Source organism: Haliotis rubra, unplaced genomic scaffold, assembly GCF_003918875.1.
Source record: "Haliotis rubra isolate DU_JTF1 unplaced genomic scaffold, ASM391887v1 Scf512, whole genome shotgun sequence".
In the NCBI taxonomy this organism is placed as follows: domain Eukaryota; kingdom Metazoa; phylum Mollusca; class Gastropoda; order Lepetellida; family Haliotidae; genus Haliotis; species Haliotis rubra.
The window spans coordinates 720,031-792,119 of NW_025767205.1; the positions used below are offsets into that span (position 1 = coordinate 720,031).

A 72,089-nucleotide genomic window follows, 5' to 3' on the forward strand; every position below is an offset into this window, starting at 1 on the left:
TAAAATGACATAATGGATAAAATGCAAATATCGCCATTTCAGTTAAATATAGTTTGTTGTTAATGATGCAAAATGTCTACCATGTCGCCTGGGCATTCATCTCCACTCTTCAGCCTTCAGAGACAAAGGAGGCATACTTCGACGTCCCCGGTGAAATCGACCCAATTAACGGATATGTATCCAGAGTATTGTTCCTCATCTTCTGAATGAATGGTTTACAGATGGTTACATTCCTGCAGGCTATCTGTCAAACAATTCCGACATTATTTCCCCTGTACAGACACGTTCTTGACGTCATATCCGTGACAATCACACAAACTCTATGTACATGAATGAAGCTGCATATACGGGCAGTACGAAACAGGAAATACTAATCTGTGTGTGTGTGTGTGTGTGAGAGAGAGAGAGAGAGTGTGTGTGTGTGTTTGTGTGTGTGTGAATGGCTCCAACGTGACAGACTTGTTCTCCAGTGTGAGTTACAAGTACTGAGGTAAGTGTCCATTTGTGCTGGACAAATCATCCGATAAGTTATCTTTGAATACAAAACAGAAGTATATTTCAGGCAGGTGAGATATGGCACTGTGAGATTATACTTACACTTATAGTTCATGTGTGTAAACAGGTACACCTCTCTCCCTCTCTCTCTCTCTCTCTCTCTCTCTCTCTCTCTCTCTCTCTCTCTCTCTCTCTCTCTCTCTGTCTCTCTATCTCTCTGTGTGTGTGTGTGTGTGTGTGTGTGTGTGCGTATCGAGGACAGTGTGGCAAGAATATACTTGGGTTTATTTTACTGTTTTAATTGATTGGTCTTCTTTTTGGTGAGCTAGCATTCCTCTTAAGAATGCATAATACTTTCTACTGCGGTCCATACATCTGACAAGGAAAGTGTTCATTCTTGAACACAGTTAACTTAAACTACAACTGACCACAATAGGATGACGGACAAATTACGTGGTCTTAATATGGGACCCGTGAAGATCATTAACCCATGCTTGTCGTAAGGGGCGACTAACGGGATCGGGTGGCCAGGCTCGCTGACTTGGTTGATATGTCATTGTGTATCCCAACAGCATAGATCGATGCTCATGCTGTTGATCACTCGATTATTTACAGACAGGCACCTTATAGCTGATGAGTGCAAGGTAAAACTATACTCACTCACTCTTGATATGGCTCATTGTATCGTTTGTCTTTATGAACTTCAATAGTATTGTAAGCATATCGATGTCTGGAGATGAACTCGTCATCGAAGTTGGGTCAATAGCGCATTCAGTCGTTATGTTACTGGAGCACAATGTAATTTTGATGATCCTCATATAATCTCTAACAACAACATGTAAGGCTTTTTAAGCGACAAAATAATAATGTCTGGTAACTTCTCTTTCACATCAATATCGATAAGGTGGCAAACTCAAGATTGGGGTATGGGATGTAGTATTGTTTAAAACACGCATTTCATGCTGTAAATGACACAAACGATTCCATAATTTAATATCAGAAGCAGAAAGGCTCAGTAATATTTTAATATTATACGGTTATATTTTTACTGGGTATTATACCCGTGTGTAGACTTCCTCCTTCAGCAGCCTGCAACCAGGAAATGATGACCGTGCTTCCAGCAGATTTTCCAAAGCACGGTGAAATTGGAGTAATCCTCTCCATTTCAACAGGTTGATTGTATTGCTAACAGAGAGGCTTGGGTATTGTCATTTCTTAATTAACGTTATTGGATGAATTCACACTTGAGTTTGGAAATCAATTTAGTGTTTAAAAAAATGCTCATCCCAGTCTCGCTTTTAGACAAGTGCCACAACATAAAGATAGCACCACACTATCACTCTAATCTGCGTAATATTGTAATGACGTTTTCAATAACCGTGTAATTAAGGTGATGCAAATTATCTTCATGCTGTCGAGATCACGGAAATTGACAACACAGGGATAACACGCGAGTACAATATGTACAGCTTATATAGCAGAACATTGAGGAGTCATACATATGTACAGCTTATATAACAGAGCATTGAGGAGTCTTACATATGTACAGCTTTTATAGCATATCAATGAGGACTTTTTATACACACGTATAGTTTATACAACAAAGCTTTGAGGAGTCATACATATGTACAGCTTATACAACAAAGCTTTGAGGAGTCATACATATGTACAGCTTATACAACAAAGCTTTGAGGAGTCATACATATGTACAGCTTATACAACAAAGCTTTGAGGAGTCATACATATGTACAGCTTATACAACAAAGCTTTGAGGAGTCATACATATGTACAGCTTATACAACAAAGCTTTGAGGAGTCATACATATGTACAGCTTATACAACAAAGCTTTGAGGAGTCATATATATGTACAGCTTATACAACAAAGCTTTGAGGAGTCATACATATGTACAGCTTATACAACAAAGCTTTGAGGAGTCATACATATGTACAGCATATACAGCAGAGCATTGAGGAGTCATGCATATGTACAGATCACATAGCACAACATTGAAGAGTCATGCATATGTGTATATCTTGTAAGGGAAAACTGAAGAACATTGGTTATGTACGGATTATACGCGTTTAATGTGGGAAAACTGGAAAAGACTACAACCATAGGGTGACTTGCATAACTGTATAAGTGAATAACTGTAGATTTAGGGACGACTACAGGGGCTAGACCCATGCTGAGTGTCACAAGTGTAGGTAACGGGTGGTAGAAAGCTAGGAAGTGCTTATCATTTTGCAGTAGAACTGCATGTTACAGATTACATTCAAATAGTGAAAATTCCAGGAAACAAACAGAAATACCGTAATTAAGTGAAAACTGTTTTAATCTGTCCTTTGGGATACGATTCCTATCGCTATTTATATCAAATAAGGAACAAAACGAGTCTCAATAATCCTATCGATTTTAAAAAGGCAACGGAGACATGCACGACCCACGTCTAACGGTTTTAGACGCATTGTATCTCGATAAGTTACCGTGCCGAAGTCAAAAAGGCATTATAATTATTCGTAATGGATAAAGGGTTCTTCGGCTCATGATGTTCACGCTTTCGGTCAATTATTGCTGTTCCGCTCTGCGCCTATAAACCACGTCTCTCATAACATCACGCTGACGACTTTCTTAACCATGCTTTCTGATGAATAGTCAGCTGCTTCTATTTCGTCTGTCAGTCCCAAATCCTTTGCTCATATATTTCTTGTAAAAAGTTCACTCTTCCCTTACCGCCCTTACTGTGAAATAAACCCTGTTATAATTGAACTTCGGTCCAAACGGCGTTAAACCATAAACTCCGAACCCGCTTACTTACACGAACGCCATTACAGAACCTCAGGTGGGTTTGAAGCTGATGGACAGAAGCAATAATACAACCCCGGAAATAAAACAGAGTGAAACTTCATTATTGGTTTACGTTGTGTCAGTTTTGTTCAGTGCCGCTGTCGACAATCTTCAATTTATATGACTACAGACTCAAACTAGAGACTCTGAACCACACTGCCACCTGGTCCCTGTATGCTGACCTGCAAGTTGATCCTGGCATCCAGTTAGTCTCCTCTTACGTCAAACACAGTCTGCTGGGCCTGGACTCCCATACGAACTGGTTAACTCCCAGACCTTGAAACATGTCTGTAGGTCGAGATAACGCGTGTACAGTCTGTCTGACCCATTAATATCACATAGTCCTATCCAGATTATGGATTTCGACTTAACGAATGTTTTCTGTATCTTTTAGAATAGTGTACCTACTGTGCCTACGTTATTATGAAATCCATAGGCACGTTTCGTTTCTTGGAAAATTAATATACACGTATGTTATATTTCATTTACTAAACAACATATTTCTGCCTGAGTAGAATATCGGATAACATCAAAATATATGTTGGCATTAGAAATATTTTTCAATCTCCCGTTTTGGCGAGCTGCAAGGTATAACTCATAACTTATTTTTGCATAGTTACCATAATCAACCATTGAAAAGTCAGATATGTATATGCGGTGCACGCATCTTTCTCAAATCATTCAGAAATGACTCAGAGAATATAGCAGATTCAGAAGATATAGAAGGATTCATATTACCTACCTACAACAGATTATTTCACGACAATAGGTTAGCGTAGTCCAGTCGATAACATCATATTTTGCAAGTCAATACATATACAGTCAAACACCATTAAGTCGAAGTTAAATACGTAAATATTTCGAGTTATCCGATATTCCAGACAACCATAAAATGATGACGCAGGGACCACGCCAAATAAAACGATGTCTCACTTATCTGAAGTCAGTTATTTGGTACAACTTCATGCTACCGCTTAGATATGCATCCATGCAAGCCAATGTAAAATATGCCGTCACTGCATATCTGGAATGGCTGTGCTTAAAGGAAGGATTACGTATACTGTGTATAAGATTGCAAAGTAATCGTTCTCCTGAGTGCCTTGCAGTTCAAACAATATAACACGCCACTGACGGAATTTAAAAGAAAAATGTCCTCTCTAAATATCGGAATATCTCCTGGGGATTTTGTGAAGGGAGGGACCATGAAAGGTGATAATATTAAATTTCTATTCGATGTTAAACGGGGACAATGTAATTAGTTTTCTTCTTCTGTAATGTAATAAACGGTCTGTCTGTTTTTTCTTGTACTTGTTATCTTTCTTCTATGTATTTTTCATGCTGTTACAACTGTTCCTTCAAAACGATAAAGCATCCCTTTCTTAGGCGTCAATCAAACATTTTATCTGTGGTTTCAGGAACCTTTGTTCTTGCAGAATGGAATATATTTTTTAATACAATGAATCTGTTATTGCAGCATGTGCAACCCAAAGTATTTGTAACCTGATAATAAACGTGGCGTTGTGAGAGGTCGAGTCTGTTTAATGTCCACTGGCATCTTTGAGTTTCATAATTTGACGTAAATTTTGAACTAGCCGCTGTTGACCGAATGTACTGATGGACAATATAGTTAGAGTTCTGCAGTGTAACATCCCCGACACAGACAAAACGTGCCCAGGTTTACACATTATATATAACGGGTATGTTATGAATGTTCAGCTCTGCACCCTACTTACTTGATTTAACACAGGATCGTTCCATACCAATTGGTACTCTCAAGTGCATGTACTTTGAACTCCTGTAACAAAGTGAGTGGACTGGATTTTGGAGGAACTTCCTGCGGTTTTGGGGGATTGTCTAGTCGGTCTTGCAGTGTAACCATCAGGTGGAGCTTTCGGATGATTTTGTGGACTTGGTGACGGTTACGGAGATGTATGTGCTAGTTACGGGTGGTACCGGAGGGCATCTGGTACCATCACTGTTTGAAAGTGATTCATAAACCTTATATGTCTTATATGTTCGGAATAGTGGATGTGTTCATACAGTGGGTGTTTTGCATAGATTTCTCTTAACTTTTAAGGGTTTTGGCTCCTTGTATTTATTTTGATTATTGAAGTGGAGTAGTCATTTTATCACTATATTGATTTTATATTATTTTTCTGTCTCCATGTCTATTGTGAGTATGTCCTTTTTCTCTTACTAGAATCAGTCTCTTGGAGGGGAGGTTGTCGCCTGTATAAATCTTTTCAATCATTTTTTGCCAATGGTGTGTGTGGTGGGTGGGGAGATGGAATGTGGGGTCGTCCCTTTATGTATTACAATAATGTAACATTTTGTCAATTAACTCCTTTTTATAAGGGTTTTGTCGCTATTACCTACTATGATTAAGAAGAGGTTGGTCGCTTTTATTTTTTTACAAGAAAAAGGGTTTTCGGTTCATTTTACGAAGAATGAAGGTATTCTCCCTTTTATTGATTATGATTATCGAAGTGTTTTATCGGTTTCACTGTTTCACCCATCCATGTTTCCCTTTCAGCGATCATGAACGTCCCTGACAACTTCGGAGATGGTTTGCATTTAGGGGGGATTTCACAGTATTTCAGTACTTGACATGGACGACGACGGGAGTCTCAATGACATCGTTCAAGTGGTAACATGTATGGCATCAATTTGGGCTTGGCAAGTTAAGCTGACATGCTTTCGTATATTTGAAACAATGGTTAAAACGTCAGCACCAGCTCCCTCTATCAATCAATACATAAAATGTGTCGGTGTTAAACGTGTCTGTACAACTACAGAATGCTTGTTACTGTTGCATCAGTCAGTGTACCTGGAGTATGATGTGAGTGAGTGAGTGAGTTTAGTTTTACGCCGCTTTTAGCAATATTTCAGCAATATCACGGCGGGGGGACACCAGAAATAGGCTTCACTTGTTCCCATGTACGGAACCGAACCTGGGTCTTCAGTGTGAGGAGCGAACGCTTTAACCACTAGGCTTTGGAGTGTGATGTGAAACTAGAACTGTTGGGCCAAACTCCACATAACTCGCCCCAGTGTTACCATACGTCTCCTGTGTTGTATATAATGTGCTACTTGACACAGTGGCTGGACATATGTTTTAGGGTGTATAAATGTTTAAGGTGATGGCTTGTTATGGTAGAAACAGGGTTTGATTCCTCACTCACTCATTCATTCAACCACCCGCTCACTCACTCATTCACTCACTCACTCACTCACTACTGTAATCAGTCTAACTTGTGCACGTCATGCCACAGTATAACTACAAGTGCCAGTTTCTACAAGAAAGGTTGAGCATGGTTCAACTCAGCTTAGAGCAGCATCTCAGTTACATCACGACTCGTCAGCTTAATGACAGGAAATTAAACCCCGAAGTGATAACGTTTACAAGTTTGGTAAAATTCACAAGCAGCGGCACAATGTTGACTTACCTGAAAACATCAAAACAGATCAAAACGGGATTCGAACCTAAGATTATAGATTTCCGTTTCACCGGAAGTAACTCACTTAGAACTGCTGTTCCTTTGAAGACCGGGTCACTTGACCCAATGGTTCTAGTCAGACTTTATCCCAACAAAACGTTTCAAGCACCACTGTGTGTATTTATATAACCAAATTAATTCCGATGTGTATACCGAATGCATTTATGCAAATCTAAATAGATAAATCCTTGCACAATACTGACATCATGAATACAATGTTACATAAACACATTAGCTCGCAGCCATGCCGTTAGATATGCATTGTTGATTGCTTGCATGGATCAACATCTACATCGAGACAAGCCTGATGAGTCTGAAGGACGTGGGCAGAAGTTGGCAGTTATTGAACATGGCAGTCGTCTTTCCCATACATACCTAGATACAATTTGTTGTGCCTGTTGCATTTAACTATTCATGAGGTTGTATCTATGTATTCATGCTTTGGGGGCATGATCGTTATGTCAAGCGACCTGAATTATCCTGTCTGTCTGTTTCCGTTGATTGGACTTGATTTATTAGTTTTCAATAATGCTGACACTGCATTTCTGCGCTGACTACAGCTACAACGTGTGTGATTTGGGTGAAACGAAATTTGTAATATGTTTTCTGTTGTCAGTTTGATGTGGTGGAAACTCCCATAGACAAGTACCACTTTGGATGAAGGCACCAGCACACGTATGATCATACCCTGTCAAGAATCACATAAATACCCGACGAATTTTTTATTCGAACCCAGAATTATAGCTTCTGGTAGACTGGAGGTATGCATTCCGGACTGGACGACTGAACATCCCTGCCCTTGCATTGATGGAGATCCGTGAAGATCCGGGGTAAAATAGGTCTTCAGCAACCCATGCTTGCCACAAAAGGCGACTATGCTTGTCGTAAGAGGCGACTAACGGGATCGGGTGGTCAGGCTCGCTGACCTGGTTGGCACATGTCATCGTTTCCCAATTGCGCAGATCGATGATCATGCTGTTGATCACTGGATTGTCTGGTCCAGGCTCGATTATTTACAAACTGCCTCCATATAGCTGGAATATTGCTGCGTAAAACTAAACTCACTGACTTGCATTGATGGGTCCTCTTTCACAGAGAGGTCTTAGCGCTAACACGATCGTAGCTCCCATACATAGACTGACGAAAGTCGTACCGCTAAGATCGCTTTGTGCGCATGGATCCAGGAGCTGTAAATGCCTTACATCATTCCCACCACCAGCAACATCACCCCCTTGTGGTTGTATTTTCTCTCCCATTGTTCCCTTCCATCACTCACTTTCTATAAACTCCGCCAAGTTAGCGTTTCTCCACGTGCTGCCCACAATGCAGCTGCACTCATCCAATAATCTCTGAATTATGCTGTCGCTGCATCCTAAATACCCCCTCAACTGCACAGCTATATGGCTGTCAGTCTGAATCACTCCACAGAATGCTGATCTTGTCCCCTGTTACTGGACGAAAACCAAAGTACTCTAATTCATTTATGTACTCAATCCTTGGGAGATTCTTGCCGTACACAACGTTAGATTTTCCCTATATAATGAACAGAATAATCTTCATAAGCTTTATGAACAAACATTGATTTAACTATGAAAAACTGCGATGAAACATTGCCAATTCCGTAAATGCATTCATGATCAACACAATACACTTAGATGGGTATATTGATAAAGATCTGATATATATAAAGGAGTTTATTATGGTAAACCCATTATCAATATCAGGACAAACGGTAGCCCAGTCTATATCTCTATTAATTCAATATTCCTCGTTGTCCGTGTACATTAAGAACGAGTGCTTTAAGACTGTTGATTTCACCATTCATTTATCACATATCCTGTAGCTGTTTATAGTCATAGTACGCGTCGATGCAACCATCTAGTTGTTAACAGCCTCATTGATTTTACAGCGCTAATACAAATAGCAGTCCAAGCTGACCAGGACGTATCAACATTTTCAACAGAGCGTGGAGACGACTCTGTCTGGGAATACATTCTTAAATTACTGCAACATTAGATAAGCGCCAGGTCCCCTGAGGCACTATAGAATTAAAAACAATCTGTATAGAAGAACCCCTTATCACTTCAGATAAAAGTGAAAGTAGGCGAGTCTTGTTGCACGGCGTTTAGCAGTATTTGAGTATTATCAAGGCGGGGAACATGTGCCAATGTCGGGGAACGAACCCAGTTTGATGAATGAACGATTTAACCTCCAGGATACAACGCAAATTGTGGCAAATAACTTTGAAGGGGGGAGAGGGAGGAAATGAATATTGTTTGTTTTCAAAAAATTAACTTCTAATTAATGTGTACGTGCAATGAAAATGGTAACATATCGAAAAGCGATGTTTGAAACAAACACCCGATGCACGTGTCTCAATAAAACAATACAACAGATAAACCCCAGCATCGAACAACTCACATCGAGCACACAAATACACTCTTAAACTTAAGGTATTTAAAAGTAATCAGATATACATGCATTACAAAATACTACTTCAGTCTCCCTCTCAAATAACAAGCCACGTTTGCTATTTTTAAAGTACACCCCTTCAGTGAGTGAGTGAGTTTAGTTTTACGCCGCATTTAGAAATATTCCAGCTATATGGCGGTGGTTTGTAAATAATCGAGTCTGGACCAGGCAATCCAGTGATTAACTACAACTCTTCAACTTGTATGGGTACTGTTGTCATCATAACGTAGAATAACACTTTCCCGGAACAACGGCCACGAGAGATATCATATCTGTCCTAACAAACCCAAACAAAGAGTGACCCGCATCTACCTGAGATATAGTCCCCTTTCCCCACCCTTTCCGTCCAAGCACATCATCTTAATAGTCTATCTTTCACATCACTACCCTAGCAGATTAACAAAACACCCCTATTCAACTCCTTGATACACTCGCCTCTGCCCTTCTACCTTGGCATGTTGGCATCTCCTTGTAGGCGTGACGGGCTGTGTGAGGGAAACTCGCATCCAGCATCCTGCGTGTGTTAACTGTATGGTCAGTTGCAGTCTGGGATAACGTCAGCATCAATGTGGTTTCTAACCTTGTCTTTCGCCTGTAAACCGTCGCGCGGTACACACGCTGCTGGCGTCGAGAGCCGCCGCGGTACAGCTTCTGATTGCCTGTGGCGATGAGATCACAAGAGGGGTGAGCGTAGGCGACGTCCGAGCAACAAGCGGCGTTATATCGGACCGAGCACATCTGGAAATGATGTGAACTGTTTGAAGCTCTTGGAAAACTCTTTGTTGATGGGATTGGTTATTATCTATCTGCTTGTGTGTGTTGGGTTATCGCTGTCGGTGGGCCGTGATGAAGACAGACTCATCTCTTGACATCTGCCTTCCCAGAGTTAAGGATGCACTAAAGCAAGTCACCATTATCACCGACCGACTACCTGTAGATACTTTCTCAGTTGTGCATTTATCTATGTGTATTTACCGAGATGGTTGCATATATGGACTATATATGGTCTGCTGTGACAAGGCAATTAGCGCGTCGTAGACTTGCAGGAATCAGGAACCTTTAGAACCATGTCCACGGCCAACTGGAGCCGTGCCACCTGTAAGCATCTCTACGAAGTTAACGGCACCATCCAACAATGCTACTTCTCCGACGACGATCTGTTGCACGCCATCTACTCCTTTATTGAGCCGAAGCCTCACGAATGGGTGTTTACGGCGTTGTATGGGATTGTGTTCGTGCTGGGTCTCACAGGCAACTTTCTCGTGTGTTTCGCGGTGTGGAAAAACAGTCAGCTCAGGACGTCAACTAACCTGTTCCTAGTGAACCTGGCAGCAGCAGACTTCCTCGTTATAACACTGTGTCTCCCTCCGTCGTACATCCAGGCAATATGGGAGACCTGGTTCCTAGGGGACACCATGTGCAGGATTGTGGAGTATTACCAGGTAGGTGAAGGCATGTCTCTATGTATGCTCACATATGCACGTTCAAGGGTATAATTCATATGTTGTCACATATTTACGAATGTATGGATTACAACAGCCGTTTCATATATGCAAATAATATTTCGCTCATCTGCACAAGCAAACCTTAATAATAGCGTGTTTGTCCGACGTCCAGCGTCCTGCTTGGCCTATAAAGTATCTTCTCTTGAAAAACCTAAACAAAGATTTGTTTGAGCCATTCAGGGGGTAGCATCTTTATGCTCACCTTTCCCCGAACACCTGGTGTCATCTCTATCGGACCATGACTCATAAACACATGCACATGATACTGTGGAAACGGTTTGTTTTGATTACCAAACATTGTGGAAATGTAGACACTTTTATTACTCAGTTTATATACGTTATAATGATTATTATACAGTTCCAGGCGTAATATAGTCACCGGCTCATCTCACGTAAATACGTACCCTTGTCACAACATAATTCTTGAACCGAACAATTTCTATTATAAAGAATGGATCGCATGGTAAGTAAATTTCGTAGTTTCCTGAAAATCCAACAAATTCCGTATCACCTCGTTCTGCATATTAATGCAGAAATGGTAAATATGTAGAAGTACGAGTGCATTAAAACGCAATCTGCCTCTTTTGTTACACGTACAGACGACGTTGTCATGTTCTATTTAAAGGATGTTGCTGGGAAACATAATAGTATAAGTTTAATTGCCATCATCACACAAATGTCATAACATCTTAATCTTCTCTTGTGGGGTCCCCGCGGACAACCGGATGAGATGTCGTGATCATCGTCGATTCAAATTACTTTCTTTGGTGGAAACCTTCAATCATTACAGCCATTGTGCTTATTTTATCGATTGTCCTATGTCCTTTTGAAAACTCTAATATTTAATTAATGCGTTGGGTAGTTAGTTAAGATATGCACTCTTTGTGTGGCCAGCAATTGATAGAAGCGTTAGTTATTAAACATGGAAACAAATGGACTCTGAACATGGAACAATTGCAATAATCCTCACAGCGTAAAGCTCCAAATCTATTTAGGTGATCCGTGACATAGATGTTGAGTAATGGGAATACATCCTCCTTGGAATTCCGTAGGGATTCATCCTGCCAAACGAATCAAGGATCAGTACTAATTTCATATAAAAATGCTACGACAAGTGCCGGATTTCCCACGAGATCACAAACCAAAAAATACAGATATATTTTTTTCTCAAATGTGAGTTTTGAAGGATAGGTATAATTTAATAAAACGGTCATGATGTGGTTGACTCAGAGCCATGTGCTGCCTGATGCTTCCCTCAGTTCCAGATGATGAAGACGCATATTGGATGTAACTCAGGTACCTGTTTCACTGGGGACTCATAAAACTGAGAATAGCTGTACCGCTAAACCAGACCTACTTCATGAATATGAAACGAAACATTGTACAGATGACCTACAAATGCTTTATTCCCCAAACACTTAACACGTCAAAACATAACGCGTGAAATCAATGACGAACAGAAGAAAGGAATAACCTCGTTGTATAACGCGTGGAACTTGTTCAAAGATTGATGGAAATGATAAAGTGTAGTCTCATTGTTGGTCTGGTGGTGTTGTTCCCATAGTAATGAGTCAGAGACTTGGTTCCTTGAGGGAGACATTAGTTATGTCTTACAACGATTAACTTCTTCTGGTTGTATCAGTAAGTGAATGATGGAATGCGTGGAGAATCAGACATTTTCCAACCATATCACGGCTCTCAATGATCGAATCTCGGTCTGACAACGTAGTGGAAGAAGTCATTAAAACCGCCATCTTGAAGGATGACAATCGTCTTTGACAATTAGCCATGTAACACGTTGTTTTTTGTTTTCCGTCACAATATTCCAGTTATACAGCGGCGGTATGTAACAATCGAGTCTGGACCAGACAAACCAATGATTGGTATTGTAAACAATGATCTATGCCGTTGGAGTGCCGTGGCACGAGGTCTTTTACCCTGACCACCAGATCCGTTAGGTTGCCTCATACGACCAACATAGGTCTTTAGTGACAACTTCAAGCCCACCCACACATACAGTTAGATCCGTTAGGTTGCCTCATACGACCAACATAGGTCTTTAGTGACCACTTCAAGCCCACCCACACATACAGTTAGATCCGTTAGGTTGCCTCATACGACCAACATAGGTCTGCCTTAGTGACCACTTCAAGCCCACCCACACATACAGTTAGATCCGTTAGGTTGCCTCATACGACCAACATAGGTCTTTAGTGACCACTTCAAGCCCACCCACACATACAGTTAGATCCGTTAGGTTGCCTCATACGACCAACATAGGTCTTTAGTGACCACTTCAAGCCCACCCACACATACAGTTAGATCCGTTAGGTTGCCTCATACGACCAACATAGGTCTTTAGTGACCACTTCAAGCCCACCCACACATACAGTTAGATCCGTTAGGTTGCCTCATACGACCAACATAGGTCTTTAGTGACCACTTCAAGCCCACCCACACATACAGTTAGATCCGTTAGGTTGCCTCATACGACCAACATAGGTCTTTAGTGACCACTTCAAGCCCACCCACACCTACAGTTCACATGACACAACACAGTGTAACGCACACCCGAAAATGCGTCTATTGGCCACTATCGCCCACAATATGATATTTATATATAGGACTATTTACATCACACTTTTCGTGCATCACATGCATTATAGGTTAATATACCACTCAAAAGAAGTGAAAAAACATCACAATCTTTCATGTTGCTTCAGTTGATCTGTCATATTTTGCTGAATAGTGTATATTAATGTCATGCATGCCTACGACTATTCTTGTGTACACACTTCTGTATCTTCCATCGTGACATAAAACTCTAGCAATATATCGTGTATTATTTAATGGCTTTTATGTGGGATACACTGACATGCACACACATTAGCGTGAACCAAACAACCATAACTTTAAATAATTGACGAAACTCATTTTAGAGAGCATTGTTGAGGACATTATACATCTAGATAATAACTTGCAATGAGAACTAAAATGTGAACATCTATTCAATCGAGCTGACACTCGTCTACTAGATGATTCATTATTGTTTGTTTTGCAGGCATAACGGAATACAAATTCTGTCAGTGTATAATATTGTGTTTTACGGAGAAAACTGTTTAATGTGCGTGTTTATCGGTGATTGACACGATCTCTCTGCATTGTTGCAGACCCCAGTGCCCCAACACTGTCAAAGTAGGGCGTACAGGACAAGGTAATAGAATCCATAGCGACAAGTAAGGCTTCAGTGTGACAAGCAAGATCTATAAGCTCAAGGTGCCACAGTTACAATGTTAAAACACATCTCTGATGTCATTTTATATCCGAAACGCTCAATTACTCAAAAGTAGATAGTTAGTTGTCAATTATTTATTATCTGGATAAACTAATCGTTTAGAACAGCGAAAAACAAAATCAAGATAATACATTCCATTATCGACCCACACAATCCAAACCAGAATAGAAGGAGCACTGGCTTATTCTGTAGGTATTTCCACAAAAGAAAGTTTGGAGAAACTTTTGAGTAGGCATGTTTTGAGTTATATCCTTGTATCCTAGCATCCCTTAACAAAAATGGAAGCTACTGTCTAACGAATGGAGGGTTAACTCTCCATGACATGGCCCGTGTGGCATCTGCAATTCTGCCCTCCAGAAGACATTGCTTCATCTAACGAGATGGATATTATCTCTGACATACTGCCACCTAACCTCTATATGGACCACTACAGCAAGACGCAAGCCTAATCGGATCATCTCGTGATCCGGTCCTCTCTGGAATTGTCAAGGATGCAGTCAATGTAACGTGGACTGGACCTAGCAAGTGTTAACTTTTATCAACGAATAATGATTTACATCTCCCACTGGGGGAGTGCTTGCAGTGTTTAACAGTGACGATATTAAAGCGGAGTCGTATGTCTCCAGCTTCTGTTTTCTGAGTCTCGGTTTCCCTGTACCATTATAAACATGCGGCCTTTTTAATTGAGCTCCAACCTTCTTAATTACATTCCTTATTTTGATCGTATTTTGATCGTATGTCCATGATATTATCGGTACCTCTTGCAGGTGGTACGGGAACACTGAATCTGTGTACGACGGTAGCCGCCGCAAATACTCGTAACTTAATACGAGGAGCCAAATCATTATTGTAGCGGACCATTTTTCGACAAATATTAAATTCATACATATATGTTGTGTGCTGCGTGCATGTGTGTCTACGTCACAGTTACAACCTATAATCAGATATCATCATGGGTAAATATACGTGTGAACAGCTAAGCGAGTTTTAGAATTTAACAAATATACAAAAAACGTATATGGCTCCTTGGTCAGGAAGTTACATTACAACAACAAAATACTATCTCCAAAACATAAAAGACTGTTTGGTTTCCGTGGAAATACAACAGCCTAGGAATCAAGTCAGAGAGTACATGTATACAATTTGCAACCGAAGTGTACGCGATGTTGGATATTTCCCCGTGTAAGGGTCACTACCATCCTACATAGCCTCATCGGCTCTTGAGTTCCCTGCACCTGTCATTACAGAATTTAAGCAGCTGTGGTCTGATCTTGTCCTTGTTCATGGCCATCCCAGGGTCACGGTTCTGTGCAGAAAGCAGACTGTCATTTGAAAGACATGCTGGCTTCTTGACTCTGAGCCTGCATCACCAGTGACTGGTCAGTAGGTCTGAGGTACGTCCGGTTACATAAATACTAATAGAGAAACCCGGATGTTGCTTTTGCTGCTTCATTATGGTTCGAGTCTCGAGTTGGTTTGACATCTTCCAGTTTCACTCAAGTAGTTATTGACCGATGAACATCCGGGTTAGAATTGGTCTTCAGCAACCCTTGCTTGGCGTAAGAGGCGATTGACGGGATCAAGTTGTTGTCAGGCTCGCAGATTTGGTTGACACGTGTCATCGTATGCTAGATGCGTAGATCGATGCTCATGATGTTAATCACTGGATTGCGTAGACTCGATTATTTACAGATTGTCTCCATACAGCTGGAATATTGCTGAGTGCGGCGTAAAACAACAAACAACGAAAACAAGTAATTTTCCATCCTCATGTACGGAGACAGGTGGCAAGAAGATGACATAGAGAGGTAAGAGTATCCAAACGGTGGTACACTTTGGTGCCAAAGCCCCTGATTTACAGAGATTGCACCAATCTGCAGGTTCTTGACAGATACTAGTGACAAATGACAATGACATGTATGCTATTGTCGTAGAGTCTGGTGGTTTGTAATCTATGTATGTACTCAAGCAACCACTTTGACGTAAATTCAGCATTCAGCTGATGAAAGAGCAAGAGTTAGCTCTGAAACGTCGTATCAAAATATAGAGAAGTTGTTATCCATAAAAACGTGTCATAAATTCAAATTCAGGTGTTATGCATAAAACACTGACAGTATGTTTTCATTGTATCTTGTATTATGATACCCGAATAATAGTGTAGATCTGTCCAAAGGTCAACACATCAATACTGAGGAACCGAACACCGGAAGGCACGCTGTCCATGCTTATTAGGTCCATTTCTGACCTAATGTTTGCAAGACTGTAATAACTCCTTTACGGTATAAATCAAGTTTGTACTATCCACACAAATGTACGGTCGACAAACATGAAATGAGCTACGATTCAAAGATCATACATCACCTGAACACAACATTCCCATAACCTAGACATGTTTCACTGCCAAGTTCATGCAATTATGGATTCATCAGTTTCAAATAAGGACATCCTACACCACCAAGATTAATATATATATATATATATATTAATATAATATATACCGCTATAATAATCATGTATTATCATATAATAATGTACAAATGAAAAAGTTCGTGACAAAAAATTATTATATTTGTGACAAGAAATGTTGCCCGCGATAAAGTAAAGGATAAATTAAGAATTGGAGTGACATATCTAATTATGCTATATTTGGAATTACACTTTTAGATGCCCCAGTCCACAAAGAATTCCAAGGAATCGAGGACACGGGTCTATTCCACGTTTAGTTCCTCAAACACAATCAGAAACATGTTTAGACCCTGAACTCGTTACATTGACGGGATAAAATACCCTCTCAGGATCCTGTTTAGGTCTGACCACACTTGTGGAAGTGTTGCCAAATATAAATGTGACAATTCTAACGTATCAAGAGACGATCCAAATAACACATGGCCTTTGACTTGCCGCTTACAGTAATCGAAATATGTCTCTGGAATACTCCCCGTACCTTATGAAAACACTACAGTAGTCAAAACATTATGTTTTCCCCTATTTTGAGAATACATATTGCACATTTTCTCCCACTGTGATCGATAACTTCCCCTTCTGTTCCAGCTTACAAACTCTTAAGATCGGTTTTGACTCTTTCCCTAAAAGAACGTTTTGGATACCTTCCCTTTGGTTAAAACTAACTGTGTCGTCAATTTTAGACCTACACTTTTAGAATTAACAAGATTAAGGTTAGGTCCTAGCCTGCGGCGAATCTCCATCCTTCTGTCAGCCATCCTATAACACTACTCCTATAATACAACCTCACCTTCTGCAGCACTGTGTGGCACCACGGTGCATCTGCTCGGCGCTATCAACCTATCCCCTCTCTAGGGCTGAAAGAACTTTGCTAGACATATTCTACACAGATGTCTTCGCAAACCAAAATTGATCAATTTACGATTACATGATGCTGTCAGCAATTGTACATTTTTTATTATAATATTATATTATTAAATTATAAAAAGATTGGCAGAGATAGTGAAGCCTTGGCATGTCACCCGAAGACGCTGGTTCGGCTCGACAAGTGGGTGCAATATGTTAAACCTTTCCGTGTCAGCCTCAAGGTGAAAAGCCGCGAACCAAACACGTCCACCCTCTACTTCTTACTATAATTTGAAATACAATCATTTTGAAATGTCACATCAATGGAGCCTAAGGTAACAAGTAATGGGTTTTTTTCAGAAATTTGTATTTGATATACAGGTCGTTTAATAACAAATCGGAAAATTACAAAAAATATAAGTCTTCTGTTACAATACTGCTGTCATACTGAAATCAAGTTGTGTTGTCTCACTTGACCATTTTTGACATATCATTGTTGCAAGTAATATTTCAGGAAGAATGTATATTGTGTGGAATCATGTTTCTTTACATAAGCTGATTAAGGTCCCTTGCTATTGTGCTTTCAGATTTGTTTCCAAGTTGTTTCTCATATTCTAGAAGGATCAGGTGAACCCCGGAGCCAAAAGGTTATATTTGATCTAGAGAACTGCAATTGGAAAGTCACCTGTTAAAATTGTCATACTTGTCAAGTCTGAGGTTTTCGTATGGAAGAGGCCTATTATTTCGCACGAAAACAGGACACACGAGATTTGGAAAGGAAAAGCTGTTAGAAATGCCATTGCAGTTCTTTGAGTCAGATATAACCTTTTGGCTCCGGAGCTCTACTGATCTTCTGGAATATGAGTAGCAACTTGGAAACAAAGTTAATCTGAAAGCACAATAACACGTGACTTTAATCAGCTTATGTAAAGAAACATGATTCCACACAATATACATTCTTCCTGAAATATTACTTGCAACAATGATATGTCAAAAATGGCCAAGTGCGACAACACGACTTGATTTCTGTATGACGGCAGTATTGATGATTTTGTAATCATGGAACTCCGAGGTTATAACAGGGACGAGATCCGCAAGTACATTTTCATTAAACCGACAATTGTAGAGAGGATGACACAAATACACTCCCTGCGTAACTGTAAATTGATATGAATATACTCGTACGTGAAGGCCAGTCCCGTCACACTAAACACACACAACATGAAACATGCATTAACGTACGCACCTAATACCTGGCAGACAACGACGTGTATGATGATACAGAGAGAGATTGCGGAGGTTTTTGCAAAGGTGGGTTTTTCATATCGCACTCATGGTGGACATGTTTTAAGACTTCTGTGAGCTGTTTTATTGGATAATACTTTTGCGTTATGAGCTACTGCCAATACCAGATGCACGCTGCATATTAATGTTACCAAAAGTGATCCATGCATAAATGTTTGAGCAATGGACCCAATAATGACAGTTTTCAATGCAGCTGCATTGTTTAAAGTGGGATCGGATTGGTATTCAGAGTCGTCAAGACATAAGGTCACTTAAATTTTCGAAACAAAAATATCGAAAAGATATCTTGCACATGTTTTATAAATGTGAATAGGATGCACGTATTTCACCCGCTACAACATGACAGTGTATTGACTATCGAGGCACTGTCAATTGACATTTCTGCTGCACAAACAGACCAATTAAATGTATGTGGATAAAGATCAAGAGACGATGGATCACTTCGGTTAAATATACATACAATATATACGTATATATGTGTGCGTACGTGTGTGCATGTGTGTGTGCGTGTGCTTGTAGATGTGTGCGAGTGCATGTGTGTGTGCATGTGCATCTACAGGTAGTAACATTTTGTGCCAAATCCCTGATTCACAAAGATCGCACAGATCTGCAGGTTCGTGACAGGTACCTGTGATCAGTGACCATGATATGCACGCTATTGTCGTAGAGCCTGGTGGTTTGAAATCTTCGTATTCATGTAATCACATTTCCCCCCATATCCTCGGATACTGAGACTTCTATCCGGGCAAGTGCGCATGCCCGGCAGGTTTCTCACTCTGCTGGACAGGATGAGATGCAGTGGTGTTTGAAACACTAACACATGCAAGTGTTTCAAAGCAGTGTAAATGAGTTGTGTGAGATGCCATTCCAACCTTCCTTGTTCAAGCAAAAATTCGCATTTTCTATCGGCTTCTGATGGGGTGACTTATGACCTTTGCTAAGTATATTAGCCAAAGCAATATGTCCATTAGAATGGTAGTGACTTGAGTCAAATAGTCTGCATCAAAGTGTTTATTTCTTCTATGAATAAATAATATCAGTAATCCATTTTTTTCGTCTGAACATTTTAGGTATTATTCATGCAAGAAATGATAATACGTGTTATTGTAGCATGTATTACAATATACGAATGATGTTGTTGGTCTGTCAGAAGGTGAACTCTGTATACTCCATGCGTGGAGAGCCTGATACCCCATCAATGTCCGACCTAATGTTTGCATGTTTGCATGAAGGAAATAACAGCTTATACAGAATAAATCAGATGTCTTTGGTCCAAACAAATCTACGGCCTACACATATGAAATGAGCTACGATTCTAAGCCGAAACGTCACCTAAACACTTCACTTAATCCAGACGTGTTCTAACATGTTAAGAAAAGTCAAAGGTGTTCACGGCAAAGTTCATGCCATTGCTAATTCATCAGGTTCAAATACGGGTATCATATACCACCCGAACTTACGATGAATTTCGTACAATATTAATGTACAAATACAAGTTCTTGACAAGAAACGTTTACTTTTGTTGAAAATCAAAACGTTCGAGTGATATATGCTATATTTGGAATTACACTTTTAGGGGCCTCACTCTGAAAGTGTGAGTTCGAATCCTACATCGGACGCAGTCCAAAAGGAGTTACTGTACTATAATCTGTACTTTACTTTGGAAGTATAATCTGAAATATAACAGATGTAATATTGACCACTTTCTAAAGGGCATTATGTATTCAAGACATTGCTGGTTCTTGTCCCGCTGTGCTGTCAATGATTACTAAATTAGACCCAGAAATATAAGCATGACCCCCAAATCATCAATGAAACAATTAAATGCTAGGAAACGAAGAAAATATAGAACGCGCATCTTTTTCAAATTATCTACAAAGAATTTTAAGGATTCAGTTTAGGGTCTTAAACACATTTGTGGAAGTGTTGCCAAATGTAAATGTGACAATCCTAACAATTTAAGAAAGGATCCAAATAACACATGACCTTCGACTTGCCGCTTACCAAAATATCACTCTGGAATACACCCCGTACGTCACGGGAACACTACAGCAGTCAAAACATTATGTTTTCCCCTATTTCGAGGATACGCATTGCACATTTACACTCACTGTGATCGATAACTTCCCTTTCTGTTCCAGCTTACAAACTCTTAAGATCTGTTTTGACTCTTTCCCTTTCTGTTTCCCTAAAAGAACGTTTTGGATACCTTCCCTTTGGTTAAAACTAACTGTGTCGTCAATTTTAGACCTACACTTTTAGAATTAACAAGATTAAGGTTAGGTCCTAGCCTGCGGCGAATCTCCATCCTTCTGTCAGCCATCCTATAACACTACTCCTCTAATACAACCACATCTTCTGCAGCACTGTGTGGCACCACGGTGCATCTGCTCGGCGATATCACATTCTCCCTCTCTAGGGTTCAAAGAACTTTGCTAGACATATTCTACGCATATGACTTAGCAAACATTGATCAATACACGATTATATGATGCTGTCAGCAATAGTACATTTTTTATGTAATATTATTGCATCAAAATATAAAAAGACTGGCAGAGATAGTGATGCCTAAATATGTCACCCGAAGACGCTGGTTCGACTCCACAAGTGGGAACAATATGTGAAACATTTTCCTGGCGGTCTCGAAGTGAAAAGCCGCGCGAAACCAAACACGCTCACACTCTACTTCTTACTATAATTTGGAATGCAATCATTTTGAAATGTCAGCTCAATGGAGCCTTAGGTAACAAGTAATGTTCTTCTTTTTAGAAATGTGCATTTGATATACAGGTCGTTTAATAACAAACCGGAACATTAAAAACTATATAAGTGCTCTATTTCTATACAAAATTTCATTCTTCTCACATCAAGTCTGAGGTTTTCGCTTGGAAGACCCACATTAATACGCACGAAAAGGACACACGAGATTTGGAACGAAAACAACAACCCAATAACAAATGTCGTTGGTCAGTACGTCAATTTTAACAGGTGAATTTCCAATTGTAGTTCTCTAAATCAAATATAATCTTTTGGCTCCGGGGTTCACCTGATCCTACTAGAATATGAGAAACAACTTGGAAACAAATCTGAAAGCACAATAGCAAGGGACCTTAATCAGCTTATGTAAAGAAACATGATTCCACACAATATACATTCTTCCTGAAATATTACTTGCAACAATGATATGTCAACTTGATGATTTTATAATGGAACTCCGAGGTTATTACAGGGACGAGATCCGCAAGTACATTTTCATTAAACCGACAATTGTAGAGAGGATGACACAAATACACTCCCTGCGTAACTGTAAATTGATATGAATATACTCGTACGTGAAGGCCAGTCCGGTCACACTAAACACACACAACATGAAACATGCATTAACGTACGCACCTAATACCTGGCAGACTACGACGTGTATAATGATACAGAGATTGCGGAGGTTTTGGCAAAGGTGGGTTTTTCATATCGCACTCATGGTGGACATGTTTTAAGACTTCTGTGAGCTGTTTTATTGGATAATACTTTTTGCATTATGTGCTACTGCTCTTACCAGATGCACACTGTATATTAATACAGTCAAAACTGACCCATGCATAAATGTTTGAGTAATGGACCCAATAATGACTGTTTCAATGCAGCTGCATTGTTGAAAATGGGATCGGATTGGTATTCAGAGACGTCACTTAACATAACATAAATATCGAAAAGATCATGATTTACAAATGTGAATACGATGCACGAATTTCACCCGCCACAACACGACAGTGTATTAATTACCGTAGGACTATCAATTGCGCAAACAGACCAATTAAATGTATGTGGGTAAAGATCAAGATACAATGGATTACTTCGGTTTGATATCCATACAATACATGTGTGTATATGCATGTGCGTGCCTACATGTGTGTTTGTGTGTGTGTGTGCGTGCGTGTGTGTGTTTGTGTGTCACGTTAAGGTGAGGAACTCAAGCCAGTAAGTATTTATATTGTGTAGGTAGATAATACTTGAAATTTATATATCCACAATAACGATCCATGGCGCTAGGTTCCGCATGTTGGTTTTGGGGATTGTTTTCCTATTTAATAAAGAAATGCATCTGTACGGTACAATATAGTGGTCAGCGAATTGTTATTATTACCTGAAGGCTTAGGGTTCACTATATGAAACACAGTTTTAGTGAATCTAGTGAGCATAGACCCTTTTACCATGGAGTCCACATAATTGATATTATGATAATATGATATAACATTTTCTGTTTTTACCTTCCCAAGGTGATTTACAAAGGTGTTGTATATGGGATATTAGTCAAACTTTTGTCAAATATTGAACGATGAGTTTGGAACACTCATGTGACGTTAAAAAACGTTAAAATATTAGTGCAAATTATGATGACAATGACAACACTTCATTACCCCTTGGGAATTCTTTATACATTTGAAAGTGATTACATAACTAAATATTAAAAATGACATGAAGGTTGCGAAAACACAAAACAACACAATAGACAAAGTTAACAGTCGTTGCTGGAATAAAAGAATTTTGAACTCTTATTGTTTTACAACGGGTCATTTGGTATCGGCGCCCTGAAGGTAAAAGATTATATTCAGAAACTAAAACGTGGCTGGAATCAGATACACTTCTCTCAGCGAGGTTAAGAACACGGGAATTAATAAAGAGAAGATAAATCCGAAACAAACACCACAGATATTGTATTTGCAATTAAAATGATTTTGTTAAGATAACATTTACTTTTGATATTAAGAGGGCCATACCAGCATTGAACTGAAAAGGTTAACATACTTTCAACAAAACGACGATAGCATCACCTTTTTTGCTTACGTTAAAAGATCTCAGTTTGCGCATTACATACAATCTTTGCTGGCATTTGTTAAAAGTAAAATCAGTGTTTGGACTCCACTGTAGTTTATTGTTGAAGATAGTGCCAAGATATTGTACTGTGTTACAATTTCGACAGTTTCACTCTTGATTTCAACAGGCAAAGTGTCACTTTTTTTGCTCCTAAAATCCACAATGAGTTTTTGCACTATTGAATAATTGAAAGAAGATATGTGGTACAATATACTTCTTTGTCTTAGGTGTAAGGTTAACTAGTATCATTACTCAACTTCCTCAGCAGGAAATTATTAGATTTGAATCGTTTGAAGCGAACTTTGGACTGTAGTCAAACCGGGGCTGCCATAACAAGTCAACATCAATTCAAACCCGTGTATCCCTTAGTGATTTCCAAACAACGTATGGCCAACTGAGTCGACTTGAATCCTTTCGTTTTTAGATGTTGGGTAAAGTCTAACCAGAGGCGACAGTGTAACACAACACGACCTTGTGTCAACTGAATTATCACAGCGCATATGTAACGTTTCATCAGTAGTTAACGCCGCGACTCCATGATCGAAGTCCTTGCTATCCGACCATGATATTGTGATGCAGCTTTTAGTATGGATTGCGACTGGATTACCATGAGCAACCAAAGAATTTTAAATAATTCGTTATCATTTATTCATTTTCTGTTTGTCCTATCATCCACATTTCTTTGATTTAAATTGAAAAATAGCATGAATGAATAAGTTCAACAAGATAGAAGCGATCATATTTTCACTATCTCTTCCTTTGATCGTAGGTTGATGAAGATATAAAAGACTTCTTACACAGACTAATTGCTTGAAGGCGTGTACTTTCTCCTTATCTATGTGCTTTGAATACGGCCCACGTATGACGTCAAACGGAAATAACTTTATTTGGAATTACTAGTCCGCCAGGAAGGACATTTTACATCCCTCAGAATTTCCATCCACTTTTTGGACGTTTGCAGAGATTCTACTCGAAGTCCGATAATGGTTAGCCGTCATAAGGGACTCGTCCAAGTGGTTCAATGTCGACTAATAGCCTACAGGGACTGGAACAGCATTTGAGATGCATGGATGATCTAGAGGTTAAGCTTAGTATCACTACCGGATTACTTTCTCCGATATAGTTATTGATATTCTAGATTCGAATCTGCTCCAGAAGTTGCCTTCTAACTGCACAAGGAAATTCAATTCTCGCTGTGCTTGTTCCGCTAACCATGGGTTCTAATCCCTGGTGCGATTGTCTGCTTCATCGTTAGTTCTAAATATACAAGATGCTGGACATCGGAAAGCTATAATTCCCAGCTGACCCGCATATGCTGCACCGAGATGGCTTCTGATTACCATTCCTTGCTGTAAGTGACGCAGCACGGGAGTATAGCACAGCCACTTTGAGAAGCAGCCAGTGGCATCACTCCTGTTGGTGAAGTTGCGTGTCACACGACATGACGTTACAACCATTCATTAATCATTACACATGAACGCTGCATTGTGGTTCGGTTAGCAGTTGGACGTCTTCAAAAGTTCGGTAACCTTACCAAATATCTGATTTATGTAACCAAACACGTAAAGAAGAAGATGATTAAAGAAGGAAGTTGAAATCCTTAAGTCATCCCTGTCTTCATCAACAAGGAAGTTCACTATATTCATCTAACAAACACAATGTATAAGGAATAAGTTGTTCGTTTCGTCCTGCCCTATGGTATATTCATATGAAATCAGAGGGTACAATGTTGTACTCCACAAGGGTGTTTCTTAGCAAGCGTTGGATGTGAGTGTGTTAACGATATGTAACCATCGCGATTGCGACACAAAATGCTAATTACTTTAATAGAATGTTAAAAACTTCAACACAATGTCCAATACTTCATGACAAAGTGGAATACTTTATAGCAATGTCGAAAACGTGATGATAATGACGAATACTTCGTGACAAAGTGAATACTCCATAGCAATGTTGAAAATTTCGTCACAACGGTAAACACTCCATCATTCACTGCAACACGTTTGGATCAACACTGGAAGCGGGTTAATCTTCATCGCAACGCCATCTTAACTCCAATCAACAGAAAGCTTTCTTGATAAAGCATCTAACCAAAAAATAAGCGAATCAGAATCTAACTTTGTGTAAATGAATTCAAAATAAAAATTAATACAATGATCGGTGAAACGATTCAAGATATAATCTAATAGAAGCTCGTTGCGACTTATAAAAACTATGATGTTCCTAAAATGACCTTTAAAAGATATTAAAATGAGGGATTTTAAACAAAAACGTCAAGTTTAGTTCGTTGACTAGGACTTGTGTCTGTGACCTGAAAGATTATCGATGTAAAAATGTTAAACGCTATCTGACAATTGAGAGGGTCTTATTTGTACGTGCATTCTTCATGAGGGAATAGCAAAGTGATCCAAGGGTGTACGTCGGAACACGGTACTGTTGCTGCTGCCACGGCTAGGGACACTGGTGCACTGTGGAAGGTAGAAGAGCCGATAGGAACGTTACGGTCAGATGTTGGCATAAACACAGTTTCTCCTGCTTCCTTGTGTCTCAGACATGTGTCGGTGCCATCCCATATCTAAAAAAAATTAAATTTTACGGTTTCATTCCTTTTTGCAATGTTAATCAGATGAACTTTTAAATTTGATAGCCTTTCTTCTTACATTTCGCTTTGGGATTGATACTCGACATCGGATTGTAGAGAATTATTTTTTTACTTGATGCTGCGGACGACTCTGGGAGACTTTTACAAACTAGATTTAGGAGATTACGTTCTTGTAGAAACAGTGACACACATCGTTTTCTTCAGTCTATTAAGTCAGTTAGTCCAATCACTTTAAGTTAATGGTTGTCTTATGTCGGTTTTATTTTGTTTAAAAAGATGTTCATCCCCATTAAGTTGGTATGGTTAAAACAGCATGCACATCACATCTTCTGTGCTTTCTTTTAAACAGACATCTGTATATTTGTCTTTGTTTTTTTATGAGCGGTATCCACAAGAGGTGAACTGCACACTCCTGGATGTCTTGTACTTGTAACCCCTGGACACGAATATATGTTTCTTTACATGACTGAATAACGACTACACACAACGACATTTAACACTCGTGGATCTGTGACTGACTACTTCCTCCACCTTTTTGGATTACCGCCTGGCACCATTTTAGTGTTATCGTGTAAAATGTGTGTTAAAATATGAGTAAGTGAGTGAATTTGGTTTTTCACCGCTTTTAGCAATAATCCAGCAATATCACGGCGGGGGACACCAGAAATGGGCTTCACGCATTGTGCCCATGTGGGGAGTTAAAATATATATTGTTCTGATTATTCATACATTCATATCTACAAATAATATGGCCATCTACTGCTTTTAACTATTCAGTTTTGTCTGAACCGAGTTATGGGTTAATGGAAATGGGACATAGCAGCAGTCCTGACGAGACATAGTGAGTGTCTTATTGTAGAAGGAGGGGTGGGGGGTGGGGGGCGACTTGCGAACTGATCCAAACTCATGAACAGTTGAGATATTTACCACTGAGTATTGGAGACCGGTGCAAACGCTTCTATGTAAGACAAAGCATGCGACAAGGTGTTCCCCCGGAGCAATGAAGTCTGATAGTTATTGAACTCGATATCGACCCACAACGTCAACTAATTAGAATATCTCATGTTATGGCTTAAAGCACTGAGATATTTAGTGATTACGAGGAAAACAGGTGATACATTTAAAAGGAAACTTGAAATCAATCAATGAAATCACTTTACGTTATGAATGTCAACGCCTTAAGTATGTTTAAAGAACGCAAGTGATTCATATATATATGAATTTTCAGTAGGTTGTACGTTAAGAGGTCGCTCTATTGTGTAAACAACAGTACTAGACCCTGTCTTTGCCACGTAGGACCATCGGACCGGTTGATGCCACCACTGTTACCACACATACATACATACATACATACACACACACACTCACACACACACACGCACGCACGCACACACACACACACACACACACACACACACACACACACACACACACACACATACATACATACATACATATATATATAATTACGATATATACATGTATATGCCTTGGCACTGCCGACACCTTTTACCTTTTTGGGGTGAGGTGGAATAGCGCGATGGGAATGGCATACGGGAGTGTGTCTCTGTGTGCCTGTGTGTGTGGTGTGTGCCTGTTTCCCTCTGTGTGTGAGTGTATGTTGCTGCGTCCATGTGTGTGCGCATGTGTATGTGTTTGTAATTGCATGCATGTGTGTGTTTATGTGTATATATATGTGCGTGTGTGCGTGTGTGCATGTGCGTGGGTGCGTGTGTATGTGTGTATCAGGAAGGCGAGGTAAGAAGATTAACTATATCTGACAATGGTATCGGGATGTTCCAACCTATGACCTTAACCGCTCTGTGAGTTCAGACATCGTTTCTCTATAATGGAAGCACTTAACATAGACATCGGAATCAATCCCATACCAATATATTCGAAAGACAGGACAATTCTAACTTAACAGTTTTAGTTTTGATGAAGTCTAGTGGTGTTCGTGATATTGCGCTGTAAAGTGGCATCCTGTCTGACCTCCCGGGACACATTGGTTACAGCGCTACCACAGTCTCTCAGCTGATTATCAATCGGCGCCATGATGGTGTACAACTGTTGGAAAGTGTTAATCATATACAGTTATATCAATCAGTGCGTTTGAGACTGTTTGATACCAGAGTGTCGGGTCTTGTTTCTCAACATGTTAAATAACAGTTATCGTTTACTTAAACTGCATTAAGTGGTCCAACATTTAATGACGTCACGCAAGTACAGATGCATTTCACGTGATTATCTGATAATTTACGGTGTGATTTAGTTGATTATCCTGTTGTATAATTTTACATTATGAAAAAAATGCAAACCTTCACATCAATTGTATGCGTAACGTTGAAATCATGCTGACACGCCTCACAGGGTAGAAACAGCGGGAGAGAGCTGGCTCAACTTGTGTCGAATACCTGGGTGAAAGAACGACTAACAGTGTGTATTAGCGTGTTGCCGCCATTGTGGGAGGAACATCAAACTTCATCCATTTCTGTTTAGATAAGCAGTAACAATAGATTTGCAGTTCCCCCTTGGTTGGATTCTCTTTATATGGTTAGTAATAAACATGAGTGTATACTTTACTATTCACACTTTGCTAAGGATCAGATCATTGATTCAACAGCAAACTATTATGTGGGGTCTAATTTGGTTTAAATATCTAAGCTTATTGTAAGCATGGATCCTATTTTTCAGTATGTCACAGCATCTTGTGGATCCCATACCTGCTATTGACAGGTGTTGTGTGCAAAATAGTTGATTGGTGCCAAGAAAACCATTTTTATGTTACTCATGTATCAAGTGCATAAGGGTTAGATTAAAGTGGCTGTTTGCCAAAAGTAGGGTTACCATATTATTATTTATCCATTTTTAAACGGATACAATTTCAAATTATAAATCTATGTTTAAGTAAAGTTGGGAATTTGTGTGATCCTTAGAAAATTGTGAGTAGTATATCTTAAAAACGTTATTAACAAACACCCTTATTACGAAATTAGAGATTTGTTGTTCTCATTTAGTCGAAATGAGAACGGACTATGGTTTTAACGAACTAAAATATTTTGTCCCTTCGAGTTATAACCGACTGCCTAGTGAACGCAGAAGAGGCTGAACAGATCATGTCTAATTAACCCCACAGTTCACGAAATACTTGGATTGGCCTGTACGCGAACAGGTAATATCATAATCTGATGATCACGTGCATTTCTTTCGGTACATCGTGATACATCTTTAACCGATGGCAATCTTTCGCGGAAACATCGGTAGCACGCAGTACATTTCTTGTAATAAGAACCAACATGTCTGTTTACGTGCAACACCTCTCACACACATGCACACTCTTTTACACGTGTACAACATACACGCGCATCACCTACTCTGTATGCTGTATAATACAACAGACCCAGTCATGTGTTCACTGACGTAACGTGGAGAGAATACACTTATTCACGAACCCGTCGATCACATACCGCAATATGGTATCAGCGAAAAATTAAATCATGATTAAAATATATTCACAGACACAGATCGGTGACGTGCGTCGCTATCATTCAGCCGTAACTGTAACACTCTCGGATATCTTCGTCACACTGTTCGGTTTGCTTTCCCAGCGTGAACCTGGTCCGAGCTACACGCCGCACAATGACCACTCCAGATGGTGGGTATATTTGGTCACTGTCCATGGTATGGGATCAGATTTCACGATGCTGAAAATGGCTCTGATATGGGCACTGACTACGCCGTTAGTGATGCTAGTGGTTTAATGTTCAGCGCCTCCGGTGTACTTCCACATCCCGATGGAGGACTGGGAATTCCCTGCCTGGGCTGGTGAGAGAAATCGGTTTTTTCATCCGGACACGCCAAGTTTGAAGCTGCTTGCTTCCCCGAAGTAGGAAAACATGCTGTGTATATATGCAGGTGTTACATCACATGCCCTCAGTGCAGCTAAGTCGCAGAATTGTCTAGAGAGTACTTATGTCATCTCATGGACGTGACACATGTAGGTGAAAGGCTTCCCAGTTGAACAAGATACCGAGCAACACGTTATCACCTGCTGATTCTATTGCCTGTATATTTAATCCATGTGCGTGTACGTCTGAAGTCGTGGTGGGGCTGTCTTGTCGGTTAGTATCAAAGATAACGCTGAATTCTCACCTGGCGCTAGCAGAATTGTTAATAAGAGAAGCAAACACTGCCATCGCATCATCTCTACACGTTGGATAGGGTTGGTTATCCATGCTATATGAAGATAGCGGTATTCATGCTATACCAAGATTGCGGTATTCATACTGTACCAAGATGGCGAAATTCATGTTATACTAAGATGCTGGTGTTGATGCTATACCAAGAGGGCGGTATGCATACTGTACCAAGATAGCGGTATTCATGCTGTACCAAGATAGCGGTATTCATGTTGTACTAAGATGGCGGTTTTCATACTGTACTAAGATGATGGCTGTATTTATTCTATACAAAGATGGCGGTATTCATGTTGTACTAAGATGGCGGTATTCATACTGTACCAAGATGGCGGTATTCATACTGTACCAAGATAATGGCGGTATTCATACTGTACCAAGATAACGGTATTCATGTTGTACTAAGATGGCGGTATTCGTACTGTACAAAGATAGCGGTTTTCATGTTGTACTAAGATGGCGGAATTCATGTTTTATGATGGCGGTATTCATTCTATATCAAGAAGGCGAAATTCATGTTGTACTAAGATGGCGGTATTCATACTGTACCGAGAGGGCGGTATTCATGTTGTTATTCATGCTACTCCGGATCCAGTGTTAGTGTTATTCATGTTATTCTAAAGGCTAGCGGTGTATATACTAAGAATGCGGAAGGTATTTCTGTTGTAGCATCTTGGTGTTATTATTGTTGTAATACATTATATGTACATTATTTGGCGTTATTCATGCCGCACAAAGACTTCTGGTTTACTTCATTTGGTGTTAGTTACACTGAACAGGGTCTGGCGACATCCCTGCTGGGTGAAGGTTCACGTTGTTGTGCTGTGTGAAGGTTGACGTTGTTGTGCTGTGTGAAGGTTGCCGTTGGTGTGCTATGTGAAGGTTGCCGTTGTTGTGCTATGTGAAGGTTGCCGTTGTTGTGCTATGTGAAGGTTGCCGTTGTTGTGCTATGTGAAGGTTGCCGTTGTTGTGCTATGTGAAGGTTGCCGTTGTTGTGCTATGTGAAGGTTGCTGTTGTTGTGCTATGTGAAGGTTGCCGTTGTTGTGCTATGCTAAGGTTGTCGTTGTTGTGCTATGTGAAGGTTGCCGTTGTTGTGCTATGTGAAGGTTAAGGTTGTGCGTTGTTGTGCTATGTGAAGGTTGCCGTTGTTGTGCTATGTGAAGGTTGCCGTTGTTGTGCTATGTGAAGGTTGCCGTTGTTGTGCTATGCTAAGGTTGCCGTTGTTGTGCTATGTGAAGGTTGCCGTTGTTGTGCTATGTGAAGGTTGCCGTTGTTGTGCTATGTGAAGGTTGCCGTTGTTGTGCTATGCTAAGGTTGCCGTTGTTGTGCTATGTGAAGGTTGCCGTTGTTGTGCTATGTGAAGGTTGCCGTTGTTGTGCTATGTGAAGGTTGCCGTTGTTGTGCTATGCTAAGGTTGTCGTTGTTGTGCTATGTGAAGGTTGACGTTGTTGTGCTATGCTAAGGTTGTCGTTGTTGTGCTATGTGAAGGTTGCCGTTGTTGTGCTATATGAAGGTTGCCGTTGTTGTGCTATGTGAAGGTTGCCGTTGTTGTGCTATGTGAAGGTTGCCGTTGTTGTGCTATGTGAAGGTTGTCGTTGTTGTGCTATGTGAAGGTTGACGTTGTTGTGCTATGTGAAGGTTGTCGTTGTTGTTGTGCTATGTGAAGGTTGCCGTTGTTGTGCTATGTGAAGGTTGCCGTTGGTGTGCTATGTGAAGGTTGCCGTTGTTGTGCTATGCTAAGGTTGCCGTTGTTGTGCTATGCTAAGGTTGCCGTTGTTGTGCTATGTGAAGGTTGCCGTTGTTGTGCTATGTGAAGGTTGCCGTTGTTGTGCTATGTGAAGGTTGCCGTTGTTGCTCTATGTGAAGGTTGCCGTTGTTGTGCTATGCTAAGGTTGCCGTTGTTGTGCTATGTGAAGGTTGCCGTTGTTGTGCTATGTGAAGGTTGCCGTTGTTGTGCTATGTGAAGGTTGCCGTTGTTGTGCTATGTGAAGGTTGTCGTTGTTGTGCTATGCTAAGGTTGCCGTTGTTGTGCTATGTGAAGGTTGCCGTTGTTGTGCTATGTGAAGGTTGCCGTTGTTGTGCTATGTGAAGGTTGCCGTTGTTGTGCTATGTGAAGGTTGCCGTTGTTGTGCTATGTGAAGGTTGCCGTTGTTGTGCTATGCTAAGGTTGTCGTTGTTGTGCTATGTGAAGGTTGCCGTTGTTGTGCTATGTGAAGGTTGTCGTTGTTGTGCTATGTGAAGGTTGACGTTGGTGTGCTATATGAAGGTTGCCGTTGTTGTGCTATGTGAAGGTTGACGTTGGTGTGCTATATGAAGGTTGCCGTTGTTGTGCTGTGAAGGTTGACGTTGGTTGTGCTATGTGTTGAAGGTTGACGCTGGTGTGTTGTTGTTGTTGTGCTATGCTAAGGTTGCCGTTGTTGTGCTGTGTGAAGGTTGCTAAGGTTGTTGTTGTTGCTATGTGTTATATGAAGGTTGCCGTTGTTTGTGCTATGTGAAGGTTGACGTTGGTGTGCTGCTCTATGAAGGTTGCCGTTGTTGCTGCTATGTGAAGGTTGCCGTTGTTGTGCTATATGAAGGTTGCCGTTGTTGCTCTATGTGAAGGACGACGTTGTTGTGCTGTGCTAAGGTTGCCGTTGTGCTTGTGCTATGCTGTGAAGGTTACCGCCGTTGTTGTGCTGCCGTTGTGCTAAGGTTGTTGTGAAGGTTGCCGTTGCTGTGTTATGGGAAGGTTGGCGTTCTCCATCATGACGCTCCTTGAAGTTTAGCCATATTTCTGCTGTACATAGGTTTGGCGTTTAACGGTCCCTGATATACTCAAGTTGTAATTACACCAACCACACGTCTATAATGAACCTGCTAGCATTTGTATTATCGAATGCCTCTAACTTGGTGGTGTAAGGTGGATTAGTGTCCGGTGAACGGTCAATTAAGGATGTTGAGTTACTTAGCTCCCTTGTCTCGGGACGTTAGGCAGTGTCTTCAGATAGGCATTCGTAAACTAACACATTTTTCTGGTGACGAGGTTCGGGCGTATAATTAACTTCGTTACAAGACTGACTTACTACTCGCTGCTTTGTCAGAACGGATGACTGAGCGCACTATTGGCGGCGAGATGGGGTCCTCCATGGATACTAAAACAACTAGTCATTCCTTCTCAGCGGACACCAGGCTTCATTAGCTTTGGCTTAACGCCTCGAGGGATTTTCTCCTTGTCAGAAGGATGGAACTGGCGTGATAGAATAGAGGCCTATATTTCTTTGTCCACAGTGTATCCTATAACAAATTAAATAGACGTTATCTTTCTTATGGCACATGCAAGCCATGATAGTATATGAAGAAGCGATAAGTAATCCTTAGATCTGAATTAAACCAACCTTGTGCAAACCTTTGGAGTTAACCCAGAAGAATGACAGAGATGCCTCTTCACATACTAAGGAGACGACGTATTCATATGATGCCAGTCACGAATTAAACAGCATTTTCGTATGACATTTCAATCCTAGGAATGAAAGAGACTGTTGTATAGAATGCCAATCAGGAATTAAAGATACCTCATCTTCAAATACTGCACGTCCTGTACACAATGTAGGCGTAGATCTGGTTGTGATAGCGGCTATGGTGGTATTGCTTCATATCTTATGCCAGTTGTACCCGACATATATATCAGTTATAACACGGTGTGACAGTTATAACACGGTGTGACAGTTATACACGGTATGTCAGCTGTACACAGTATGTTGTAGCTGTATTCAGTATACCCATGGCCAAAGTTAAGTATGTTTTTTTGCTTTTACACTGCGACAGCGGTTTCCAGGAACATCTAATTTGTGTGATATAGGCAAGAAACAGAACACGTTTTCCTTTCGTCTTTTTATGACTTTCCGTTACGAAGACGTCAAGTTTACAGTGTATAAACCTCATACTCATCCTACAGCCATTGAGTAACGGTAACGCCACGATATATTGTAACAATGGTGATAGTTTAAGAAATATAGTTCGTTCTTCTCCCACGTGTGTAGTAATAACGTACAGTGTGGCCTTGGCCTTTTAAGGTAAAGCAAGAGGATGCATGCGTGGCCGGGCTTTCGTGTTTTAATGTTTCAGGGCTGAGGGATACTTTTCCCCACTAAACATGGATATGGAACAAACTTTTATATTTTGTAAGATGCCGAATTTGAGACTTATGCTGGGTTTAATTACAGATTTGTTACATATCAAATATGTAACAGAGCTGCTGTAAATTGATATCCTAGAACGCGAGCTTACTTTCGGGCTGTTCCACCACCATTGTTTCCGACCTTACGTGAAACGAAAAAGTACCTTCACAACGTATCACCACTAAAATGATAGGTTATGGATAATTCTACCTTCGGTGCATTACCCTTAATCACTTACATCGATACGTATGATTCATATTTATGTTTTGTATATTAATTTGCTTCCATGTAGTCTGTTTAATCACGAGCCTCGAGACATTCCCCACACAGGCACAAAGATAGCTGATGTCACTGGTGGCTGTGAGTTGAGGCACTTCTGTCGTAAATGTTATAATATTGGGGAGATAGCAACAACTTGATGCCATTATGGCGGTGGTTGTAAATGTATCCGACGTGAATCGACGACTTCAGGCGTGAAGTGGCTGCCCTGTGGGACGAACATGGCGAAGAAGCGCACCACTGGTCGTTTCGTGTGACTGGAGTGCAATGCTATATGCCCTGAGAAGCAGGTGGGCAAGTGATTGTGGAAGTTGGCGGGTTGCAATTCCACCCAGACTTAGATATTATTTCCAGGCACCAGCTCTCGCCCCAGACTAACGCTTAGTCTCTGAATATATAATAAGTTTAACAGAAACAATCAATTCCTTTTAAATTGAAAAGGAGCCCAAGTGAACCTGAGAAAATCTAGACTTGCTTCATTTAGGGCTTTAGCATTGCAGAGGGCTAGGCAGAGGGAAAATAATGGGGTTCAGGTGCCGTGAGACTACTCCCGCCTTTGTGGGTCCTGTGATACGGACACGGTGCTTTAAATGTGTTTGTGATAACAGCACTGCAACAGAGACGGTTTACATCGTTTTGACATATTGCTTCCCTGTAAATATTCATAAATCATTCGACTGGTATTAAGAAAGCCGTTATACCTGCTGCTAAATGGTCTTGTTGCTAAATGTTCTTGTTGCTAAATGTTCTTGTTGCGCCTTCGCGAGGGACCATCAATACAACAATGTTACCAAAGATCAATCAGGTTACAGGGGAGGTAATTTCAACATCTCCCTGAGTCCATTGAAGCATTTGCTGAAAAAAGTATAATGTATTTTATCGCAGTATAAACACAGTCGGCGCCTTTGATCTCTTAGGCGAGCGTCCCATACTGCGGTGTTCACACATCGGCAACTCCAATTCACATGTCACGTTAATCACACACAAGTCACACATTGTGATGTCACATATATGTTTGTGACGCTTTAAAAAACCTGGAATGACTTTTGTAGGATCCCATTAAAATATCACTTTGGTGACCTTTGTGATCGCGTCCACTCCAGGTATATTCTGTGGAGCTGTTGAAACCCTGTCTCAGTCAGTCTTATTAATTTGCTGGGCTTAGGTTTTTATCGTCACATTTCTGATAGATCCAACCTATTAGTAACATGAGAGAGTACGTTTAGTGAGGGAAGCTATGTCCTTGTGGTAGGTTTAGACAATGAAGTCCAAGTCCAAGTCCAAGTCCAAGTCAGCAACATTTGACTACACGTATTTCCTGTAGTTTCCATCAGTGATTATAATAATACTTTAATGTTGGGTTTCTTTGTTTGCGATATTAAACCGCCCCCCCGTGATGAGTCGTTGTGCTGTGTGTCAGATTGCAGTGAACATTTAGCAACCATTACACGCGATGTGGGTTTCGATTTTTCTCTATAATTCACAACTTTGTCCTTTTATGGATTTTCTACCGTGTTTCTCGTCGCCGTGTTTAGGATTATTACTTTGATAGTCTCCAGAGACCTCAATATATAGTTACACTGATATCAAATTGTCTGTAATGTTCAAAACACATTTTCGTTTTTTAAGCTTTGCCATTTATGTGGATGTGAAACAACCGATAACCTTCTCTTTTCTGCTTTGACATCAGAATATTTCACATTAAACACACATACACGACATAATCCCTGCTGGTACACTGGCGGTAGGGTGGTCCGGTAGTTACTGCACTCGCTCATCATGGCGCACACCCTTGATCGATTCCCCAACCCGGCATGACATCCTACAACACACTTTAATCTGCCAGTATTATGAGTCGTCGAAAAGAGTGGGCAGCAAAATCCAATCACTTAATTTGGTGTATAGAATGTGGTTTATGACACTAGTTGTTTTGTTATTTCTGTTTAACACTGTTGTATTCTTTTTACATGATGTAATGTGTAAACTGTGGAGCACTGATGAGAACAGGTGATTGATATAACGTGTAACGCCCCAAACTTTCGGAATACCATGACGTCAAATATCTGACCTCAAAATCGACTTTGTCGCCACATACAATACACATTCTACTTTTGTTGTCCATTTGGTGCAATTTCAGGATAGATAATTATAACCGTAAACAGTTACAAATAGGTATTCATGCATAACTGGATTTGTGTCAAACAAAGGCTATTCTCTATTCAAGTTGTATTTTTACCAACACAGTAAAGGTAATATGTAGATTATGCTTGTTACAGACGGTGACGATCATCGTGTCTGTCCTGACGTTGACGGCGATCTCCATTGAACGCTGGTTCGCCATCTGCCACCCTCTGACGTTCAAGGAGACGAAACGTCGTGTGGTCATTTCCATCGTCGTCATCTGGATGCTGGCTCATACGTTGGCGGTTCCGCGATTGCTGCTGTTCAAAGAGACGCCGGATGAGATGATTCCGCAGAATCTGACGTTGCTGTTGACGTCGTGTACACCGGATAAATCCATGAACACCCTTGCTCTCAACTACGACATATTTATTTTCGTCACCTTCTATCTGGTGCCGGTCGTCATCATGGCGTATACTTACGTCAGCATCGCAGCCTGCCTGTGGTCCAGCACCAAGACCGGCTCACACCTCACAGGTAGGTTACCACACGACGGGTAACGACTGTCGGGAAGGTTACTTATATAGTATAGGTAACACTTGGCAGGTAGGTTACTAATATAGACTTGGTAACATTTGGCAGGTAGGTTACTAATATAGACTTGGTAACACTTGGCAGGGAGGTTACTAATATAGACTTGGTAACACTTGGCAGGTAGGTTACTAATAAAGACACGACGGGTAACAGCTTACGGTTAACAGCTTACGGTTAGGTTACCATAGACGTGGTAACACGGGTAGGTTATAACAGATTGGGTAATACCTCACAGGTAGGTTACCATAAGACGGGTAACGCCTGACGGGTAGATTACCATAGACTTGGTAACACTTTAACGGGTAGGTTACCATAGACTTGGTAACACTGTAACGGGTAGGTTACCATAGACTTGGTAACACTTCACGGGTTGGTTACCATAGACAAGGTAACATATATTTTGCGGGAGTGTTGTGTCTTGCGGTTCCACAGCGTATATACGTAGTTTTAGCATACATGAGACAGTATATAACACACAGTTCTTTTAGTTCGGTATTATCGATCTGGTCTCAGGTGAGAACACCGACCAGAAGCTGTTGATCTACACAATCAGTAGGCTTCAGTAACCACGTTATGTTCATCTGCTAACAGCGTCTGTAACGGTACACATATTTGTTTACCTGCTTTACCGAGAGACAGGACACAGGGTCATGAACTCATTAATAATGTGCTGCTTTTGAGCTCTTAACTGATTAGTATCGTAGATTTAATGCCCATGAGCCTAAACAAGCTCATTGTGTTACAATCACTGGAATCGAATTAATATACAAATCAATAGATAACATATTGAGGATACAAGATTAGGACTATGGAGCCCAGCTTCCGTTGTATTCCAGTGTACCATAATGTGTGTGTGTCTCATACATGCGTCAGGTCATGCATCTAGTCCAAGCAACATGAAAGAAAAGAAATTCGTCTTAGAAACGTTAGCCTTTTAAGATTTGTATCAGAGGTTAATCATTTTAAGATCAGGGTGCAGGTGAAGAATCCATGTGTTGATTGGAAACACATGCTACTGGAGGTCACTTGAGGTCACTTGAGGTCACTTGAGGTCACTGACAATTACTGGCGACATCTAACGACTTCGTGCAGTAACGTCAGCAAAAGAGACATCGCATCCATTATAAATACGATCGGCAACCGTATGATATTATGTAACTCACAAGCAAAGCTCAATATATTTAATGCAAATGGGTTGAGACGCTTGGCATGACAAAAATGACATTGCACTTCAAGTGGACATTTGCATCTGGAGGTTGTCATCACTGGACAATATATACACCCACATCAGCTAACTGATATTTTGTACCTGCGATCACACATTACTTGTGTGTTGATATAGTTGAGATGAGATTCATTGTATCGAAACGTATAGCGAGTATTTCATAATTCGACTGGTGGTTTGTTTTTTCTCACAACACACCCTAGTCTATAGAAATCAACGAAATCAATTACGATAATGTTAGCTATTTGTAGTATTTCTCCTTTTTCATTCCAACTGAAAACGCAATCCTGCGTGATACTGATAGCTTCGCGCCCCATGGGACTCGGACATTGGAAAATAATACCCTTGCCTCGGGGAGTTAGAGCCAATCAGAAATCTCCTCCTATAACACCTCGTGACTGTCGTCAGGTGTTCAATGACATCCTTTATGTTATTAATCCAAGACGAATATACGAAATTCAATGCAAAGGAACACAGTTGGGTGCCCGTGTTGAGATTGCTGGGCACGAATAATGCGCCAGTCTATATTAGGACACGGCTGGGTCACGTGTTTCCCGTCCGTGATTGTGATTCTCTCATGCTACAACCAACACATCTAATGGTGGTGGTTGATGAAATGTGTGAGAGACTGTGTTTGTATGGTATTATATCAATGTGTTGGGTGAAGGTAGGGGGAGATCATTAAATGTCGAAACTGTATGATGGAAGATGTTTCCGATATGCTAAATATTATATCTGGAATACGAATCCAGGATAGGGGCATCTGGTATTATAGTTGTAACTCTGTACAGGCACTTCCGGAACTGTACCTAGACAGATACTTCCGGGACTGTAACTGTACAGGCACTTCCGGGACTGTTCCTATACAGATACTTCCGGGACTGTAACTGTACAGGCACTTCCGGAACTGTACCTATACAGATACTTCCGGGACTGTAACTGTACAGGCACTTCCGGGACTGTAACTCTGTAAAGGCACTTCCGGGACTGTAATTGTACAGGCACTTCCGGGACTGTACCTATACAGATACTTCCGGGACTGTAACTGTACCGGCACTTCCGGGACTGTAACTCTGTACAGGCACTTCCGGAACTGTACCTATACAGATACTTCAGAGACTGTAACTGTTCAAGCACTTCCGGGACTGTAACTGTACAGGCACTTCCGGGACTGTAACTGTACAGACACTTCCGGGACTGTTACAGTACAGGCACTTCCGGGACTGTAACTCTGTACAGGGATTCACAGCGAGTGGCATTGTTGTATCACTGAACACCGACATGCGGTGTCGTTTTTCTCCGTACACTGACTATCAACGCTATATCTATGAACGCTCACTTTGGACGCCGTAAATCTGTATACCGGTTTGCGGTGCTGGAAATTTATATAGCGGTTTGCGGTGCCGTAAATTTGCATAACGACTTGCGGGGTGATAACTCTGTACAGCCACCTGAGGTGCAGGAACTTTGTACAGCGACTTGAGGTGCCGGAACTCTGTACGGCGGTTGCAGTGCCCCCTACTCTGTACAGAGAATTGAGATGCTTTTACTGTACAGCGACATGTGGTGCTGGAACTCTGAACAGCGACGTCTCGATGAACCCCGACTTTGGGCGCCAGGCATCCGTGTAAGGATTTGCGATGCCATAGCTGTTAACAGCGCTTTATGGCCTCATCACTGTGTACCTCGCTGTCGGCGACGTAAATCACCCCGGTCAAAGTTGTAATTAAATGGAAAATAATAAAAGAAATGTTAATATATGAATTACCCCGAGCTTAGATAATTACATACCTCGTGCATACTGACAATATGGTGTACTGGCATACTACCTTCAGCCTTGTTCATTTAACGGAAGTAAAGGAATCTTGAAATAAACTATAGTTTGTCAAACCTTCTTTGTACCAGAACTACTAGCACAAAACACAAGTGCAGCAGCTGTTTAAACAGTGCTGCTACCAGGGTAATATGGTGGGGGATGCACGTACCGCAATGACACTGATCACATTAGAGAACACCGACATCACTCCACCCACTCCGTCCGAAATGCCACGAAACTAATTCTACAACATACGTGCACAACATTCTCATGCTCGTCAGTATCAGCCTCATCAGTATCATTAAAATGATTGACAACCGTAGAAGCGTAATATTTTTGCCAACTTAAGAGCTCTTCTTAGAGTTTTTACAATTCCACAATCTCCTTCGTGTTATAATAATGCGTTTACTGATGGTTAAGACGTGTTCAAGTTCTTGAGCCGTGTCATTATCGTAGGATGCAATAGCAAATGAAACCTGATGTTTTACACGACAATTAATAGATTTAATGTCTGTTTACATGGCAGTATAGAGTTGATTCATTTGCAACACAGCACGCTTTGACTACCACCCCTTGCACGTTTTCATCTGAGGCGGCAAACACTGGTTGAGAACACATAAATGGATCTAAGCCTGTAGCATTCTCTACTAAAATACCGGTTTATGGCCGGCCTGGGTCCATGGTACTGATGGCGGTCTCGGTGTAATTACATTCACTGCAGCAGCAACAATCACTGGGTATGATGTCTGACGGCTTCAGCAGCAGTAATAGAGATGAATATATCAGGGTTCGTGTCATATAATACACAAGGCTGTAGGTTTGTGTTCAAGGATAAAATATATGTCTCGTTGAAACGGCCTATATTCAATCAAATTCATTTTGTCATATTTAATCAACACTGCAACTTATTACACTAGACATCCATAGTATAGCTGAAGAAACGGAATAGAGTGATAAGTAAATATCACAACAATATAGATGTATGTTGTACAGCTAGATTCAGACAAGACTAATTTACATAACAAACCAGGCTAGCTATTCTCGAAACGTTCGTAGCCCTACGAACTTCTTAAGCCCATTCTTAACACATGGGCTACGATCAAAGTTAAGAATTCTTAGGGTTACGAACCTTTCGAGAATAAGGGCCCTGTATATATTTTGTAATATCTCCATATTCTTCAATGTACATTTGATTGATGGCATCATGTACAAAGCATATGCCCAAAACCATCATCACCATCATCATCTTCTTGATTGCTGCTGTCTGTTTGTGTATGATGTATTATAGGAACCCATGCTGATCGTAAGAATAGATTTGGTAGTGTCAGGTTTAGTGACGTGTTTGATTGTTTGTCGCGCCCGCCCTCAACCCCGACACCCCAACACCCCGTCATCCAGACACCTCAACACCCTGACACCCTGACACCCCGATCGAGTGTCTCATTACACATTATACCAATCATCAAAATTACCAGGTTCACTCTCGATGTTTTACAGGTCCTCTCACGGAGCTGCAATACTGTATGGCCAATTTACAAATCGACAAACAAATACTATTTGTTATCATCACCATCAGCAGCATCATAATCATTAATCTTATTTTTGTTCGTATCATTAGCTTAGTGAGCTGTCTCGTTAGTATATTCTTCAGTTAAGTAAGATTGATGAACACCCACGACTCACGATGTGTTGACAGTTTCCTTACTGGCTAATTAGATTCACTATTTTCACTCTGCCTCGGGCTGATGTTCCTGGGGCCATTTGTCAAAGGACCTTGACCTTTTTATAGATGTTATCGACAGGGAGGGTCGGCTTCACTGAGTTCTCCCCTGGTGTTCCCATTTATCAGTACCTGGATGTAGTCGTGTCCATTCTAGAAGAATTCGTGAAGACCCGGGTTAGAACTGGTCTTCAGTAACCCATATCATGCATGCTTGTCGTAAGACGGGACTAAGAGGTTCGGGTGGTCAGGTTCGCTGACTTGGTTGACATATGTCATTACATCCCAATTGCGTAGATCGATGCTCATGCTGTTGATCACTGGATTGTCTAGTCTGGCTATTTACAGACCACTGCCATATAGTTGAATTATTGCTGAGTGCGGCGTAAAACAACCAACCATCCAACCAACCAACCTTTCTTGATGTTGATGTTTATTGGATTGATATGGTATTGAATGGTTAATCCACTGTCTTCATAACAGAATAATATATTGTACGAACTGCTAGGCCGGAGAAAGTATACCCCCATGAATATGTCTCGGGGAGGCTAAATATGAAATGAACAAGTAAGACTTATTTGATAGGGTTATCAGGGGCGATATTACATGTAACAAACCAATGAGTTTCTCACACCTCATGACGTGCGACCCGTGAAGGTCCGGGTTAGAATGAATCTTCAGTTACCCCCATGCTTGTCGTAAGAGGCGACTAACGGGATCGGGTGGTTAGGCTCGCTGACCTGGTTTGACACATTTCATCGGTTCCCAACTGCGCAGGTCGATGCACATGCTATTGATCACCGGATAGTCTGATCCAGACTCGATTATTTACAGACCGCCGTCATTGTTAAAGACTGGCATTTCTCTCACACAGAACATTCCAGAACATCCGGGAACATTCAAAATGTTATGCGAATAATGATAGCCTCGAACCAACTATGTATTGAAAATAATGATAAGCAGCGCGTTCAGCAAACTTGACATGACGTCAGTACTCGCATCTTTAGTCAAGATACACCATCAGCATCATCACCGCTCTCATGTTATCATCGTTCGCCTGCACTGACGTAACGTCAGTTAAAGTACATTTCAAAGCCTCGCCGTGATACGGGCTAACGTTGCCTCGAAATATTACCTGCAGGAAATAGTACAATCCTATAACATCTGTCAAACCTCCATTTAAGCTGCCATAGCAGTCATATCGTCATTAGCACAAAGTGACGGGCTTGATCTGACTGACATAAGTCGTTCCTACATCGCTAGGCAGACTGACGGTCTAGACGTCGATGCTACCACGTGGCACTGACAAGAGTCGTTTACCGTTACACAAGAGAGCCATGCATTAGAAGGAAAGTGCTCCCGTAAGAGTTTGTGTTTCTGGTACTCAAGTTCCAGTGGTGAGAAGACAATGATAAATGTTCTCTGGGGGCAACAATGCCGTTTGAGTAATAGGTTGTGACACCTGCCCCGGTGTTAAACAGATAGACAAGTGTTAAAGCAATAGTTCACTATTAGTGTAAATATAGACTTGTCCCGAGAGGTTCGCTGCTCCAGTAACGACCTACATGATGTATTATGGAACATTTGACGACAACAGAACGGTTTTGGTAATCTGATAGCCCAAGCATATGTGAACAGCGACAAGAGTGAGTGAGGTGGACGCTGCGCTTCTATAATTTGAAGATAAATGCAGCTTGCAGAGTAAGTAAGGGGAGAAGAGGGGACAGAATAGAGAAACGAAAATGAAGAAACGGCATATAACAATGCGACACAACCTTCTTTATCTGTCAGTTCCATTCACGACATGAACACTCATGGAACTATATTATATTCACACGGTCAATGGACCCCAGTGTGCATTGAATTTGCATTCACAGAGGGGGGAGGGAGAGAGAGAGAAAGAGAGGGGGGAGAGAGAATGAGAGAGAGAGAGAGAGAGTATTTTGACTGCTGGCCTGCTTAAGTCCTAGCTTTATCCCTTTTAAGTCTTTTTGCATGATGCGACCAGGATCGAACACCGACCTTCCTATTCTCGGTCAAACTCTGTATTCACGGAGACAGTCTCGTGTCCATTACAGCCTCATGCCCATTATAGTCTCATGTCCATACAACCTCATGTCCATTACAGCCTCATGTCCATTACAGCCTCATGTTCATTACAGCCTCATGTCCATTATGTCTAATGTCCATTACAGCCTCATGCTCATTATAGTCTCATGTCCATTACAGCCTCATGCTCATTATAGTCTCATGTCCATACAGCCTCATGTCCATACAGCCTCATGTCCATTACAGCCTCATGTCCATTACGTCTCATGTCCATTACGCCTCATGTCCATACAGCCTCATGTCCATTACAGCCTCATGTCCATTACAGCCTCATGTCCATTTCGTCTCATGTCCATTACGTCTCATGTCCATTACAGCCTCATGTCCATACAGCCTCATGTCCATTACAGCCTCATGTCCATTACGCCTCATGTCCATTATAGCCTCATGTCCATTACGCCTCATGTCCATTACAGCCTCATGTCCATACAGCCTCATGTCCATTATGTCTCATGACCATTACGTGTCGAGTCATGCGGCGTGTCTCACATGACCCAGATCTTTTTATCGTGCAGTGCGACAACTGTAGTCCGACTCTTTGATACATGGCACAGGGATTGTAGATAGCCCCCACGTCAGAAAACATTTAATCAGTGTAGTGTGGAAGAACGGTAATAAAACAACTGGATGTGAATTGAGTACGGATGATGTCTCTAGTGAACGTGAAGGATGGGAGACGAGGAGCTCTCTACGATGTAGCTGCCAGTCGTAAAAAGCACATGGGACATCATTGTGTCAAGCAGTCTGACTTGAAATCAATTAGCAAAAAAGATCGACTGTTTGTTTCCCTCGTCCCTGATGCCCCGTGGATGAATCTGATGGAAGAGAGAGGAATACACGATTGCACCTCGTAGCATTGCTGTTGCATTCAAAGACACGCCGTCAATATATCACTGACTTAAGGTTGATCAAATGTATAACCTTTGATAACCGTTCCGCAACGGTAGCCCCCGCAGTGGTTAATCTGTGGTATGGGTAATGGTTACACGTACGAGCGTTCAGTAATGGCGCAGCTCCTCACATTCAGTTATCATCAGAAAGCAATAGAATGTAATCGCTAACGATGCGTTTATCGATAGTTTGATTTTTACACACTTCCCCTACTATACACGCACTGAATAGCTTCCACTTACAGAACCACCGGAAGGATTATGCCTTAATGATTGTATAGATAATGTCATTCCTGTGTCGTGCGCTCGGCGACATGTGTGCTCCCATATGACCATTGGTATCATATTTAGTGCATTTTGTATCAATATACTTCCGCGAATGCTCTTTATAAAATGTCTCGCCGTATCTGAGACAGTATACTTCTGCGAATGCTCTTTATAAAATCCCTCGCCGTAACTGAGACAGTATATTTCTGTGAATGCTCTATATAAAATCCCTCGCCGTGTCTGAGACAGTATATTTCTGTGAATGCTCTTTATAAAACCCCTCGACATATCTGAGAAAGTATATTTCTGTGAATGCTCTTTATACAACTCCTCGCCATATCTGAGACAGTATATTTTTGTGAATGCTCTTTATAAAACCCCTCGCCGTATCTGAGACAGTATATTTCTGTGAATGCTCTTTATAAAACCCCTCGCCATATCTGAGACAGTATATTTCTGTGAATGCTCTTTATACAACTCCTCGCCACATCTGAGACAGTATATTTCTGTGAATGCTCTTTATACAACTCCTCGCCATATCTGAGACAGTATATTTCTGTGAATGCTCTTTATAAAACCCCTCGCCGTATCTGAGGCAGTATATTTCTGAGAATGCTCTTTATAAAACCCCTCGCCATATCTGAGAAAGTATATTTCTGTGAAAGCTCTTTATATTACCTGGCCGTAACTGAGACAGTATATCTCTGTGAATGCTCTTTATAAAACCCCTCTCTATAGCTGACACAGTATATTTCTGTGAATGCTCTTTATAAAACCCCTCGCCATATCTGAGACAGTATATTTTTGTGAATGCTCTTTATATTACCTGGCCGAAACTGAGACAGTATATTTCTGTGAAAGCTCTTTATAAAACCCCGCGCCGTATCTGAGACAGTATATATCTGTGAAAGCTCTTTATAAAACCCCGCGCCATATCTGAGACAGTATATTTCTGTGAAAGCTCTTTATAAAACTCCTCGCCATATCTGAGACAGTATATTTCTGTGAATGCTCTTTATAAAACCCCTCGCCATATCTGAGACAGATGCTCTTTATATTACCTGGCCGAAACTGAGACAGTATATTTCTGTGAAAGCTCTTTATAAAACCCCTCGCCATATCTGAGACAGTATATTTCTGTGAAAGCTCTTTATAAAACCCCTCGCCATATCTGAGAAAGTATATTTCTGTGAATGCTCTTTATAAAACCCTCGCCATATCTGAGACGTGCTCTGAGACTGAGACAGTATTTCTTTTCTGTGGAATGAATGCTCTTTTAAAATCCCTCGCCGTATCTGAGACAGTATTTTTCTGTGAATGCTCTTCATAGTATCTGATTATCTTTCTTTGAAAGTTCTTTATATTCTCTGAACATATCTGAGTATCTTTCTGTCAATGTGTAGAAATGTCACGGTGTATTTTAACACACTCCCCTTCCACTGACATATTGTTGACGATGATGGATGGATTTTATCACGGTTTCGAAAATGTCTTCCACTTAGTGTACCCAAACAGTCATTCACAGCTTCCATGGCTTCACCGATCTCTTCAGAAAGTTTCACACAAGAGCTTCCTTCATGTTTGGGAAGAGACATAAGTGTAACGGAGCCAGATCAGATGAATTAAGAGATTGATGAAGTTATACTAGTGCATTGTAGTTATGACAATGACAGCATCTCCATCACAGAATACAGAACCTGTAACCCTGGCAGCTGATGGGACAGTCTTCACTTTCTGTGATGGTGATGATGATGATGTCAAATATAGACAATAAATGTGAAATTCATTTAATGTTAGCACATGCATTTAGTCATTGTATTCACATAGTTGTACGAAAACGCATGCATGCATGCATGCATGCATACATGCATACATACATACACACACACACACATACATGCATGCATACATACATGCATACATACATACATACATACATACATACATACATGTGATATTCCAGAGGTAAAGGTTTTTGATACTATACTAAGTGAGCGGTCACGAAAGGTGGTGTCGTCGAGGTTTGTGGAGATGGGCAACGACGTTTTTATGGGCTGATCGAGAAAACAAAACACTACACAAAATACATGATATGAGTTTGACATATTGCGGGTTTATGTGGATTAACAACGTCAGATGAAATGTTAGAGATCTTGAAACCTTAGCCCCTCCGGATTTACACGTGATCCTTTTCTAGTCTTCCATTGCCGTAGGAAAGGTTAATAGGAGGAACACGAACCCAACTCACTCTATGGACATTTTTTAGAAAATACAATCAAGATTTGTCTCTGCTTATTGACTTGACAATTTCTCAAACACGTGATGTTCTCAGATCAAAGCAGCAATACCTTAAGTAGAAAGGAAAGGGGAGTCCATCCCAGCACGCTGAAGTAATCAACTATGTCAAAGTTGATGAGTTGTAGATGGTTGGTCAGATGAGCAGCTCGAACCCCCAGATATTAACCAACTCGTTGTGGTGGATCAACACTACACTTTGAAATGAGATCAGCACCACTGAACAGGCTATGAAATGGGGGATATCGAGTTGATAGACCACCCATCGAACGTACCTGAAGCATGGCGGACGTAAAACTAAAACTCGTACAAGTGAACAAGCAAATCTCGTCAAAGTCCTTCCTCCTCGAGAATGTGGTACCCCTGATAACCTGTTACCTTGTTATCTCCATTGTGCCTCCATTTGGAACATACTGTAACATTCCCTTTTCTTTCAAATATACCTGACACGTTATACTAACGTCAGTGCCAGTCGATGGTGAGATCGAGTTGCCTTGGTCAATGAAATGATGAAGGATGGCTTCACCAAACAACATGGTGATTTTAAAGCTAAAGATCCACCCCAGCTCCTTATGATAATAATATACTACCCATCACAAGTTAAGACTCATTTAAAGCACTCTATATGTTATGCATATATGTGTGGTTACATCGAAGATGAATTTCTCCACTAACTTTGGGGAACAACTGCAAACTTTATGCAGATGAATTGCACGAGGATCATTCATTTAATTTTTAAAAAGCATGTGCAAATATCGTGCATGTGAACAGCTGTGTTGTGGTGTAATATTTTGTTAAAATTTCGCCAATTTTCAATCAGTTTCATCATTTTTATTAACCCATGACAATAATCTTTTCAACGTAACGAATTTGTTTTACAATACATCAGTTCATGTGTAAACAATACCTTTAAACAGTATGGGCAATTTTGCAAAATCTAGTTTAGAAGAGTTGACTGAAGTAAGTGGCTACATTTACACTAGTGAGTCTAAACTTTTGACGGGGGGTATATAATAATAATAATAAATGTGTACTTATAATGCGCCTTTTCCATGCACAAGGCCCATGTTCAAAGCGCTAACAAAGTGGGTGGATAGTATACGTATATACATACATGTACAGTAAAAACAGATGAGTCTTGAGAAGTCGTTGGAAGGAATTAAAGTCAACTGCTGATTAAATGGTGATAGGGAGAGAGTTCCAGAGTAGAGGGGCAGAACAGGCAAAGGATTTCCTTCCAAAGGTTTGCAGTTTGAAACGAGGCACAGAGAGTAGGTTCAGATTCTGAGAACGGAGCTATGTTTCTGGAGTGTATGGGGTAAGAAGTTCTTTTAAGTATTCTGGGCCTTTGCTATTGAGGCATTTGTACACAAAACACAATATCTTAAAGTCAATTCTTGATTTAACAGGCAGCCAGTGCAGGTTTTTATGACAGGTGTTATGTAGGAGTGCTTATAAGTTCATGTATGATTCGGGAGGCTGTATTCTGGACATTTTGTAATTTTGATAGCAGCTTCTGAGAAATACCAAACAGGAGGCTATTACAATAATCAGTTCTTGATATAATAAGTCCCTGGACTAGACCGTGTGCTGCATCACGACTGTTGAGATAACGTATTCTGCCAATGGCTCGTAGATCAAAGAAGTATATTCTGCAGAGTTGATTAACATGGGTGTCAATTGCCAGGTGTGAGTCAAGTGTAACTCCGAGGTCTTTAACAGAGTCCATTGGTTGGATCTCTGCATCTGCTACCAGAATAGTACCTAGTACTGGTGGTAATTTGTTTGTTTTTTGCATTTGCCTGGATCCAACAACCATCACCTCAGTTTTGTCATCATTTAACTTTACATGTTGTTTGTCATCCATGACTTCACATCTTTAGTACAGGCTGTTATTTTATTAAGACCAGTGTAAAAGGCCTTGGGAGTTGAGTTTTTCTAAAGTTGGGTGTCATCTGCAAACGAATTATAGCAAGTGCCATCTTTGTCAATTACGTCTGCAACATCGGTCGTGTATGCTTTGAAAAGAAGCGGACCGAGTACCGATCCCTGGGGTACACAGTGGACCACGGAGGTTTGTGATTGGGTATTTTCCTTAACAAATATATGATCAATCGTACGTTGATAAGTTCGTTCATGACAATTAGAACCAAAACACCCTGTTGAAAACATGTTCAGGGGCTCAAGGGGGCAAATGACGACACACGTCATATCGTCATATTATATATATTAATATCGAATCCACCTACCTGCAAAGCTGCGTGACGTTTATGTACATTTTAATCAGCCTTAGGTAATCCACTTGACACTCATTGTGGCATCTGTAGTGTGAACCGTACACTGACATGAAATTGTGTGATGTTGCTCTTAAAACTGACACAGTGGGTAGGTTGGTAATTTCTTGAATTCACAATAAGGCAGTCAAGAATTTGCAAAGGGGATATTGGGTGTCCGTAACATGTACCCCAAAGCATAGGCGAGAAATGATGGAAGTTGTACCGTATACATCCTCAAGCTGTATTCAGTCAGCGTCCTGCAGGGTACTCCAGTCCAGATACACCTTCTATAGTGCCACCAACAGTAAGGACCAATCCATCAAGTTCTCCAGGTTCAAATGGCTGTGAGAACCTGTTGTTACCAATTACCTCAGTTCCATTATGCGACGAAAGTGGAAGGCAGAAACTTCACAACATTCAGCAAGAATATTTCTTGTCCAAACAAGCAGGCTATGTCGACGAACATTTTGGACTCCGGTCTATTGTAGGGGGTGGGGGAGACATCTGACATTAACATTTAACGTGAATAAGTCCAAACAAATCTATGAAGATGACTGACCATACCCAATTTTACCTGGCACATGTCCAGAATAACACTAATGACGTCACATTGCCAACTTTATCTCACTTGCGAGATGCAGTTCACATTCAGCTGCGTTGCAACTTCCTAGTTTTCGACTCTGTACACACTTCACTAATCTTCTTTATTTAGAGTGTTTGATAGATGTTCTTCACCTTGTTTGCATAATGGCTTTCGCCTTGAAAGTGAACATTTGTGACCGATCGTTTGTTTAGGATCACACCAGCTATGAGTAGCAACCAGTAAACCTTTGAGTATCTGTACATTGCAATATGAGCAGAGGACAGTAAGAAAACTATATTTATAGTATGAACTACTTGCGCTTTGACATCAATTATATACAAAATGGGGGTTTCTTTCGGCATAAATGTTCTTTTCAAGTAGTGCAGGCTGCACATCCATTTCTTACTTCAGGATTTAATGAACCAGTGTATTCTTACGGAAACATTACAGAGTCGCTCTTTATGTTTTACAAACTTTTACAAAATTAATCGTAAAAGAGATAATAACATCTAACAATAGTTCCTTTATCAATTACATGTAAAATGCGTTGTCTTTGTTCACATAAATAATGTGATAAAATGACTGACATATTCTGACGTTAATGGGCACGACGTTTCATTATGAACGTACTACTGCACATGTATATTAGAAAACATTATTTGACATTATTTGTTCAAGTTTGGAAGGGTTCTGAGAAATAGCTTCTTTTGTAACGATTCCCTTACAATCAATGCCACTGTGAATGTACGGAACTTTCAGGCACAAAGAAAACACTTTTTGAACCGTTTAACTCTCAATTACGTCTCGAAGGATATTTCTTGATATAAACACTGACATACAGTCCCTTGTTACAGAGGGAGAACAGTCGGCAGTGACGGCTCAAGTACAAGCTCGTAGACGGGCTGCCCGGATGTTGATAGTGGTGGTGCTGGTGTTCATTATGTGTTTCCTTCCCATGTACACGTGGAACCTGATGAGGTAGGTCTGTTTTCTGTCCATATACACGTGGACGCTCCTGATGAGGTAGGTCTGTGCTTCCTGTCCATATACACGTGGAACCTGATTAGGTAGGTCTGTGTTTCCTGTCCATATACACGTGGAACCTGATGAGGTAGGTCTGTGCTTCCTGTCCATATACACGTGGAACCTGATGAGGTAGGTCTGTGCTTCCTGTCCATATACACGTAGAACCTGATGAGGTAGGAAGCTGATAAGGTCTGTATACATGCGAAATTGATCAGGTAGTGAGTATGTCCTCCCTGTTTTCAAGTGAAAGTTGATAAAGAAGATCTGTGTATACCTGACACTGATTAGAAAGTGAGTCCCTCACGTGGAACATGAATCCACACGTTTACCGCAACTCCAAACCTTTCAAGCATAAATATCTGCCTGAAATAAGTCTCACTGAACTAAGCTTTGCATCGTAGGCCGAAAGTTTAAATATGCCTCTCGCAACGATCAACAAAAATAATAAGGACCATTTCAAAATCAATCTGTCTGTTCATTAACCCATAACGTCATGTATTACTCTTGTTGTTTTTCCAACCGTTCTCATGAACCGGCCTGCTATTGGTGGCCCCGTGTTGTGGGCAATTCAGCAGGAGCGTATCTTTTGCCATTATTTGATATAAAAATTCTTCTCCCTTTTCGTTATATATTATCATTTGTTATATTTTTATGTGAATGTATGCTATGAGTCTAATTGATCACCAACCCCCTCTTTATTCATTGCAAGACTAACAGATTTTGAAGATAGCTACTAACCTACATTTTCAAATGAATTTGTATAATACCAGCCTGAAACTATCTGGGCAAAGATGTCATGTATTTTTATTTCTTGAGACTTTCGAGTCACAAGTTTTAAGGCTGTGTTTAATTTTGTTAGTTCATGATCGTTTTTATATCTCATGAAGGTTAAAGTTGCAAGATGTTTATTGAAATTGCATGATGAGTGAGTGAGGGAGTGAGTGATTACGGCTACATGCCGCTTTCAGCAATATTTCAGCAATGTCACGGCATGGGTATCATGCATTGTACCTACATTGTATGTGGGAATTACATAATGAGTCTCAGCTCCTGGAATGACTGTCTCTCGTAGTAAATGAACTCGTTTAAATAATATATTGAAGGCTATTACATGTCAAGTCATGTCAAGCTGGGTTCATCTGAAAGACTCACCAATTTCCAGACATTTTTTGCGGTATTGTTTCTGTTTGATTTATCTAAAAATACCATACATGTGTTGTATATTAGTACATGTGACACACTATAGTGGTTCAACGATTGAAGGTATATACTGATCTTTAATCTCCTCCAGGTTGACCGACAGTCCACTGATAGCTATGATCCATCCACACTCAGTGTCTATCTGCACCCTCACAGCTCACTGGCTCGTCTACTTCAACAGCTCCATCAACCCAATCATCTACAACTTCATGAGCGGTAGGTATTATTAACATGTATGTCATGATTCAGAAAGACAATGAGGTCAAATCAGCCAGAATAGTGTTGTTACTTCAAGCTGGCTACTGAGGTCATGAGCTTGAATAATGCAGTTACAAATAGCTAACAGTTTGTTATAAGTCCCAGGTCAAAGCTAGGGACGCTCAAAATAAATGAACTCTGGTCAACTCATCCGTTCTTTGGACGTACCTTACAGGCTATCATTTGAGTGTATATGTTGTGTGTCAAAAAATCTAAAAGTCACGTCGCATTCTTAAATGAACACAGGTATTCACAAAATGTATTACAATTTTCTGACGTATATATATATATATATATATTTATTATGAAAGGCAAGTTTCGGAAGGAGTTCCGGTCCGTGTGTTCCTGTATCCACATCCCTTGTGATGGCAAGGACATGCGCAGATACAACAACCGTGAGTTCATTATCATAGCGTCATCAACGTCGCACGACCGCAAATCTAGCAACGTCAGAATTGTCTGATTTACATTTCGTCAAGCTGTAGGAGACGAGGTGATAGAGATTTAAGCACGGTCGGTATTTTCTCTCATTGAGCAATTAAGTTATGAGAAGGACCCTAATGACTGTAGATCGAAGTGTCACCATAGAAGTAAAGGCTAGAGAGATAGTTTTACGTGTGCTGTAAAAGAGTGGAAGATCGATGAAATGCTTACAGTTGTCATCCAGGCACGACCTGAAGACGTTCTCCCTGAGTGTGTTTTATAATGAGTTCCATGGCATAAAGCGATGGGCGAAATTAATCGCCGCCACTACTCTACGTTCTCGTTACAAATCGCAATCTACCATCAAAATGTTGCGGGGAAACGATTGCTGTCTTAAATGTGTTCATGTCAAATAACAATTTCAAATTAATTTGTAGTGTTCATTATTTATGTGTAGAGTACAATATTTTGTGGTACAATTAATATGGCTTTGTCTCTCTTTCTTGCAGATGAACTGGAGCCTCTCTCCACAACCAAAGGGTACACGTATAATGCTGACTAGGCTCTGTCTTGTAGATGTTGACATTGTGGAAGTCGGCAGCGAAGTAGATATAAATTATCGCAGCCCTTTGTTGCGAGTCCATTAGTTATTGTCAATATCCATATAATGTATAAAAGCACCAACTGAAAACATATCTTACAGTGTCTGTCCGGTATTGGTTATCTGATCACCGTGACAATATTTTCATTTACCATTTTTTAGTGTACTACCCCAAATGTGTCCTCTGTAAAGGTACGACTAAGTGAGATTCGGAAGAAAGATTCCATTTAATGGTCGAAGTATACGATACAAATACAGGCCCAGTTTTAAAACTATAGGTTGGTGATGGTAACGACCACATGTTAAAATGACTGACGTAGATAAGATAAACGTCAGTGTTCAAGTATTAAAGTTCATATCAGAATCATTTGGGCAACTTTTTAACTTTTTTTGTTTCTACAGATTATCATTCCAACAAAGAATTTTAAGTCGAGAATCCCATTTGTTATCGTTTAAGTTAAATTCCCTAATGTCGGTATATTTCTTGCAGTGGACGTCGTTACATCGGGAAGGAGTCGGAATCCTATGATGTAAGCAGGAGTCGTACCGTTTTCTCAGAAGCTTAAGTCGTATCGGAGGCATTTGTTGTAACGTACCCACAGGACTGTACCGTGGGCAAAACACAGGACAATACCTTAGCCACGGGATTCCTATGACGCTCTACGAGTCGTTTCGTACCCACAGGAAAAACTCGTGGACAAAACACTGGACAATACCGTGGCCACGGAATTCTGATGCCACTTCACGAGACGTAATGTACTCACAGGACAAACTCGTGGACGAAACACTGATACAGGGGTCATGGAATTTTGATGTCACTTCACGAGTCGTAACGTACTCACAGGACAAAATCCTGAACAAAAAATCACTGGACAGAAGTGTATCGTGATCACGGAACTCTGATGCCACTCCACGAGTCGTAATGTACTCACAGGAAAGCTCGTGGACAAAGCACTGGACAATACCGGGGTCACGGAATTCTGATGCCACGTCACGAGTCGTAACGTACTCACAGGACAAAATCGTGGACAAAACTCTGGACAAAATCGTGGTCACGGAATTCTTATGACACTCTACGAGTCTTAAGGTCGCCACAGGAGCATGTAATACTCAATGGTAACCTCCTATAACTGCTGCAATAGTGATCTGTTGGAGTCGTGGAAGCATCAAACACTCAATGGCTACACACTACACGACATGTTGACATGCTGATTACACGACATGCTGATTACACAACATGCTGATTACACGACATGCTGATTACACGACATGCTGATTACACAACATGCTGATTACACGACATGCTGATTACTAAGACTGCTCGTCATGCTGCCTTAGTTATGTTCTACGGACAAATGGAGTTGTTGCAGTGCCCACAAGATGGTGCGAGGACACATCACTGATATTGATGCAGTGCTGGCATGGAGATGAGTTACGAAGTGTGGACAATGTTTCAGCGCTCACAAGCAGAGGTGCTGAAACGTACGGACATTGCTGCTAACGTGGTATTGAATGGCTTTGTGAAATTCTCTATTTATACATTCTGTAACATGACCATCAGGGCAGAGCTCATTTGCAACATACGAGAACATTTTGGCGCTTCAGTGCAACAAAATAGTGGTGTATGGAATATGAACTACATTGCAATGTTTCAATGTTGGTGTAAAAGGGACACGATCAGAATGGTGACTAACATTGGACAATGTCACTCTAAACACCGTTACGAAAGGTGGTGCGGTGGTACAGGTTATCTCTCCATCCATCACGACATATGTATGTTGTGTAAGCCGTTCGCTGTAGTACTACACTCACTATGCCCATATACTTCCGAGTATATATAAGCTGTGGGATCAAAGCATATCGTACTGTTAAACGCAGAAGTGTACGTGGTTCTATAATGGTCTTCTTTCTTCAGTTCCTCCGACATTTGTGGCACTATGAGCCTCCACGACATGAAGACTTATCGGGATGATAACATTTGTCATGTAAACCATATACATGTTGGTAGACATTCCTTTGGTAAATATATGCAAAAAGTATATCTGCTTAAACATGAGCTGACAAATGGGAAGAAGGTGAATGTTTGCAACAGTGAGACAGAGTTGGACGAGGTTATGCACATCGAATATTGGAGTTTCATCTTATGGAAGTTAAATTTTACAACTGATCGTTTTCAACGATTTCCCAGACAGCATGACTTCACCAATCACGAGATTGTTTATTCATCCAAATTCTATTTTCTCGGTCTAGTTCAAGAAAAAGTCCTCAACGCAAGTAGAACAGAAACCAAAATCCCATTGATTCTTCTGTTAACAATGTTGGAAAGCTATCTTGGGAGAGACACGATGTATGCAGACGTCTGAGTCTACCCATGGGTTAATCAGAATGTGGTCAGATTGTTGATATGCATTTACTCAAATGACTTTTACAACCACATATGCACAAATACCCTCAGGGGTAAAAAGACTTCAGTCAGGTTTGTCAGATTTGCAGTTTGTTTAGATAATGTGTTTTATTCATCTACTTTTTCACTACTGAACGTTGATCGCGATGAAGATATTGGTGGATTATCCAACTAAACCGAGTGGGACATTGTGTGAGTAATTGAAGTTCACAATGAATTTGTCACTAAATCAGGAAACCAAAATGTGAAGAGGAAGACATGATAGTATATGAATTATACATTGTCTCAATGTCCAGGCAAATCATTCAGGGTATCTGTGTACACTAGCTGTCCATTGACGTACTTCACGTGATGCATGTTTGGTAGGACTACGTGTGCGGTGGTCAAGTTCGGGTTGTATGGTCATTCGGGCTGGAATTAAATTCTAAGAATTATTTGATTATGGCCTCACAAGGTGGACTGTGTTTGCTGCAGATCCTGCTGATAGGGGTCATCAGCAGGATGTGTTGGCAACGAAGGTTTGGCCTGGAGTATGTTTGTTGACAGGTTAGTAAAGATGAACACTAAAGAGTGAAACCTCTTCTACGCAAACTCATTTAGCTCGATTTGTGGCTCAGACCGATTTACTTCTTTGAGAGGCATGTTAGAAGTTGGATAGATGAATTAAAACCAAGTTGTATGAATAGTCAACTTCTTTATTGCATTTGGTGCGACGTTTCGGTGTAGGTACTAAAACCGTTATCACTTACTTGATAACGGTGTTAGTACCTACACCGAAACGTCGCACCAAATGCAATAAAGAAGTTGACTATCCATACAACTTGTTTGGGTTTTTTTTTCGCTCAGACCGATTACTTAACGTCACAGTTCTCATTTATCATTCGCAAACTACAGATTTCGATAAGAAAAGTTGTATTCTAGTATGTATCATTTCAATCCTATCGGGAGTTAGTAAACAGGATAACCTGGCCACGTTGACACTTTTTCTGAGATTTGTAGAGACAACGAATTTCAAGATACTCAATTTGGTAGGAAATACTTGTATGCATACGTTTTGCCGTAAGGGTATGTGTGTGCTCTGTGTTGTAAATGAGTGTACATATGGTGCTCCATTTCATGTGGATCTATATTTACATACATGTATGTTATCTAGTCTGAATAGTGGTTTTAGTAGTGTTGAACTGGTGTTTGTATGGGCGTGCGTGATGTCAGGTAATAAGTAATAAAGCCAGTCAAAATACTACCAACGTTTCTGTTAATTCCTGACACGTTCAACTACCAGTGTACAACGTACACTACTATGTACAACGTACACTACCTAGTACAACACTGCATGTTTATGTTTACCATGTAGATGTAACTTTTCTAAGTAGAAATTGTGTGCAGCTAGAATATCGAATGAATTCAATTTGCGGTGATAGTTTCCTGCCATTCTAGCAATGGTCTTAAGTGACAAATCAATCACTTAAAGACCACACCTGTCCGAAACCTGATTGTTTATTGCCTCGACTTACCAATATAACAACTCTGATCACGTATGAAGGCAAGCGGAGGGGTTATATTTACGACAATATTGGGATTAATACGCAGGAAAGATTAAGATGGCACCAGCAGAGGAAATTATTGAGAGGTATGTCTCCGCATGAAAATATCAGGAGTCGAAATTAAGAAATTAATCATAATAAGGATAGATTACCCTGCCGTTAAGGAGCCCGGACTGCTCCTTATCAGGTGTCATATACCATATAGGCCGCATACTGAGGACGATATAGTCTGTACTGGCGTCTGTGCTGCTGGTGACATATAAGTCACGGAAAGATTCATCGTGTACACCGGAGATATGACATATGTCCACGAGACAGTTAAGGTCTAATATATTACCTATATATTAAGCGTGCTAAAATCTATGACACAAAAACAATGCATGCTTTTATATACCAATCACACATGATCTCAGAGTGCTAATCCAGCAACGTAAACATTTGTATCAGCTTCCCACCCTATCCACTCTCCACACCATCATTGACACCGCTCCCTCAATCTCCACCACCACACCACAGCTGACAGATCCCTCCTTATCCTAAGTGTCTCCACAGTTCCTCATCTACCACAACACACCTCCTCTCTGCGCCACTTCTATGACCCACCCGACCATTCCGCAACACAACATACCACCTCACTGCGCCACTTCTATGACCCACCCGACCACTCCGCAACACAACATACCACCTCACTTCGCCACTTCTATGACCCACCCGACCATTCCGCAACTCAACATACCACCTCACTGCGCCACTTCTATGACCCACCCGACCACTCCGCAACACAACATACCACCTCACTTCGCCAATTCTATGACCCACCCGACCATTCCGCAACACAACATACCACCTTACTACTCCACTTCTATGACCCACCCGACCACTCCGCAACATAACGTACCACATCACTGCGCCACTTTCATGGCACACCCGACCAGTCCTCAACACAACATACCACCTCAAAGAGCCACTTCAATGACCCACCCGACAACTCCGCAACACAACATACCACCTCACTGCACCACTTCTATACCACCTCACTGCGCCACTTCTATGACACACCAAAATCGTCTGCAACACAACATACCACCTCACTGCGCCACTTCTATGGCACACCCGACCAGTCCTCAACACAACATACCACCTCACAGCACCACTTCTATACCACCTCACTGCGCCACTTCTATGACACACCCAACCACTCCGCAACACAACACACCTCCTCTCTGCACCACTTCTATGACCCACCCGACCACTCCGCAACACAACACATCTCCTCTCTGCATCACTTCTATGACCCACCTGACTACTCCGCAACACAACATACCACCTCACTGCGCGACATCTATACCACCTCACTGCGCCACTTCTATGACACAACCGACCACTCCGCAACACAACATACCACCTCACTTCGCCACTTCTATGACCCACCCGACCATACCTCAACACAACATACCACCTCAGAGCGCCACTTCTATACCACCTCACTGCGCCACTTCTATGACACAACCGACCAGTTCGCAACACAACATACCACCTCAGAGCGCCACTTCTATACCACCTCACTGCGCCACTTCTATGACCCACCCGTTCATTCCTCAACACAACATACCACCTCAGAGCGCCACTTCTATACCACCTCACTGCGCCACTTCTATGACACACCCGACCAGTTCGCAACACAACATACCACCTCAGAGCGCCACTTCTATACCACCTCACTGCGCCACTTCTATGACCACACCCGACCACTCCGCAACACAACATACCCCTCAGGCGCTACTTCTATACCACCTCACTGCGCCACTTCTATGACACACCCGACCAGTTCGCAACACAACATACCACCTCAGAGCGCCACTTCTATACCACCTCACTGCGCCACTTCTATAACCCACCCGACCACTTTGCAACACAACATACCACCTCACTGCTCCACTTCTATACCACCTCACTGCGTCACTTCTATGACCAACCCGACCACTTCTGCAACACAACACACCTCTCTCTGCATCACTTCTATGACCCACCTTACCACTCCGCAACACAACATACCACCTCAGAGCGCCACTTCTATACCACCTCACTGCGCCACTTCTATGACACACCCGACCATTCCTCAACACAACATACCACCTCAGAGCGCCACTTCTATACCACCTCACTGCGCCACTTCTATGACACACCCGACCAGTTCGCAACACAACATACCACCTCAGAGCGCCACTTCTATACCACCTCACTGCGCCACTTCTATAACCCACCCGACCACTTTGCAACACAACATACCACCTCACTGCTCCACTTCTATACCACCTCACTGCGTCACTTCTATGACCCACCCGACCACTCCGCAACACAACACACCTCCTCTCTGTATCACTTCTATGACCCACCTTACCACTCCGCAACACAACATACCACCTCACTGCGCCACTTCTATACCACCTCAGTTCGCCACTTCTATGACCCCCCCAACCACTCCGCAACACAACATACCACCTCACTTCGCCACTTCTATGACCCACCCGACCACTCCGCAACACAACACACCTCCTCTCTGCATTACTTCTATGACCCACCTGACAACTCCGCAACACAACATACCACCTCAGAGCGCTACTTCTATACCACCTCACTGCGCCACTTCTATGACACACCCGACCAGTCCTCAACACAACATACCACCTCACAGCACCACTTCTATACCACCTCACTGCGCCACTTCTATGACACACCCAACCACTCCGCAACACAACACACCTCCTCTCTGCACCACTTCTATGACCCACCCGACCACTCCGCAACACAACACATCTCCTCTCTGCATCACTTCTATGACCCACCTGACTACTCCGCAACACAACATACCACCTCAATGCGCGACTTCTATACCACCTCACTGCGCCACTTCTATGACACAACCGACCAGTCCGCAACTCAACATACCACCTCACTTCGCCACTTCTATGACCCACCCGACCATACCTCAACACAACATACCACCTCAGAGCGCCACTTCTTTACCACCTCACTGCGCCACTTCTATGACACAACCGACCAGTCCGCAACACAACATACCACCTCAGAGCGCCACTTCTATACCACCTCACTGCGCCACTTCTATGACCAACCCGACCATTCCTCAACACAACATACCACCTCAGAGCGCCACTTCTATACCACCTCACTGCGCCACTTCTATGACACACCCGACCAGTTCACAACACAACATACCACCTCAGAGCGCCACTTCTATACCACCTCACTGCGCCACTTCTATGACACACCCGACCACTCCGCAACACAACATACCCCCTCAGAGCGCTACTTCTATACCACCTCACTGCGCCACTTCTATGACACACCCGACCAGTTCGCAACACAACATACCACCTCAGAGCGCCACTTCTATACCACCTCACTGCGCCACTTCTATAACCCACCCGACCACTTTGCAACACAACATACCACCTCACTGCTCCACTTCTATACCACCTCACTGCGTCACTTCTATGACCAACCCGACCACTTCGCAACACAACACACCTCCTCTCTGCATCACTTCTATGACCCACCTTACCACTCCGCAACACAACATACCACCTCAGAGCGCCACTTCTATACCACCTCACTGCGCCACTTCTATGACACACCCGACCATTCCTCAACACAACATACCACCTCAGAGCGCCACTTCTTTACCACCTCACTGCGCCACTTCTATGACACACCCGACCAGTTCGCAACACAACATACCACCTCAGAGCGCTACTTCTATACCACCTCACTGCGCCACTTCTATGACCCACCCGACCATTCCTCAACACAACATACCACCTCACAGCACCACTTCTCTACCACCTCACTGCGCCACTTCTATGACCCACCCGACCAGCCCTCAACACAACACACCACCTCACTCCGCCACTCCTATGACCCACCCGACCAGTCCACAATACTACACCCATACCAATTGCCCATCTTCCAGCTCATGATCCACCGTCACAGCTAATCCTTTCCATCACTATGACCACCCAATCTCAGTCTCCAAACCCATCCAACCACTATTCTATCCCTCAGTCCAGCGTGTCTCCCTAACTCCATCCTCTCACATATGAGTTTTAAATATACCTTCACAAGCATGTGAACATTTTCTGATACTCCCTGCCCAAGACTAATCAGCCTCAGTAATTCCATAATGACTAACACCTGTCCCCGGGGCTGACGATGTAGACAGGTATGATATTACAGGACATAATCATCTCAAATAGATGAAGAAATAGGAAGCATGAAATGTCTGTTCCTTGTCTAATAGTCGTGTGCCAGATGTGATATTGCGCAAAGTGGCACTAAGGGAGACGCGTGGAGAACAACAACATTGAAACCAATATGGCGGCCACACACATATACGTCAGTGGTACAGGCACAATACGTGACTGAAAACTGCATCAGTCCCATTCTTTTTCCTCAGTCTACTACTACCACTACTACTACACCTACTACTGCAACTACTACTAGTTCTACTACACTACCGCTACTAGTATTACCACTTATATATATTCAAGCATATTTAAGTCGCCTTTTCTTTCGCAGTATGACATACTCTCACAACGGCACAAACTGTTCAATACATGCACGGACATCCTTGATGGGACAATAGGGAAATTCCGACACCTTCAGCAATTTTGGGTACCTATTGCCTTCGTAAAGCAAACTCATAAAAACAATTAATTGCTTTCAATAGTGTTTCTTGTGTCGAAATCATATTACAACAAATCATGTAGCTGGTTAATCGAACTCACCGAACCAGGCACGGCCAAGGGATGTGACCCTGCACGGCACTGCTCAACACTGACTCAGTGACAGACATACCATCAATGACGTTAACAGCTTTGACACTCTATATACACCCTACATATACAGTCAGTTGGGTATTCCGCATCAGTTGTGACGATATCAATTTTGTTTCATCTACACTTGCATTAAGGCTGATTTTCCAGTCATAACTACTCAACTGCATACAAACGAAATGTACACTTTAAAGTGAGTGAGTTGGGTTTAACGCCGCTTTTAGCAATATTCCAGCAATATCACGGCGGGGGACCAGGAATGGGCTTCACACATTGCACCCATGTGGAGCATCGAACCCGGGCCTTAGGCGTGACGAACGAACGCTTTACCCACTAGGTTACCCCACCGCCCCTGTCCATTTTAAAAGAGGATTTGACCAAAAGAACTAGAACGTTATCAAACTGTTACTAGGCCGAAAACAGCCGCGTGACACCGCCTACATAAGGCTGTAACTATAATACCCACATTAAATACATCACCAATGAAAACCATTCTGTCAAACATTGGGTGTACATTGTTTTTGCTCTCCAGTTTATTAATTCTGTATTCAGGAACCGGCCCTGATCACTGCCTCATTACAACGCTCTCAGTCAATTACTGTCAACGTATATCATCAACGACGTCCATCAAGGTGAAAAACACTGCCAATATATTCCCAATGTCCTCGTTCACTCATTCTCGATTAGCAAGTGAATTGTCTTCATTCTAATATGATATAAACCCTGGTACCATTCGCCAATTAAGGCTGCGTTTTCAGACCGGTTTGAATCATACGACGCTGAATTTAACCGCCCGAACATTTCATACTGTTCATACATGTGGCGATATCTCTATGTTGAGCACCGTCACAATTACCCCTAGGAATGTCTTGAAGAGTGAAGACATCATCCTGTCATTTGCAATAACATGAGTGCCAACTAGAATGTCAAAACCTGTGTCAACTGAACATATACAAGGCTCGCCAGTTTGAGGCTGCGATTTTGAATGTTGTTGTCCATGTCGAACTTAGAAAATAGAAAAGGCAATTTGGATCGATTGTTGGTATAAGGTCAAGAACGGGAACGTGATGACGTCACTTCCGGAACGAAGATGGTGGAGCAGTGAAACGAAGCTAGGAATACATAAATATCATATCATAACATAAGAAACATAAAATAAGTTGGATAATGAACAGTGTCGTTCTCAAAAAGTTCGTCCAATTTATCTGCTATGACTTCGCACCTTAAGTGTCCATCAGAATGAACTTGTTCAGTACGTGCCCACATGTCTATTGGCCTCGATGATCTGTTCCACTATACCCTCCTCCTCGAGTGGCTGGAGGGTAAAGTCTGTGAGGACGATGGTAAACGGATGGTTGTTATGCTGGAGCCACTGCATGGCTTCCTCTCGGATGTCCAGGGACCGCCCATAAAGACTCGTCAAGCACTGGAACTTCACCGTGATGACCCACTGAAGTACAACCAGTTGATGATAGTGAACGTGAATCTGGAACAGCTCGTTGTCCGAGTGATCAGCTAGAGTTTCCCCAGTGCACACATTTGGCCAGCGGGCATACAACACCCCACGAGGCCACACCTGGGATGAGCTGGGTCTGTCGTGGAGGAACAAAACCCGTCTTCCCGACCCCCATACCTCCCTCATTGTGTGTCGTGTGAGAGGGATTGTCCATCTGTTTATGACCGTCTCCCTGAACAGCACATCCAGCCACACAGACAGCTTGCGTTGCATCGATGTTTCAAGAGTTGACGTATGCTGAAAGTCAACTATAAAGAACTCCCTGGGATGAAGCTGAGAGAAGGCCCATATCTCCAGGAGATCCGTGAGAGCTTGTTGTCCGTAGAAGACGCCGTGTATTACTCGAGCTCCATAAGCTTCTTCCATCGCCCCAAGCCTGTAGTCCAGATACCGCACACCCGCCATCAGCTGCTGTCCTACCCGGATGCTCTGACACTTGGCGAGATGGTACAGGAACATATCGAATGAGAACGTGCCACTGTGGTGTGTGCCCGCAAGACGAAGCTCTTTGATTGTCTTGTTTGCCAGAACATTTTCCATCTCTCCCATCCAGTCCGGATGTTGACGGGCGGCGGGGATTTCCCGACTACTGCAGTCAATGGTGAACTCCTGTCCCGCAGCCTCCCCATCCACACCATAGGAGCGGATTTCTCCATGTTCACACACAGCCACCACGTGGAAGTCGCCGTCGCAGCTGCCGATGGCACCGCTCAAGACGTCCACGTCTACAATGCCCGAGCAAACGTCCCTGCCGTCACAGAGAGCCTTCACATAATCTGTGAGAAGTGATTGTTCATCTGCCAGGATTCTGCCTGAGCCACAAGATGCCCCATAAACCACCTTGAGAACCGTCATACCACTGGTGGACAGAGCGATGTCTTGACACGACGCGACACCAAGAACAAAGGCTGCTACAAACGTCAGTGTCATACACCTGAAACATAATCGTGAAAGCATGTCAATCATTTCAAACATTTAGAGGCTTGACATTGTTAACAGTGGAAGAGAAGATATTCTTTTAGACTGTCCGTACTTCGATCTGTTTCCCATCTCCTGACCGCCCTGAATTGTCATTCTGACGTGAAATAATATAAGATGCTTCCCGTCTCTCTTTTCCGTCTGAGGAAAATTATACCCTGACGCTATGGAAAAATACTGTGACACATGTACATGGTTACATGAACAGATCAGCTTGATCTTTTTTCATCAATACTTATCAAAACATTGTTTCCCAAGAGAAGCTACTAGATCAATATCATAAATTTATTTAAGACTGTGACCAAGTGATCTAAATATTTAAATGTAATACAATAAGTTACACAATTATTAAAAATATTTTAGTTTTATTTGTACATATATTGTTCGCCCGCCGGCTTCTTGATTATTTTGAGTTGGACAAGGGAAACATACAAATTATGGATGACCAAATCTTATAACCAAGGCAAAAAAAGTTTCCTTTTCATTCATAACTTTGAAATCATTATCAAGATGGTAGTTCAGTTAGAGATAGCGCAATGCGCAGTTAGAAGGCACTTGAATGATTGCAAGCCTCGTGAGTCTAGATCGGATCATGTCGCAAGTCACAGTGTAAGTGAGTTGTAAGGCCATCGGGGCAAACCTGCGCTGACAACTCTTATCATATTATATTTATTCAAATCAGGTCCCTGTGACCTGAACCCAAACACTGCCTTTAACGTTGTCCTTCATTACAACAACGCCATCCGATTCACCCACTCAACGCCATATATAGATTCAACAGTACGATAATCCTGGAATTCCGTGCGACTAAAAGGGAAGAATTACTTATAGCTGTGAACTGCAAACAAACGACCACCTATCAATAACGAAAGTCAGATAAAACTTACCCTTGATTACATTGATAATAAATCGTTATACATTGAAGGAGTGTTGCTGGAATACAATCATTCGGCGTTTCTTTTGACGATGGGTCATTTCGTCCCTGGGCATGCACGGTTCTGCATGACACTGAATGGCCAGGATAACGATCAGCCTAATATTCACTGTTCGAAAGCATATGTTCAAGACTTGCGCTACATGAGATATCTTCCTCACTGAACTGACACAACGCGATCAAGCGAAATATTTTCTGGAAGACACTAACTGACTCACGACGGTGCTCCTTGGTTTTATTGCATTTATAGTTGCAGCGTGTTGTTATGAAAAATTCTCTCCATCTCCCCCTATACAAGTTATGACATTACAACCAGCAACCCATAACTGTGTATTTCTTTTTATCAAGTCAGTTCCACTGACCATACACCTCCTTATAAAAAGCGCGATCTTCAGTTAAATTGCATCTTAATCAAGTGAAAAAAGTTGCTTTGGAATGACATTTTGATTCCAAGTTCGAGAAGGAACTTCATCACAGACGTCCCCCATGGCGCGCCTCGGGGATGGCAACTACACGAGAAGCTTGTGTGTATGATGCAAATATTCACTCACTGGAAACACTTAACGTGTGATATCTCTCCAACATTGGCCCTCGTGTATTCCGACGCGATGGCCCCATGCGAAACTAACGTGTTATTTCAGAAGGAATCGTAGTAGAAATCCATCAAATACAAAACAATATCTTGGGAAAAAGAAATCAATGGAATGTCTGGCTGAAATGTGTTGAATTTCATTCATTGTTTGACAAGTTATGTCACACGAGAGTGAGGTATATGGTGCATTGCCTCACGTCGGCATCACTGCAGCCATGTATTGGACCCAGGTCAAATAGACCAAGTCTACTATGTGTTAAAGCAGACCTGTTAAGATTAAGGCTAATAACTTGTTTTCTCAATGAAACCCGGTGCCATAAATATGACAATCTGTTCTCCGTGATCCGCTCTGGATCCCCACCGAGGCCCTTATTTTGATGCAAGGTCTTGACTGTGTTACGAGGACCTTGTTGTGCTACAGGGTGCTGATCACTGTGTCCCTAGGTTCACATAGTAGGTTCTTACTGATTTACTATGTCCTTACTGTCACTACAATACTGTGGTACAATGTTTATACTCTGATACAATGTTCTTACTGTTGAACAAGATCCTCACTGAGGTCCCAGTTCGATTCCCCACATGGGTATAATGTGTGAAGCCCATCTCTGATGTCCCCCGACGTGACGTTGCTGGAATATAGCTAAAAGCGGTGGAAAACCATACTCAAGCCAGTCAGTGAGGACCTAGGGCTGTATTATGAATACACCAAAGGTCCCTACTGTGGTACAAGATCCATGCTGTAATACAAGGTCCTTACTTTGGTACTAGGACTTCACTGGATTACTGGGTCCTTAAGACTGATCTCTGAACGATAAACTGTGCTAAGACCATGCAAACCATAGCGCAAAGGGCACTTCGTTAATTGGCGCCAAACTCTCTTTTAAAACTTTTAAACTAAAACGAAGAATAATATAAAAAAATCGTTAGCCTCACCTCATGTTGCCGTGCGGATCCTAAAGCCTGTACTCTCGGCGGCACCATCCAAGAAAATATGCCAGGTCACAGCCAGACTTGTAGGCAGATAAGCGTGTATTGAATATCATTTCCTCGCATCATATATACTACGTCTTTAACATTCCTCCAGCTATGGAACCGTAGTTGTGACTTGGACTTTGTCACAGCTTATTTTTCTATTAAGGTTCAAGTCAGTTTGTTTGTTGTCTGACTAGTGTTCTCAGAGAATTAAACTTCACTTGCAGATGACATACGACTACGTCATATCCGGTCGTACCAGTTATATAGAACAGGAATAAGTATAATTAATTAGGGGTTTACTTCTTTAAAAAGATTCTTCTATACGAACTACACTGTATTGTCGATGATTGTGGCATCAATCACTGGCCAGTGGATTGCCTGGTTAAAACTCTATTATTTGGAGACCGATATCATGAAGATGGACACTTTCTGAGTGCAGCGTTAAACAAAGAGCCAACTAACGAACTAAAAGTTGTGTCTGTGTAGTCTCTCCATAGTAGATACACTAACGGGGTTAGTAGACATATGGGCTGACCTGCTAGTGTGGTGTCTGCAGTTAGTGTACACGCTAAACCATTCATCTGTATTTTGGTCTTGGTGGAAGGAAAAAATATCCATGTTATAATCTGATCCGCTCTCAATGCTCTTGGTATTAAGTTGACGAGTGCCAGTGCTAGACAATTCCCGGATAGGGCAAGCATTAATCAAGAATATCGCAATAGGCCTCTTTGATACAATGTTTACCATTCAGTTTTTTCAGATTCATAACTTAATGCACCAAAAAATATAGTCGGTCCTTAAATGTCACCTGACAGGAGACGGAGTGCAGCGGAGTAGAAAAGACGGCGCATTTAACTTTTGTTCACATTGTGCAAATGTAGTAAACTGTTTCGAGCTGTCCCAATTCAACCAGATATAACGATGGGTTTTTTCAGTTCTCCGTGGTCCGTCATTACAGTTTGCACGACAGATCATTGTTTGTGTCTTTTGAACCATATATAGGTACTTAGTTTTCTTCAGAACACGTTTCCCAAAGGATATAGAAATGTCAGATTTAGTTTACTTTCCCCAGATTGGTTTGCTTTTTGGCCCCACGGTAGCTATATGAGCCAAATGACGACGACCTCTAACTAATGGAGACTGAACCAGACAAATCAGTCAATGGCATCATGTGTACCAATCTTCGCAACTCCAGGGACCAAGTAAGCGAGACTGACAGTGATCACCCTATCCCGTTAATCGCCTTTACAACAAGCTTGGTTTGCTGGAGACCAATTCTAACCCTAATCTTCATAGGGACAGCCTGGTGTGAGGATCATGCGATGAAGAGTGATGATACTTTTATGGATATACAACTTCTATATTCTGTGAAAGGCGACGTTTCGACATAGATTTTAATGTCGTTGTCAAGCATAGTCGCCTTTCACAGAATAAAGAAGTAAATCCATAAAATTATCATCATTCTTCATCACCTCAACTTCTAAATGCCCATCAAAGAAGATCCTGCGATGACATGACGAATGCCCACTCAGCCCAGTTTCTAAAACGGGGACCACATTCGATGAAATATACGTGAAATTCGCAGTCCCCTATCTTGAAAAATCGAGAAACACAATGTGATAGAACATTATTTTTTTATTTCACAAAGTAGCAAAGACACAACATGACGCTCTCATTTTGTACACCATACAATTACCCCCAGTACACCATACAACTAACCTCGGTACACCATACAACTAACCTCGGTACACCATACAACTAACCTCGGTACACCATACAACTAACCTCGGGAACTACGGCATGGAACATGTTGGTTGGGTTCATTGTATTAAACACTTAAAACGAATCCCTTCATACTGTTGCATATAGAGACCAATAACGATAATTTCAGTATCAATCTTATTTTGGGGATATTAAAGGCAAACCTTTGATCGGGGCTCTAATCGTGTCCGGGAAAGGACTTTTCATGCCTATGTTAATCATATAATGGACGTCAATTACTGGTTGACCATGCTCACGTCAACAGGAGGGAGTCTGCCTACTGACTATAAGCGAAACTATGTATTTGGAAGTTGAGTAAATATACAGAATGAACCTGTGTATGTCCAATAATAGAGCTGCCACGCCTCAGCCCCTTACTCCAACTAACCACTAGATACGTCACACAACTGCTGAGCCAATGAAAATGCACGGGCTTTATATATTGTACTGTCATTGGATACAAAGCCATGCAAGAGGACAGAGTTGTGAAGTAACTACATCCTTGTAACGAACCAATCACCACAGGATTTACACAGAATGTTATATTTAACCAAAGTTTCATTATACTCGCCCACCTACTGAGCTGCATAAAACATAAGCAAATCTTGTGATCTCAGTAACCGAAAGTCCGAGGGAACATCAAATATTTGTTTCAATTTTGGTCGTTCGAGATAAGCATGGTGCTGATATTATTGGAGTTCAGCTTCCTGACGTTCGAGTTAAGGGGGTTTCACTGAACAGTATTTCAGTGTGGAACAGATTGCTGATATCATTAGAGTTCAGCTTTCTGACGTTCGAGTTAAGGAGGTTTCACTGCAGGCTATGTCCGTGTGGAACAGATTGATGATATTATTAGAGTTCAGCTTACTGAAGTTCAAGGTAAGGATGTTTCACGGTAGGGTATTTCAGTGTGGAACAGATTGTTGATATTATTGGAGTTCGACTTACTGAAGTTCGAGCTATGAAGGTTTCAGTGTAGTGTAATTGTGTCTAGAAGTACATGTATTCTTCACAGCAATGGCACATGGGGAAGCATATGTACACGCAAACAACACGAGCATCGGCACAACACGGACTACTGGGGCAAACATTACACTTTCCTGACGGCGCGACGTATGTATAACATGGCTCTCTTGGAATACACGATGCCAGACTGATTTTCCATGGAACAGTGGTACTTCCCGTAGTCCGACTCCCGCGCCTTCAGGATCCGGAGCTCACTGGCTCCATCTGCCGGAAACAAAGATCATGTAAGACCATCTGCATGTGGTTGTATGTGTCAACAGCATTTCGTAAATCACTATTCCACTCATACACAAATAAATATTCCAGTCCATGCTTGAACAAATATATCATCCCGCCCTGAAAACACGCTGTGTTATTTGCACGAACATTTGACAACAGGAACAAACGCTATTGTTCTTTATGGGTCTTCAAAGCTCTCTGCAACGATGCCGATTCAGTTTAAATACTTCACAATAGTCGATAAAACTTTGAATCCATGTTTGCACGTCCTCAACAAATAACACATTGTTGGATTCTCGATCAAAGGGAGGGTATTTTCCCATTATTTATTATATTTAGACCGGGCGACCGACCCGTCAGTCTGACGATGAAAAAAAGGGCGGATAAAAAACATCCTAATAACAAGAGGTTTAAGAGATATATGTACATGTACATAACAAATACAGCCTTCAATGCCCTAATTCATATAAGATATTATAGTCCATTTTCTCATTGTCTGGGGTGGCTGTGGGAAAGCAATACTTCAACCATATCAAGGCTAGGAACACGAGGACTGGGCTTTACGCTTTGTTCCTGGGGATCAAAGCTGTGTGCATGGCTCATCGTGGAAAAAGTATACTGAATAGGCTAATCCATTGTTCCATGACATATGTTGATGTTCCAAGTGCGATTGGGTTAGTCGGAACACCGCAAATAATTTTGGCTCCTGCTTACTTTCATAACCGTGGATAGCTGATGAGGTTTGAGTCACGTGTTTGTAAGGTTTTCGTCGTTTTCAATAAATCATTATGATTTAGTGCAGACACTGTCGCCAGTCCTCATCGGTCCGGATCAGTGACTTGGCTGACTGTGCGACCTATCGATCTACTTGTGTGCCTCACACAACAGGTGTATGGTACTGTGGACAAACTCGGACTGTGAAGTGGTCCGCAGCAGTGGGAGATGCTAGAACGTACCTTTCATGGTGACTTTGGCCCTTTGAGTTAGCTTCAGAGGGAACCTGTCCTTGTACCACGTGACAGTGGCCGTGGGGTCACTAGAGGTGCAATGTA

General features: G+C 41.6%; 3 protein-coding genes across 3 annotated transcripts in view; 1 reads left to right on the forward strand and 2 right to left on the reverse strand.

The window, feature by feature from the left end:
• Positions 1-10,377: 10,377 nt before the first annotated feature.
• Positions 10,378-54,813, forward strand: LOC124292300 (orexin receptor type 2-like). Its single transcript, XM_046729365.1, has 7 exons — positions 10,378-10,752; positions 37,108-37,489; positions 51,582-51,705; positions 53,045-53,169; positions 53,523-53,606; positions 54,144-54,174; positions 54,726-54,813. The coding sequence occupies exons 1-7, from the start codon at positions 10,378-10,380 to the stop codon at positions 54,799-54,801; spliced, it is 1,197 nt and encodes a 398-aa protein (XP_046585321.1). The 3' UTR covers positions 54,802-54,813.
• A 9,472-nt stretch (positions 54,814-64,285) lies between these two features.
• LOC124292301 lies at positions 64,286-65,407 on the reverse strand. The gene has a single exon (XM_046729366.1). It carries the CDS (start codon positions 65,405-65,407, stop codon positions 64,286-64,288), a length of 1,122 nt encoding a protein of 373 aa, XP_046585322.1.
• A 5,475-nt stretch (positions 65,408-70,882) lies between these two features.
• The window catches only part of LOC124292302 (receptor-type tyrosine-protein phosphatase S-like), an 11,270-nt gene continuing 10,063 nt past the window's right edge, over positions 70,883-72,089 (reverse strand). Inside the window, exons 3-4 of the mRNA XM_046729368.1 lie at positions 71,994-72,089; positions 70,883-71,022 (exon numbers count right to left, since the gene is read on the reverse strand). The exon at positions 71,994-72,089 is cut by the window's right edge and continues 75 nt beyond it. Coding sequence (XP_046585324.1) covers positions 70,883-71,022; positions 71,994-72,089 — 236 coding nt within the window. The remainder of the gene's footprint in view (positions 71,023-71,993) is intronic.

Bases quoted from the DNA above. Each gene is read 5' to 3' on its own strand.
- LOC124292300 (XM_046729365.1), top strand. From the start codon at position 10,378: ATGTCCACGGCCAACTGGAGCCGTGCCACCTGTAAGCATCTCTACGAA. The intron at 51,706-53,044 runs GTAGGTCTGTTT...AATCTCCTCCAG, and splicing joins TACACGTGGAACCTGATGAG to GTTGACCGACAGTCCACTGA. The intron at 53,607-54,143 runs GTGAGTTCATTA...TCTTTCTTGCAG, and splicing joins CATGCGCAGATACAACAACC to ATGAACTGGAGCCTCTCTCC.
- LOC124292301 (XM_046729366.1), bottom strand. From the start codon at position 65,407: ATGACGGTTCTCAAGGTGGTTTATGGGGCATCTTGTGGCTCAGGCAGA.